This window comes from Rhyacophila brunnea, unplaced genomic scaffold (assembly GCF_057557595.1).
Source record: "Rhyacophila brunnea isolate RB1 unplaced genomic scaffold, BYU_Rbru_1.0 scaffold_22, whole genome shotgun sequence".
Lineage (NCBI taxonomy): Eukaryota > Metazoa > Arthropoda > Insecta > Trichoptera > Rhyacophilidae > Rhyacophila > Rhyacophila brunnea.
In genome coordinates this window covers 15,229,320-15,301,408 of record NW_028232882.1, presented here as the reverse complement: position 1 = coordinate 15,301,408, position 72,089 = coordinate 15,229,320, and the positions used below count along the sequence as shown (strand labels likewise).

The following is a 72,089-nucleotide window of genomic DNA, read 5'->3' as shown; positions in this document are numbered from 1 at the left end:
GACGAGACATACGACTTCACGGCCGAGGACCTGCAGGACTTAGGGGAGATCGGCCGCGGTGCCTTCGGGGCCGTTAACAAAATGGTCCATCGCAAGTGAGCAATTATTGCAATTCACACTGCCTATGCGTTCTTATATATATTATTCACCAACATTGTCATCATCTGTCAGCGTTTCAAACAAACAATATTTACGCAAGATGGGCTGATTTAAGTTCGCTTTGATTATCCATGATATCTAAGCATGAAACATCTGTTTGTGTTGATTTGAAAAAATTCTAATCAAACCAGTCTATTTCTTCATTCTGTACTGTTATTTAAATTTTGAATTATCTACTGTTATTGCTGCACTACATGACTGTAATGTTGGTAATGGTTTTGCAGAACGGACACAGTGATGGCGGTGAAAAGAATCCGTTCAACAGTAGATGAAAAGGAGCAGAAACAATTGTTGATGGACCTCGAAGTTGTGATGAAGAGTAACGACTGTCCCTGCATCGTACAATTCTATGGAGCACTCTTCAAAGAAGTGAGAACTTTACATGCATTATAATACATATCACTAATTTTGTACTAAAGATGCCTGCAGACTTGGTTCCCAATGTGTTCAAAAGTATGTTCTCATGAACTACTTGACACAATTACTAATTCTACCATATGAACAATTCCGCAAAAACAATGATTTAATTGATGCATCACAGTATGTACATGTGTAAACCAATATTATCAATAAAAAATATGAATGATTCAGAAATCTTTATACAAAAAAAATAAGAAAGGCTGATGAATTACCCCTACCCTAACAAGTTTATCACCCAATACAACAGTGTACAGTAAAAACAAAACAATGATTCGGTTGGTCGATGGTGTGCGTGCGGATGTTTACCCCTACTATGTAGTGCTAATAATTACCTGGCAGCCGATGTACTCGTAGCGCTGGCAACGATATACGTATTCGTACGTATACAATCCACGAACCGAATCATTGTTTTGTTTTTACTGTACTGGTGTGAAATTATAACATTATGGTCATTTCTATATGTATTATAATTTTAATTATTTTTTCATTGTTTTAGGGTGACTGCTGGATATGTATGGAGCTGATGGATACGTCGCTCGATAAATTTTATAAATTCATTTATGAAAATTTGAACAAGCGAATACCTGAACCTATTATAGCAAAGATTACCGTAGCAACCGTTAAGGCATTAAACTACCTCAAAGAAAAACTTAAAATAATACACAGGTAATTGACCTATACTTTCTTTAAACTTTTTTTTAATATAATATTGTAGAGCCAATGGAAAAAATAAAAAAAGCCATAAATTGATGTCATTTCTTTTATTAATTACTACACGAACATTTCCAATACGAAACATGTTTGACTTGTACCAGAATCAAAATATTCGTAGTATACTGCAAATATAGCTATGTTAATAATACAAACATAATCTGTGAAAAGACACCACGTCAATGAGCCAAATGTATCAAACTATAATAATTATTTAGAATCTTTAAACCGTTGGTGCACAACCCACGATGTGACAGAATTACATCACCAAGTGCTGAATATGAAAAGTTATATGTGAAGAAATTATGGGGTAGCAGAGGAATATAACCTGAATCGTCACTGACAAAATACTATACAGTGCTGTTTTTTTTATTTTAGTTAGTCAGATTACTTTTTGCACGTAATGCAAAGTGGACAGTCATTGGAGTATCTGATATGTATCTAACTATGAAATTTAAAGTAATTAAATGTATGTCTCGTCTTGTATAATATATCATTATTTTTCAACACTTACACACTGCAGCCCGTGAACAATCAGAAAATAGATACAGTAAAACCTCGTTAATACAAATTCCATGGGACCAAAAATCGAAAAAAAAATTCGAAATACGAAATGTATGGGGGAAAAATATAAAAATTTAAAAAAAAAAAAATTTGATTTTCATTAATTCTGTTTACGATCATAGATGTGCCTATGAAATTTCCGATTCCGTGTGTGTTAATGGGTCATAAAATGTTAGGATTTTTTACATTACCTTCTTAAAATAAGTAATTTATGACGTTTTAAGAAAAATCTGTCACAATTTTCAATGACTGGCTCATGAAATAGTGTACTTTATTACGATTTATTGAATATTTTTGTATGCCAGGACTCATTTCGAAAAGGTATGGTTTTATATTCAAATAATGTTCAAGGGACCTTTTTTTTTTGTGAAAATTTCGAATTACTAAATTAACGAGGTTTTACTGTAAATTGGTCCTTCTGTCAAATAGGTTGTGCACTTTACTTTTAATAAACAACCACATATAATGGAATTATCAAAATGACAGCTATACAGTGCACCAACTTACAAAATATTATTTTTTCCTGTAACTATACTGAAAACCAGAAATGCTGTCAAATGCTGTAATACTAAAAAATTGTAGTCAAAACTCTTCATAAAATACTAATTTAATGGATGTTTTGTTCCCTTTTAGAGATGTAAAACCTTCCAATATCTTACTGGACAGAGGCGGCAATATAAAACTCTGTGACTTTGGGATATCCGGAAAGCTTGTTGACTCAATTGCGAGAACACGAGACGCTGGCTGTCGACCCTATATGGCAGTACGTATAACTTATTTACATATGCATGTATTGGAGGCGCCCACGATGGAAAAGTGGCGAAGTATCTGCCTATGTAGTCGTGGTTCGCGGGTTCGAATCCCGCATCTGGAAAATCCACATATTTTATCAATGTGTGTATGGAATATAGCTTGGACCAAGCGGGTTGAACGAGTGGCTAATATCCATTTCTCATAAAAATATCTCGAAACCTCTTCATAAGTCGACTAAGCTCCACACTGAATTGTAGAGCCGATGAAAAAAAAAATGATCAGATGTACATGTCACTAAATATCAAGTGATGAATATTATTAAAAAAATTAATGTTAGTTTGAACATGATTAAAAGGAGATTGGCTCGATATATAAAAATTAAATACTATGTGAATGAATGCTTTCATGTCATATTTGCTAAAGCCTCATCTGAAGGGGTATTTAAGGGGTCAGGGTGAAAAACTAAACGACGATGATGTGATTCTTTCCAGCCGGAGCGCATAGACCCGATGCGGGCCAAAGGTTACGACGTGCGGTCGGACGTGTGGTCGCTGGGCATCACGCTGATGGAGGTGGCGACGGGCCGCTTCCCGTATCCGCGCTGGGGTTCCGTCTTCGAGCAGCTCTCGCAGGTGGTGCAGGGAGAACCGCCGCGCCTCTTGCCCTACGACAATGGCAACTGTTTCTCTGACGACTTTGTTAACTTTGTCAATACATGGTGAGTAAATACCTAATTATATCTGGAAAATGGATATTACTCATAATCATATCATTCCTGTACTTCCATTTTAAATTAAATACATCTGTCACAGAACAGATTAATAAATAGAAATGTAAAAGCCATAGCCATGGACCAAAGTTCTGAAGCAGGGTAGTTTATGGCCTGACTGCCATAAAACCCAAGTAAAAAAAACCGCATCGACTGTTCCCAGAGATTGAAAGCACGTTAGATTAACGTGTTAAACTAAGTACATATTATCAACTATTGAAAATACCATATTCTTTAACACGTGTTTAAGTTTATCCCATATTTTTCCACACTCGAAATATTTAGCCTGTTATACAACACCCAGTAGAGTAAGGCGATTCCCATTAATTTTGTGTTCCTTGTGAGGATAAAGGGTGTGTTGTTGTCACAATATGTCAGTTTGATAGAGACGTTTTAATAAAGCTTTAATCATAAAAATAGTATTACATATGTACTTATTGTGATTTATCATTATTTATTTCAATCTTATCCATTTTGTGGGTCCCCTTCATCAATATTTTGTATGTTGATAATTAATTACCTAAACCTATGTTTCTCAACCTGTTTTGCCTTTTGATTCTAGTATTTTTCTGTGCCCCCCCCCCCCCCCCCATACCTACCTGTAATGTTAGCTTGGGTGGAAAAATAATAATAATTGAAACATTTCGTATAATAAAGTTATAATTTTTTTATGTAAAATATAGATGTCGCTTTTATTTAGTGTGATCCTTGTGACTGGCAAGTTTTTTAATATCTGGTTGTGTCAGCGACAAAGAAGATCACCTGCAATCACAACATCGAGACGAAAAACGAAAATTAGACAGTTTCTAATTTTCTAAATTTATAAGATACATAGAAGGACAATATATGTACCATTATCTGTGAAAATTGTATTCTGTGCGGCCTGCAAACAGTTCTGCAAACAAAATGGATACAGAGGCCTTACTAATAAATATGTGCATTTGCAACTGTGAAAACCCCGTGATTGCGATACATGTTTATTTCCAATTAGATGTTTATTTAAAATTAATTCCCATGAAGTGCCCTCAGATGATGTACATTTTCCATTGCAGCCTAATCAAAGAGGAAAACCTGAGGCCGAAATACAACAAGCTGCTGGAGCACGCCTTTATCCGGCAGGGCGAGAGGGCTAGCCCGGACGTGGCGGCGTACGTAGCGGACATCCTGGACGCCATGGACCGCTAGCAGTTGCTCATCGGCCGGTGCGCCTCGCTCTTGCTCAGCGATTCACCCTAACGCACTGCACTCCACTTTCCCTCGCGGTGAAGAATCGTAGCTCGCCCCGTGCCGTTCGCGGACAAGTTATTTAATTTGCGGTCCCATTATTTATTACCTCACCTGATAATCGAAGGTCTCATCGCGGCGTTTTTGTCACCTGGTTTGGCCCGGCAGCCGGATTCCTGTATACTAATATGAATTCCCTCCCGCCCAAGGGTAGTGTGATAGTGTTGGGTATCATTATTTTTGGAATACACAGTAACAGAGCATTTGTAGATATCTAAGTCCACGTGCATGCCGACAAAAATGTGTTGGTCCATCAGTTGCAGACTATGTGTTCATTGCAAGGACGGTTCCGCACGAGCATCCGGCAAGAAAGCATTACGCGGCAAATGTGCAGTAAAGCTGATATTTTATATTCCCTTCGGCCAACTGCGCCTCATTACTGATACATACTGTCCGTATAATGAGCACCTGACTGGCGACTGCCGCACTAACAAATTGTCGTCATGTGCGACAGGTCTTGTTAGGAATCAATCTATTTCAGCATTTGTATCAAGGAACCTTGAGAAAAACATTATTTTAATACAGTTTACTTTTACCAATACTATCGTTGATAGTCCCTCTTTACCCAATCATCGCTCAATTTATTCTTGAGATATCGTGAATTCTTTTATAAGCAGTATTTACTTAACAGTATTTTTTTATCTGCCATCAACTGTTTACGCTTGGTTCAAAGTGATTGGTCACTCCTTCACTTACCATTTATATTATATAATATTTCAGTACCGTGTTATTCTAGTATCCGTACCTTCTTGCCAGCTTACATATAAATAAAATGTACACTGGAAAGACAGTAAGGATACTTGATTGCAATGTTACCAATATACCTTATATCGACACATTCTCTTCTAAATCTCTGTACATCTTGAACGTATTCAGAGTATTTTGTGTTCAATATTGAATGCTCAACAAAATTAGAACGTCGTTAGAGCAATGTCGATACAGTATTTTTACCTAGTCGCCGTACAGCTTGGGCTTAAATTTTTTGTCATATTTTTACTGTGGCACTGAAAGCTGTACATTTGTAATGTAACAACACTGGACATTTTAATTAATGCAAAGGGTAAGACACAGAGGGTACTTTACTCAGTTCACTTTTTTTATTAGTATGTACGTATAATAACTTAGAGCAGTATTTTTTCTATCAGTGTGCTGCTAAATTTTCTTAAGTTATACGTTTCGAGCGTTGTCAGTGATTGCTTCTTTCACGTAACTACACCGTGTCCTGGTCGAACGGTGTATTTCACACTTTTGTTTATATGGAGCGTCATCTAATTATTATTACGTCGACGCTTGGCATGCCGTACGAATTTGGCAGAGAGTTAAGTGTGTTGGTTTGGTAAAGAAGTAAAAAAACAATGCTTGCACGAGTCTCTTAATGTTTCATAAAACAATACGTACATTTCTTGAAATAGTGCCGTGAAGAGGCTAGTTTATATTCTAACAATTCACCAATGATAAAAAGAGTTGCCATGTTCTTTTGTGTCACTGTTATGTTCCTTGTTCTTTGCACTGATTAAATATTCCTAAGTCGATACTATATCCTCAGGCATTTATTTAATTATCAGTTCCTAATGTTTCCACGTTGCATAGAGCTCTAAACCCCCTCCTCTTCCGGCTCGTTTTGCTTTAGAAAACTGTGAAAATTAGATTAGCTAGTAATTCATAATATACACAATATCGTTTTTATTGCAATATTCAATGACAATTTAGTTGTTCATAATATAATACGTCCCATTTCTACTAAAGAATATTACGTTAACGATTAGGTGCCGTAGGGCGTAGACTTTCCGATTATAAACAATCGGATCTATTAATAGGCAAACTCAAGTGTATACTACCTTGAAATATAACATAGAATATAATATATTGTGTTCTTATTAAACTTTCTTCATAATTATTAGGTCCGCTTCTCAGTTTTATACTTTTTTATAATATATATTAGGTATATTAAATTTTAAATCTCCGAAAATATTGAAACCTTTTTTACACATTTATTTGCAGTGCGCTAATAATAAAAATGAAGCCTTTTAATCGATTTAGTCCATCTTTACAATACAGTAAAATGTTCATTTCTTAAAATATGTCCATCGTCCATCAAGTGTAATTAAAATTTTCCAATCGTAGGTTTTATTACTTATTATGGTAAGTTCATTCACGTTTGTCGAATTCAACTTTGTGTAATCCTGATTAATCAAGTACATCGCTACCAGAAATCTCAAACGAAGGCTTACTATGCAAATATTGTATACCTACATTCACTGCGATCCCATTATTTATGTACAGCTCTTATAATAAATATGTAAGCATTAAATTTGAGACTTTTGTTCCACAGTAGTGCAGCTGATAAAGTATGTTTCTGAATCCGTGTCTGGCAAAAATTACATGTGTTTGTGTAAGAGAAAAACCTCAATGGGTTGGGCGGTTAACTACCAACCACTCCTCGTAAAACGCTGACACTTTATCTACCCTGGAAAATTACGCAAAATATGTACCTACACCAAATAGTAGTTTGATATAAATTAGCAAATGTCTCATTAGTTTAAATTTATTTAATAACTTTTGAATCTTCTGATATATTTCTATCAAATTTTCAGAAAATATCTAAAATTCATCAATGCATCAAATAAAACATTCCAATGTTTATCACTCCTGAACATTAAAACATTAAATGAATTTTGTGGTTTAATCAGTTCATTTAAATACCTTCTTTTTTTTAATTATCCAAGATGTATTAGTATAACTTATCCATCCATCCATGATAGCTGAGCAGTAACGTGTCACCTTATGTTGTGGGTTCGAATTTCAGGACTCACGAATTCACATGTTGTTTTTCATGTGTTTGGACCTAATAGGTTGAGAGTGGCTAACATCCTTCGTAAAAACAAAATCTGTTCATATAACTTCCACTCTGTGCAGGCCCATAATATGACTCTCTTGGGATCGAACATGGTGATGTATTGTAAATCCATCCATGGTACTGTTTATTGTTATGACTTCTTAGTTATTATGGATAACTATGGACGTTCCAAAACACTCGTGGGTATCAATTATATATGTATTAATTTTATTGTGTATGGTAAAGTTGTATGTGTCTAAAGACACCACTATGGCACATGAAGTCCATAACCCTCTACTTCTCTCCCTCATAACCCATAACTCTTACTTATAGGATGCCATATTAGCGAAATGGTAGGACTCATGCTCTGCCCAAAAGTGAAAATGATAATTTACCATTTGGGACTTACCATTAAACTGGATTAAACTAACATTGAATTCGACGAATGTAGACCGAACAGACTTCACCCGATATTTGCATGGGGTGATTATAATAGACCACGGTTGCTCAATCCAATTGAGAGAATCTATGAGCAATATCTCAATAAATATTATAAGTGATGAAGAAATGTAATGTTTTAATTCAAATTTACCAACAAATTATGAATTGCGTTTCGAGAGTCGTCCAGAGCATTCCCTGGGCGCGGTTGTCTCCTTGGTGATTAGTAAAATATTGTTGTACTGAAACTATGTTTGTGTAGGTTAAATCGTTAAGTGACGAAACCAAAATAGTTTTAAACAAACTGCTTGTTATTTAGTGAAGTGTGAACATTGATGAAAATTAATAACAATAATTAATAATAAACCTCTCTATAATTTGGTGCAATTATAATCCTTGATTTTTTTTAGGAAGAGTATATATTTTATAATATAATTTATCAGAATGAATATTTTTATTTTATATTTTTACTCAATTCAAAATTATGTATGTAATGACTATTTATACAAATTGTAATTAATATAATGAATTTTTACCACCGTCTTGTGTAATTAAATCGTTTTGTGATTATTTTTTTAATTGTCCGCATCTTGACAAAAAACAGTGTGTACATACTAACAATTCCAGTACATTTTAAAGTAAATAATTCTGTATGCGAAAGAAAATGGAGGTAAATCTAAGAAATTGGCGAGTATGCCATTTTAACCATAATGCATATGTACATCTATAAACAAAAGGACGAAATGAGTCGAATCAACGCTGCTAAATAAGTAAATTCCTTCCAAAAAGAATGATTCTTCCACAAGAGATTCTCATAATAAGTAACTCGAAAATAAATCATCTTTTGCCTTTGCTTAAAGTTAGTGATTTTTGACTTCCTTTCGTCCACAGAATTGGTTTCATGTACTGCAGTTGTTGTTAACTTCAAACATTCCACAAATCCCATGAAGTGCTAAAAAAATTATAAGACTCCCTCTAGAGTCGTAGAGTCGAGGTATATTAAGTTCTTCAATATGTAATACATATTATTTAACATATATAATTTAGAAAAACACTTTCTGAGAGCATACATGTATGCTCTCAGAAAGTGTTTTTCTAAATTATATATGTTCAATAATCAGAATGATATATTCTTAAATCTTGTGAATTATTCATTGAATAAAAGAAATAGTTAATTACATATTATTTAGTTACAGATGTATTTACTTACTTAACAATTATCAGTAAAATTAGTAAAAAACAGTATGGTTTTCGATTTTATCATATATTATCATTATAGCAAATATAAATTTGAGTATATAAATATAACCAATCTATAAACAAATTCATTTTCCCAATAAAATCTTATGGAATAGCACTGGCAGTGGATAATTCCTAAAATAATTTCCTTGTTACATTTATTTAAATATTAATAATCACTACCTATTTTTATTTCTTGTGTTTAAAGTAAAGTTTTCTCGAGAATCTGTGTTCACAATATTGAAGCCCTCTCTGGAAAAGTAGCATTATCCTTAAATCTCAATTTTTAGGTAATAGCGATTAAATATGACGCATCAGTTCAAAAACCTTGTAATACATGCTGCGCACACCACTCTATGACTTTTATGTAGTGCAATCTGGCAACGAGATTAAATATTGAAAATTAGCATGATTATGCTCTTTTTCTGGAGAAGGTCTCAATTGTTTTAACAGAACACTATTTTTTGTCAAGATTATAGACACAATGATTAATATAAAGCATTGATTTTTTTTAACAATGTGTAAAAAAAATAAGGTTTTTCTCATTGGAAGAGTAAGGATAAATAAATAAAGCAAATAATTACGATTACAAAATACTATTAATGAATTCAATAAAAGGTTAAATATTGTTTTGTTTAACGAGATAGCGTTTAAATGCTGTAGGATTTATGATTTTTAGGTACCCCATTTTGTATGTCAATTGAATGTTAAATCTCTATATACTATTATTAGATAAACACTAATAATTTTACCTCATCCGTAGTAAATTACTATAGTGTTACTGTATTAATAATCTCTAGTATTCACCACTTGTTTAACCATGATAATATGTACACTACATGATTACCATTAGGGTGATTCTAGTCTCTATGGACGATCGCAGATGCTATGAAAGGAGATAAGACGAATCGTAACTGCCATCTATCGGATATATATATAATAACAGATTCCATAATCCATCAGACAACATTGGCGAACTTGTTAGCCCATAATTTAGTGCATACCTTAAAATTGCCAATGGCAGAAACTCAAGAAAGGGATTATTTATTAATATTTAATATTTGCCATGACTTAAAAGAAATGTGAAATTATATGATCAACACAAAAATGACAATTATTTATTACGCACAGTGACATCTCTCTATCTCTACTGCACCAATGAATTATTGCAGCCTATTTGATTGGTAAATATATAGAAGTGCGCAGTGATGCCGTACTGGTCATAAAAAATTGTGTTTCTCCTTAGCTGAATGCGACCACTCTACCACCGGACCAATAAACGTAAACTGTGTTTGATAAGAATGATTTAATAAAAATCTGAATTCTGCTAGCGGGTGGGTAGTTTGGTTTGAATATGTATGTTTATCTGACGCACTTATAATACTCAGCCGGCTGAGTTAGTAAGTGGCTATCTATGAAGTCGCGAGTCATAGAATCGATTCCGTGGCTGGGAAAATAGAAGATCGAACGAAATTCAATGTCAAATCCTGTAAGAATGACTCCTAATACATTTTTTTTTCGTTTACCTATTGCCTCCAATTAATAGGCCACTATTTGACAATGATTATAAATACCATGATGGTATTACAAATTGTCTCGTCTCATTCGTATACCGTCTGCGAAAGGTTCATTCGATTCATAGGGATTAAAATACACAGAAATATTAGGAATTACAATATAAAAGTAAAGTGAATTTGACTCAACGTTTACTATTGAGTCTTTGTATATAAATAGCAAACGTTTAATATAGATATTGATTTAAAAGAGAATAATCATAAATCTTATGAAATAAATAATTATTACAAAAGGCTTTTTTAAGGCTGTAAATACTCGATAGAAAATAACTCCAATGCAAATACCATAATGTAGAATTTGTATGAATACTAGATGTTTTTTGCTAGAGTGAGTCATGTCCGGTATGCATTACATCTATTCTGTACAGTATTGTTAAAATGTTGTTTGAATTATTGTTCCTTATTATTAATTGCCTGTGCGTCTATAGCTTCGTTGAAAAAATAAATCAACTCATATTGAGCACCACTAAACATGTTTTTTTTTTATTTCAATCATCCATATGCATATTGTATTTATTTTTTAAGTAACCATCAACAGTAAAACAATATCTGTAATAAATATTATTTTATTGAAAAAAATAGATACTACATAAGTCAAAAATATCAATTTCACAGGAGAGCAATTACGAGGGTGGGTCAATAAGTCCTTAGAAAAGCCGACAGGTGGCGCGACTAGTACTGTAAGCGGTTTGTTTTCATGCAGCGGCACTACCGATTCAGTATGCTGCGAAGTTTCAATCAGATTGGTCGGGTTGTTGTGTGTTTCTCGTACATTTAAAAAAAAAATTTGCTTGTGGAAAATGGAAAATGGAGAAAATTGAGTTTAGAGCTGTTATTAAACATTTTAATATAAAAGGGTTAACAGCAAAGGAAATAAAAAATGAGTTGGATTTAGTTCACGGCATATCTGCTCATTCACTTGCAACTATTTATAACTGGTTAAATGAATTTAAACGTGGTCGTACATCAACAAAGGATGAACCACGCTCAGGACGTCCTGTAGAGGTGACTACACCAGAAATGATCAATAAAATCCACGATATGGTGTTAAGTGACCGAAGATTAAAGTTGAGTGAGATAATTGAGGTTACAGGGATCTCAAAAGGTAGCGTCATTTCTATTTTACATGACAAATTGGGCATGAAAAAAATTTCTGCAAGATGGGTGCCGCGTTTGCTCACAGTCGACAATAAACTCAATAGGGTGGTGGCCTCTAAAGCCCTGTTGTCGCTCATGCAACGCAATCCGGATGAATTTTTTCGTCGCTTTGTGACTGTAGATGAAACATGGATACACCACTATACTCCCGAGACGAAAGAACAGTCAAAGCAGTGGATTGCGAAGGCAAACCATGTCCAAAGAAGGCGAAAACCGTAAAATCAGCTGGTAAGGTTATGGCTACTGTATTTTGGGATGCACGTGAAATTATTTTCGTTGACTATTTGGAAAAAGGAAAAACAATAACAGGGGATTATTATGCATCTTTACTGGACCAGCTAAAAGACAAAATTGAAGAAAAACGGCCTCATTTAAACAGGAAAAAAATCCTCTTTCATCAGGACAATGCCCGTGTTCACACATGTTTACGATCAATGGCTAAAATTGAAGAATTGAAGTTCGAATTGGTCGACCACCCACCGTATTTGCCAGATTTAGCCCCCAGTGACTTTTTCCTTTTCCCAAACTTAAAAAAATGGCTAAGTGGACAACGTTTTTTTTCAAATGAAGAAGTCATCGATCGGACAAATGCTTATTTTGAGGACCTTCCGAAAACTTATTTTTCTGACGGTTTAAAAAAAATTGAGAAACGTCTAACCAAGTGTATTGCGCTCCAAGGAGATTATGTTGAGAAATAAAAAAAAAATACAAAAATTATTGACCCACCCTCGTATTAAAAATAAGTAACAAATGTTTCTAATACATAATTAATAAAACTAAATTAAATATGTACATAAAACAATTGCTCAGTGTGAAATTAATTTTATTTTCGTTATGCAGTATTTCAGATAGATTTTTGACAGTTACAGTTTAAAAAGTAGTTTTTAAGGCGTTTCGCACATACAAAATCGTCTCATCTGTGACGCAGCCTTCAATCAAACCTCGTAGAACAAAAATGTTGCAAACACGCAGTGTGCGGTTAGTGATGTGTTTTGTGAATGCCAACAAAATCACATTGACAAATTTAACGTGTTGCAGTCGAGACGAGTTTGTATGTGCGACCCGGCTAAAGCTAATTTTTTACATAAATCAGCTTATGTGGCTGGCTCAGTGCCAGACATGACTAACCCACATTTCTTAAATATATAGTTTTTTTCTTCCAAATTACTTGGACATCAACAATTTATTAGTGCCAGATACGACTAAGCCATAATACGAATTCAGTACAACACTAGCATCTGTAAGCTGTTCTGGCAAATACGATTTTGTTTTTTTATTAAAACAAAAAACGACTAACCAACATTCAAATTGCAAACAGTGACAGTTGTGATTCGTCTTTGTCCAGTTATTTTGGTGATAATAGTGAAGATGGTGGAGATTTTATACCAGAACCTTCAACATCGTCCTCGGAAGGTAATATTTTATATTCATTTTATCATTCAATTCTTTAAATTCTTTGGTTTATTAATATTTTTTAGCTTTCATATCACCATGTTGGATAGTCACTTTTGCTTCTTACAACATTTTTTTTTTAAATTTTGCAATGATGTTTAGTCATTTTAATGTTTTATTTCCAGGTGAACCACAACCTGATAAGGCTATGAACTATGAACTCCATTTTCATCATCTTGGAAAAGGCGAAGACGTCCTCTCACTCATAAGAAAAATATAATAAAAGAAAAATTTATGAGTGGTGAAGCCCATACATCGACTTCAAAAGAAGGTGTTGAAGCGAGGCATTTTGAACCTAAAATCTGTGAATGCAAATTAAATTCCAATGAAAAGGTGCCTACAGACCTAAGGAAAAGTATTTTTGCAATCTTTTATTCAATTAGTTGGGAATTAAAATTGGTGTTATTAATGGTTCATGTTAAAATAATACAAAAGAAGAGACAATATACTACTACTGCAACAACATTGTTGTATGTAAAAAAAAATAGAGGCATTACTTGCAAGAGATAGAAAATTGTCCATTTAAAAAACACAAAGATTTTCGAAGACGATATAACCAACTGGAAGATTCCTGTTGACGAAGAGAATGTACAATGGCTTAAAACATGCTGGATAAGGCTCAAAAAAAATCATCCATGAAATCTTCAAATGAAAGCAACACTCCAAGAAGAATGTATCTTCACTGAAGTTAATTTGGAAAAGAGGAAGAGAGGAAGAAGCTGTTCTTATGAATTTTTACAACTTCTTGAATTGTATCCAACTGGGATTTGAAACTGAAAAGATTTACTTCCATTTACATTACATACCTACCCCGCGATTCATCACAACTCTTATAACAATTTAAAAGGCAACAATGCAGTTCTGGATGATGGCTTAGATTGTAATACATAACGGGGAAGAAGAACAACAATTATAATAGCTGTGGGTTTTCAAAATTCTATCACCAACAGTAGAAAACAAAACATGTGAAAAACCAAAAATGACTAACCCACATTATTTCATTAAAATTTAAAATAAAAAATACGCCATAAGGCGATGTCTTCGGCCTAAATAACACATATAATGTGACTTTTACGCCATCTATTTATATTTAAAGGCATCTACCATGAATTTCTAAAAATCTGTTACTAAAAACTTTGGTCAGTTTCAATCAGATGGCAGTGAGTTACCATAACTAATTTTAAAAGTAAATTAAAGTTGCCAATGGAATGGAATTCTAGATGAATAAAATTGCTAGACAAAAATTCATTTACATATTATTATTTAAGAATATAATAATATATTCTAATATAACCACTTGAGACCCGAGGGAGAACCAGCCATCAAAAAAAATATTTCTTTGATTTTATGGAAGAGAAGTATTAGTCTATTGACAAAAAATTTTTTTTTACGTTTTTTTTATTTTGTAAAGTAAAATATACTATATGCACATACCAGGTAACACTGCAGATGAATATTACCTACTCTATAAACTTAGGGAAGGTAAAGAAAACAACTTGTCATAGGAATGGTCAATTTTAATAGAACATTACACAATAAAAACAATACAAAAACATTATAAATAGGATAATTAAATATATTTACACTTAAAATTAGTTAAAATTATGAAATAAAACCCTAAATATCGTCGTTGAAACTAGAAAATTGTGTAACTCCGTTTTAATCAAGGCCTGAACAAAAACGATGCATGAGTGCGAGTGAGAAAGTATTCGGCACCCTTACGATCTCTGAGACACGCGCTAGAGTAAGATAAAAGGTCTACACATGTGTTGGTTAGTTTCCAACAATGTCGCTGGCAAATCGTGGTGAAACGCTTCAGAAAGCATCCATAACCGCGAGATCGTGTTGCTACAATTGCATTTTTTTGTGGTAAACATAAAGTCAGTGGTAAATATTTTTGGTTAATTAAGTAGAAAAGATGGTTTTGTGTGTTGTCTTAAAGTGTGGTAGCCGTACTGATAAGCAAGAAGATGGTATTACGTTTCATAGGTAAGTTGATACATGTTCGTGATAATTTATTTGTATATTATTATATATTTTAATATCAAGTGACCTAGTGTTTTTTTCGAAATAACTTTAATTATGCATATCTTTATCGAATGGTTGCATTTTCACCGCTTAACAATACTATATAATGTAAAAAAATAGAAAATTATATTTTAATGCTGAACGTCTAGTGCGAGCACTTTGGGCGAGCACTAGCGAAATGATTATTCATAGGCGTCCGCAAAAACTGGGTATGTGGTTAAAATTGAAGTAACAAAAAACTGAAAAAAAATATTAGTAAAGATTACCTATAGTAGGCAATCATTTTATTGTTTTGCTAAAGAAATGGAATTTAGTATACATGTTGAAAAACTCCCGAGGAATAATCGATTTAGTGCCCTGTTTGTGAACATTTTTGCTTCGTGATTTCCTAAATGTAATTGGTTTATGAATGTTATTGTAATGTTGCTCCCTAATGGATTACAGATTCCCAAAATATTAACCAAAAAGGCAGAATTGGATAAATCAAATACATCGTGTCAATCCTTCCAGCTGGGCTCCGACTTCCAGTAGTTGTATTTGTTAAGTAGTTGTATTAATAAAAACATTTCGAAGCGGCATATCTTAAAAGAACGAAAAAAAGGGTATGCTTAACGTATGACGCATTGCCCACGCAATTTGAAGGATTGAAACATTTTTTGAGGGTAAGTAATTTGAACAAAGAGGTTCCATAATATATAATTTAAACGAATTACAATAAAATACCAGTTAAATGTGGCAACCGCTTGAACGAAAATACAAAAATAGATAAAACATACCTACTGGCATGATTCATTATGTATTTATAAAATTTTATTTTTAACAAAGCGTTAAATGTAGAAAAAAGTATTTTTTTTCAAAAATACGATTAAAACTCGCCGGTCCCGCAGAAAAACTTGGCGGGCCGCTTGCCCAGACCTGTTCTATATAATCCAAATATTATAATTTGTATAGGTTTTTTTTGCACGTCCTTCAACTTGTGTTTTAATAATCTGAGTTTTTCAAAGTGATTTTCTTTGATCCATATTTTGTATTCGATTCGCTATTGTGCATGTCTATTTATATACTCTGTAGGTATATATTTTTAGATGATGTGATTTCATACCTTTGAATTATTGATACTTGTAAATTAATATGATAATTTGTCAGTTTAATATTGATTATACTCATGTACCTACTTAGTTATTTACTTTGTTAATTTTAATGTAAGTACCATATTATTATGATAATTAAATAATAATACATTTTGAAGTTTCTGTATTTATTATATTGAAGATATCCACCAATGAACATCAATGAATATTAATAATATTCCGTTTCTCCCGCACGCCTATGGTCTCGAACGTTTGTATTCGTATATGTCCACTCACTCACACAACCAAACACACGGCAAGCAGCTTCACGTACCAAGGCAATGTGAAGCGTCTATCTGTATCTATTGTCTAAGGTTTTAATCGAAAATTGACTTTGAATGCCATCTAGTGGCCGTTGATAATATCTATCCGTCTTGCAAATTTTGTAATTCCAGAAAAATTGTATCATTGTTAAATCATGGATGATTTCACTCCAAAACCATACATTTGTATAGGAAACCATAATGTTTTTTGTCTCTCCTGTAAAGTAGTGTTTTTGGAGTTACACAATTTTCTAGTTTCAACGACGATATGTACTTTAAAATTGCTTTGAGCTGCATCCTATACTGTGTGATACAGCTCAAAGCAAAATTTTGTGCACACATATATATTGCATTTCATGCAAATATACCTGGTGCGGGACTTGCATCCAGGGTATCTGCACACGGATGCTGAATGGTGGCCAACGCTGTCCAAACGTACCTCAGCGATCGGTTGGGGGAAAACCGTTCTCCTGCGAGCTGGTGGCTCTGTGTCTACCTGCGATGTCGACATGTTTCTTGGCCGACCTCGTGCTGGCAGTGTTAAAATGTTGGCTACCCGATCTTCATACCGAATCATAGCTTTCGCTAATCTGATTCAGTACGACAACAGTCTCATAATATCCTTTCGGGGTACATTTTCTAGTTTACAATTCCGCATATACATTAGCCAACAGTTTACTACCGCCAAGTCCACAAAGTGGTTAAAAACCCTCACAGGCCATTTGCATGTCTTCATCGCAGTCCTGTAATAAGCAATTATCCGATCGCCGACATGCCCTCTCGCCAACAAATCTTCCTCCAATTCCGGACCAGCATTCGGCATACTGAAACAATAGGAAAAAAATATTATTACATAATCCATATTTCCTCATTAATTCAAGTATTTAGCAGTAAAAATACAAATAATGATGGGTAATAATATGTTTTGATTGAAGTTTACTATTCAAACCATCAACTCCTCATTCGAGACAATCGCTACATCATGTGTACAAGATGTAATGAATTCTTGTTTTTATGCCAAAGCATGTAATGAAAATGAATCTAGTGTATGACCGGATGGTATATAAAACCAATAAATATATTATTAAGAAAATTGTAAACCTACCATTTTGTGAGCCAGGGAAGCACCCTGGATTGTGATGTCGAAGGTTGTAAATGTCGAATGTAAATGTCGTCGCTGTTGTCGGACTCGTAACCGTCGCCGACTTCGCAGTCTGTCGTCCAATATTTCGTCGAGTTCATCAGTATTAAAAGATTTATCTATATGTAAACAAAAAAACATAACCTAATTACATTCATATACTCGTGTCAAACTTATCACTGTAGATAACGTTTTCTGTAGAAGCATTGTGAATAATTATAATGATGATTATGAGATACATTTTCGAGACAAGTTTCAGTAATTTTGAATGAAATTAAAATTTTATTTTATTAAATTCGGTTCTACAATCATAATATGCGAATGAAAGAAATTCACTATCTATTAGATAATTTACAAAACGTACAAGATGGGCTCGATGACATTTGTCATAAACATAACCTCAAACTAACGTAAAGTATTTATAATTTTACGAAAACGATGAGTCTACGCCTAAAATAATATATATTGATGATAAATGCATGATGGTGATTGAAAATACAGTATATGTAACTCTTTTCAATAATTTTTGAATGTTTGTTTGACAATCAAAACTGCGTGACATAGTTTGTCATTTTGATGTACGATAATAATATTATTTATTATACACTGAAAAGTTTACTTACTTGACAAAAATGTTACTGATGAGTCGATTCCTTCCTGTTTTCAAACAATATACCTAATAATGGCCAAATAAATAAGAATTGTCATAAATCCGATATTAGATCGAGAGCACGAATGCTACCATAGACTAATGCTACCATATCGTCGCTATAGGATTTGTTTCCCGAATAGACCAAATGTCAATTTTACAGGAGACGAAAAACAAATTTCATTGTCGTATATTTAAATATCAGTAGATGTATCAATCATTCTTTCTACATTGTATGATTGCAAAATTATCTAAGAATAGATTCCAAGAATAATATACTGGTATAAATCATTAAATGCACAGAAAATGCGTTTTATTTACAAGTACTCACTGTGGATATTCGGGAATTTTTTAGCGCTCTCTCAGAATAATGGATATTCGGGACAAAACACGGACATTCGGGATTTAAGACCGTAGCGTATTGCTGCACGGCCCACGGATTACTGAGTGGTCAAAAAGTACGCGCGTCAAATGTTATATTTATTTACACGATAATTGTTAGTAATTACTTATACTATTTAAATACTTAATGATCATAATTACCCAAGTTCGTATGTAATAATAAAATGCGGCAATCGCTTTTTCGGGTTTTTTCGGATTAAGTAAAAGAAATTTAATTTAAGAAATTTAAAACATTTAAGAATGTACCATTCTAAAAATTGAATAAACATAATTTTTAAAATCACTTCTGAGAAAATATCTTTTTGAAAAAAGTAAGACACCCGGCAGGAATCGACCCTGCATCTCCTGGGTTTACGCCCCAGTCCACGAATTATCCAATATGCTACGAGGTGACATACTTATGACGACAAACTTTAACTATTAGCCTTTTAATACCTGCTCATCAGCATTCTTCAAAATCAAGCAACTATCGGCGATCGGTTTTTGTTTATTAAATAAAAGTAGGTATCTACTACTTCAATTACTAACCGACGTCACAGATTTCTCCAATATTTTATGATGGTACTAACTCTTACTGGCTAACAATTTTATATTTATACATTTTCCAAAAAAAAAATCTATGTATATATATATCTATATATTTCTATTATTAACAATTAAACTTATTACAAACCACCAAATAATATTATATTATATTGTAAGGAATAACAACACAAAATAATAGCGTGTATAAATTAATTACCATTGGCTGCTAATATTAGGTAGGTACCAATATCCAAGTATATAATATTCACCAAATAAATAGTTACTAACATACACATTAAATTAAATTAACTATCAGCGCATTGAAAAATAAATAATAGCATCGCCTTTATTTTCATAGAAATACCTAGATTAAAAGTAAAATAAAGACAAACAATGTTTGATTAATAATAATTTGAAATAATAATTATTTTTTACGTCATAGTAGTTTTCGGGTCACACTATAGAATCCATATAACTGTTGGGATTTTGTGTCATTTATCAAAACAAAATGCAGTTATTTAGGTTAAATTACTCACTTCCATAACTCTACTGTAAGTTCAGGACGAACTGGTGATGTATCAGCTATGAATGATCTCTTCAAATTTGATGAATTCACTATTAAAACAATAGTAACTTTAAAAACAATATCAATAAGACGAAATTTGAAAGAGCACTCCGGACGGCCAAAAAATATGAAAGTGGGCGTGATTGTTTTAGAGCTAGACAGAGTGAATGTGGGAGCAAGATGCACGGCGTCAGCGCGGTTTGATTGGCTAAAAGTCATATTCGGGAAATAAAAACTCAGCCAGAGATATTTTTCGACCGAAATTAACTTGGATATTCAGGTACGAATAGTTGGACATTCGGGAGAAAACCACGGAGTAATTGTAACTTAACATGGCGTATTCGGGTTTTTTTTAAAAATATCTCTGTTCCTAGATAAAAATATATTGTTTTTATAAATGATTTCGGTAGAGTTCGATAAAAGAAATTGAACTGCATTAAAATGTCGATTTCGACAAAAATGGATATTCGGGAAACAAATCCTATAGCGACGATATGTTAAAATGCGAGATTTGTTTATTTTGTTGATTATTTTTATCATAAATAATGATAAAAACAGTTGTAATTTAAGCAAATACTAATTGCAAATAATTCGCAGTTTCAAATTTTGAATATAGGCAGGTTTATACGTAAATTAAGTTAATATTGTAATTTCAATTATATTTTTATTCATATGGCAATTTAGCCTCAAACTGATAAACTGATTTTTGTCAAAATGCAGAGAAATGTTATTTTGTCTTGTCTATGTGTGAGTTTCATTTTCAACGTCATGTTATGGTATGTGTGTTTTGTATGGAGATATTTTGTTTCCAAATAATTCCACAACGGCAGCACCATACAGACAAACATGGACAAACATGTTGCCAATTTGAGCAATTATTATGGTTTCGATTTCTATCGATTCGTTAATATACAAAAATACAAGATTAAATTTAAATAACTGCCGTAAAAATTAATAAATAATATTTTTAATAGAAACGCTAAGCGTTATTCGCGATAAATTGCGTGTAAGCCGAGATTTTTCGATTTTAATTGCGTGCTTTCTAACCTCTAAATCGATGTTTTTTAAATTTGAAAAAAGAGATATAAGGATATAATAAATTCCAATTTTCGCTTAGCGTTTCCCTGGGTAATAGATTTACGTACATTTTTATCGTAATTTTGATAATAAATCTTATGTCATTCATTCTTACCACCCGATAGAAATGTACCGAATTTGACACTTATTTTTGGTATATAGAACTCCATGATACTTCTTAATTTTTTATTTTATTTTTCTCATTACTTTTGAATATATATTTACCGATTAATAAACTTTTCTAGCTATTTTTCGATAACAACTTTACCTAGAGACATCTTATTAAAAAAAAAAATACATATAAAAATTGTGTGGTTATTACACATGTTTTTCAATAGATTGCGTTGTTGTGTCATCAATGGAGATTTAAAAAACAAGTTCTACCTTAAACCCCTATTATCTCAGAATCACTTTAATGTGGGATAGTCATGTCTGGCCCTGAGCCAGCCATGTATCTTATTATCATGGAATTTTGATTTACGGCCGAATTTTATAGGATACATACTAAAAAAAAACCTTTTTTATATACCTTCGACATTGGGAGAAAATATTTTTACAAAAAATATGCATTAAAAATATTGGGCAAATACAGTTGAACTTGGTTATTACGAGGGAGATGGGACAGACTGAATTTGCTCGTTATAAGGATTACTCGTTTTTCGTTATATAACATTTTTTGCGCCAGGTTCTATTTAGGCATAAAACATAAAAAATCTAAAAACCATAGTAAAAATCCCCGAAACAAGCATGGCATTCATAAACTACAAAAAAAGTTGTTTAATGTATGAGCCGCCGGTGCTGGTAGGTTTATTACATGCAATTTCAACCATATGTGTGGATACTTTTTCAATGTTGTCGGCGAAAACACCAATTAGGTACTTAGACACGTGAGTTAGTGATCGACATATTAACAGTTTTAAGAAAAATTTTGATGATATTTTTGCTCGGTATACCCGATAAGTAGCTCGTTATAAAAGTGAATAAATGTATGGAGAAAATCATAAACTAAAATGTCAACGAATGTTTCCTCATTACATCTGAGATCTCGCTATTTCCGTGATCGTAATAACCGAGTTCGACTGTAAACGGCTGAAGAAATATATGGATCAGATGCAGAATAACAAGTCATGAACATCTACATCATAGAATTTAAGAAACGACATGCGACAAGAACTTTTTCGCCGGCAGTCAATCACAAAGATTTTTCAAAAGCACTTTCTTATTTCGAACAAGGAATGAACATCTTACGTCTTATATACACTGATCTGCTAAGTAAAAAGACAGTTTTTTAGTGAAATGAGAACCCAAGTTTTGAACTACCTACCTTTTCTCTTATATTATGTAAAATTATTGGATTGTTTTGAAATAATCTCTAAATAGACAGTGTAGGTATATAATATAATGCCTTTATACTTAGCAGGGCAGTACTATCCTGTGAATTCAATTTCAACTAAAAATTTGAATCGACATTTCCGTGAGATTGAGTCCTATAGAAATTATATGAATTTGTTAGGAAACGATTTATTATACAACATTTCACTTTACAGCCAATTTTCCAAGAATATCTCAGCCTTCAAATAAGGTATGAATTTAATGTTGTTTTACCGAAACACCAAAAGTATTTTATTATTCATCAAGTCAACTTTGGTACAAGATAGGAATAATTATTTTGAGTAGGTACATTTTTGACTCAATTACGTACCTCTCATTGTAAATTTGATCTTTTAATGTTTTTTGGACATTTAAAAAATACCTACTTGCTTTATTTATAAAAAAGTAAATTGACATTTTGCTCCATAGCAAAGAATATGGACATCCACTAAGTGAACGTTTGTTAGCCATTTATCCAACTCGAAACAATCAAATGTGATTTTGCTAGCTGAATAGCTAATTGTACGCAACGCCACATCACCAGTTTTTTACATAAACTCCAGCATTACTGAACTTCCAATAATTTATTTATATACACCCTGACATGTTTGAATTCTACTACATACTAGTTAAATAAGTCATAATTCTTGAAAATATAACAAGGATGTTTCATGAGTAGAATTTTCAAAGTGTCTAGTCGAAGTCACCAAATATTGCCGCCATCTTCTTCTTGTCAATCGTTATGCCCCTACTGTGGAATAATTTCAAAGACTCATCAGTCGAATACCTCCTAGTGTCGAGGTAATAACGGGAGAACCTCCCTCTAGGAATTTCGGACAGGTAGACCCAATCGCTGGATGGAACGATAACATCTTTGCGGTCGCCCCAATAGTCCACTGAAGATATTTTTATTGTTTGCAAATCTTTCGACACGTACAGCATTCCAATTGTGTTCATGAAAAACTTACTTACGGCAGTTATCAAAACGGAAAATATTAAAGCTGAAAAAAATTAAACATTGTTTCAGATATAAAGCAAATCACCATTTTCCCCTCAAACCAAGGAAGCATATTAAATTTATAGTCACTCGAGTTTTAACTTATGCGTGATTAATTGTATTTGTTTGAACCAATTATGAAGATCGTATCCTATTAAATATATGTGTGTTGGTATGGCAAAGATGTTAAGCTGATTAATAGAATGTGACAATGCCTACTGAAGAGAGACGAAAGCTAGAGTCTGTCTTCTATAAACTGGCATGCGGTTTCCCCCCCGCTTCAGCATTCAGCACTGCATTCCCCCTCATTCCCTCCCATTGAAAACTTGCAACAGTCGAACGCGATGGCACAATGCTTTCCGTCCGCAAACAACGTGACGTGAATGCCAGCTTAAAGAATACAGACTACACACATTTGTGATTTATTTTCCCTCATTCTTATAGCTGAAGATTTTCAGTGACATTTGTGATAACTGACAGCAATTCAAACCATTAACCCATTGAAGACAGATTAAAATGGGAAAAATCTTGGACCAACAGTCAGATTTAATTTTGTAGTAAATTTTACTAAAACAGCCACAACTTTTATATTATATGATTAATTTGTAGGGTTTCAAGAAATATCTAAATGTAAAAAATAAAACATTTTTACTAAGGACAAGAGGCGTCAAATTGGCGCTGATGGTCTCCAATGGGTTAAAAACGGGGTCGATATGTGGATGACAGTGTGTGAAGTCATCATTATATACTTATGGCTATATATACATTAGTCACAAAATGATTCGTAATCGACTGACAACTAAAACATACGGCTGTCAAATGCACGATATGACATGATCTCTTGAATCTTAATTTTTCGTGTACTAAATTAAAGTTTTGCTGTTTTTTTTTAATTATTCTCGTGCTGCATTTCTCTTTCTAACAGAGTTTTTAAATCATATTTTTCGTTATCTATTACTTACAATTATTTGTTACAACTTTATGTTGTGACAAAAACGATATTACGTATCTCATTTAAACCACATGCAGTTTTAACTGAAATGTATGTCATGTTATAGATAATACCATAACAAAGTTAAATAACAGGAAAATTGCAGTGTTTTGAGACACTTTTTTGCATACCAAACGTCTAATGAATAAAACAAAATATTACTTACATACTTATGTATTTTTTGAAAGTATGTAGTTAATATTTTTTTTGATTTTTCGTTAAGTTGGCAAATGTTATAGGGGTTATAATGTTATAAAATATCAAAAGTTGGCGTCGAAATATAGGAAGAAATATAAACGGTAGGTAATATTTAACTATTTACATAACATCTTCTACTTAGTTTTTTCTACTTTTTACTATCTTTGGTGGCAACAAACTGTAAATTTAAAAAAAAAATTAGTAAAAGCTTGCATTCGAAAAAGAAATCACTGCAGGGGGAGGGAGGTTTCGGTCCGCCCCCTCCCCCCAGAAAATGTAAATATACGAATTATTTAGGTAAATGGAATTTTATTTCTTATTCCTCGTGTCCTCGTGACTTAGGATCGTGACCAGAATGATTTGGCTGTCAAACAACCTTCTCAACGAGTTAGCCCTACTCATCTCGGTAGTCTACCATAGAAAAGATCTGTAACCACTGGAAAACCTGTAACATTCATAACTATCTGGTGCATCCAACGTTTGCTTTAATATTTTGATTTGGCATGTCCTAAAGACAAGATAGCGCAAATGACACAAATGGACACTAGCTATCCCTAATAATAATTGTGACCCTTAAGCCAATGGGCTTTCAATAACCATGGATGTGACAGCTAGCAATAACTAATAAGTGAACACCCATAGTTATACTTTCAGGCCAAATGTTTATCGCTACAGTGTCTGGGTATGGGGTATGTAATGGTAAAATGCGGGTGTCCACAGTAGCCCTCTTCTTACCGCCATAAAAAATATTTTTTCAAAATGAAACCCCCCGAACCACTAGTCTATTTTTGTTCCACCATGAAAGTGGCGAAAAATAAGTACCTATATTCTGTTTAGATGTAGTACACCAAAAATGATTGTTTGAAACATCACGAATACCTAAATTTGTACATTTTAATCAACGGCGTAAAACAATTAATCATTTGTCAACTAGTGGACACCCTTAACTCCTGATTCAGCCATTTCTCTTTCTTTAGATCAGACAATGTTAATGATGCAGAGTACAATTTCAATAGGAGCAAAAGTGCTAGTAGACTGTAAATATATCTCTCTTAATATTCGTTGCCAAAATACTATAATCATTAAAATGGTGAGTAATTGTGCCGCAGATGCCCGTATGGGCTTTTATAATTTTTTTTTAACGAAAAGAGTTTATCCCATGTATACAATTAAATTAAATACCTTTTTCTGTCGGTGCAGATGCTTTTCAATCTAATAATTGTTAATTTAAAATTTGAACTTTTCATACATTTTGATGCATCATTATCACAAACTAAGATTATATTAGGTTGGTTAGGTTAGGTTAGGTTTGGTTTGGTCTAAAAAGAAAGTTATAAAATCTCATGGGGGCATCTGCGGCATATTTACCATTAAAATTATTGAATAGTTGAATAAGATTCTAAATTACAAACTGACCGGGATCTCAGGACATACCAGCATAAACTCGACTAAGCAAGGACGAATGGTAAGTCCGTGTCTAATCATACGATATCTAAGGGCTTGCGCAGACAGAGCGCGGTCAGGCGGTCTGCATTCCGCGTTCGGAGTTCGGCGTTCTTTGTACTGTATGGACTTCATACTGTATGGGTACACAGCCGGCGGTCAGACCGCGCCGGTCAATTGGAACGCTAGAGTTCTGGAGTTCTATGCCCGGAATTACAAAGAACGCCGTACCTCCCGTCCAGTCCCGTCATAGGAATTTGAGCAGTCACACAACATAGAGCGAAACCACACGGGGGAGTGAGTACGCAACAGCGGTGCTTTCTCACTTCTATATAGCGGTCTCGCATTATGCAGCGCTTGTGTCAGTACAACGTTTGTAAACAAATGGAACGCTTATTGTTGACCGCCACCTGTCTGCTGTCCCTGAACGTTAGCGGTCAACGGTCGGTTGAACGCAGAACTCCGACCGCTCTCTGTCTGCGCAAGCCCTAAAATATTTTCAACTCACTAGTAAATCCAACAGCTATTGCAGTGTCCACATTAATAACTTCAAAAAATCCTAAGAGTACTGCAGATGGAATTGATGCCAACGTAATTATATACTGAGGTTTTTTAGCACCATTTATAGCAGATATATATTGGATTTCTTTCAATTTATACACCATTTCAAATTTTGTGTCCGTTTCGACAATTTTTTCATCCACATATCCTCGCTCTTGGATCTTTCCGAAAGCTGGTAAATTTCTAAAAATGATATTTTGTTGTTTGATGTTTTGCATAAGTATATTTCTGGTACACAAGCTTTTTGAAAGCATAATGGCACGTGAATTCATGTTTGTATCCAACAAACAAGCCGATAACACAATAAGTTCTATAGCCGCAATTTAGAACGAAAATATAACTAAATCGACAAAATTGTATAACCTAAAAATAAATGACATCTATTCTATATATTTCTTCTTTATTTATGTAAAATTGTAAATAATATGGCTTCTGAATATTTGATTATTGAGTGGGTGTAGACTGCTTTTTATAATTTAGTATTTTATGAAACCTATTTATTCAGCCAATTTTTTGTGTAATTAATTTTTCTGACAGTCCACTTATTTCAATTAATTTTATTATTGTAACAAGTTGTATTTATTTATAATTTTGCATTTGTAACTGACCATAGACTATAGCTAATTTGCGTGGATCTGTCCATATCATATTATTGTCGATGGATCTGTCACACGTGCTTACTTCTGTCAAAGTATACTTGAGTTGTCTGTTTTTATTGAAAAACATTATTTCTAAAGGTGTAAATGATATCAGATATTAAATGAAATGACGAAACAATATAATCTAAAGGAAGCGTAAGTTATTTTCCTCTGATCATTGTTTTTTTTTGTCAAGTCCTTTTTACCGCTCGGTCTATAAAATTATAAACATTAATTTGAAGCACCTACAGGTAGTATTTTTTAACCTATCGCGTATTCTGATCGTGGTCTTTTGAGACCTAAAAACAAACCAAAATCTAACAACCTACAGTAACCCAGATATAAGTACAATGTGTTAGGTTTCCGTTTAAGTTTAGAAACTAAATACTTACCGACCGGAAAAGACAATATTGTATTTCTTCAAAATGTAATATTGTGATTGTTACTAAGTAACGAGAATTAAAAATATGGTTTCTCTTTAATAATTATCTTATTCTGCGTTTCCAATCTTACATTCCTCTGAAAAATTGACATGCATTCATTTTCATTTTTAATACATTCGGTTAAACACCCAAAGTTTGCCGAATTAAAAATTTTCACATGTCTTTTAGATATGGCAGTAGGTTATCTATTTTCTATTTAGCTTTTGTTAAATGGTCGTGTTACTCACCTATCAACTAACATGCCAACGCAAACGCGCCAGTCGCGGTGTTAGCACTAAATGAGTTAACGAAAACGAATAAGAATGTTTGACAAAACTTTGTATGCACTGTTTATGTTGGACCTTAGCCCATTGGTGCCCAAACATGAGTATAATTCTCGTGTTAGAACAGGTACTTGGTTTTTCAGTCATACTTATTTGTTTTCGTTGAATTAAGAATATATACTATATTACAGCAGCTGATGGTGTTAGTTAGTTTTTAGAAATTCCTTTAACCCTGCCTAAGCCAAACAATAATAGTTTAAAAATATTCTTTTATCTATAAAATATCTAAAAATATAATTTAATTGTATACTTAATTTTAAATATTTTATAGATAAATGAAAATTTTTTTGATTACTATCTATTATGGTTTGGTTATGCAAGGTTTAATTGAATTTTATAAACTAACCAGCATCATCTGCAATCTGTATTCTTAGTTCAATGAAAACAAATATGTACCTATGTCTGACAAAGTTTAGTGTGCATTATTTATGTCGGATCTTAACAGCTTATCTCCACCCCCCGCCACTGATATGTTGGTATCGAGTCCAATTTCAGTGTGCATCGAGCCTTAAAATAATGTACTGTATATTATTTTATTTTTTCCTTATACTATTACAGATTTGACGTTGAAGCTGAATATGGAGCCTTTTTCACAGGAGGCCGTGTTGAATGGACGACCGACGGCTGCAAAATGTTATGTCAGTGTTCCAATGCAATCAAAGTCGTCGATCTTGCGTCGGGCCTCATATCATCCACCTTAAGTCCTACTGAAGAAGAAATAGAAGAAGATACAATCTATTGTTTTGCTGTATCGAGAGACGATCAACATGTTATCACGGCTCACAAGAGTGGTCTTATAAGGCTGTGGTCTCTGACTGAAAATAAAGTCTTGAAAATGTGGCGATCTGTTCATAAAGGTCCAATAGCAAAACTGGCATTTGATGGAAGCGGTAATACTGTAGCTACGGGAGGATCCGACGGAACGGTGCGGCTGTGGGATGTCTCTCATCAGACTTGCACATGCTGTCTTCGTGGCTCTCAAGGCGTCTTCAGCGTTTTAGCTTTCCATCCTGATTCGTCAAAGAAACTGGTATTCGGCTCTGCTGACGATACTAAAATAAGAGCGTGGGAAACTGAGAAGGGCCAACAGAAGTATTTGTACTCTGGACATTTCAGCAAAATTACATCACTAAACTTCACATATGATGGAGTACACATGGTGAGTTCCGGAAGAGACCGCGTGCTTATTCTTTGGGATATTGAAAACGGTAAAGCAATCCGAACTCTCCCGGTCTATGAATGTCTGGAAGGAGCGGTAATGTTGCCGATTAAGTTTAACCTGCCGGATATAAAGATAACAAAAAACAGTGGAGGCATTTACGTGGCTTGCGCTGGAGAAAAGGGAACAATTAAAGTTTGGGATGTAAGTGCGAGTAAATTGATTTACACTCAAATTAACAGCGTTATATCACCTGCTGCGGAAGACAGTGGATTGGCCATCACTCAACTACTCTTTAACGAAGTCCGTTGTTGCTTATCTGCCGTGAGTGCTGACCACAATATTATCATCTATGATTTGGCGACTTTTGACTGCTCAAAACAAATGGTCGGTTTCACTGATGAGATTCTAGATTTAGTATACCTCGGAAAAGACGACACGCACATAGCTGTTGCGACTAACAGTATGGATATAAAAGTATACGAACTATCTACAATGAATTGTCATTTAGTCAAAGGGCATACGGATATCGTTTTGGCATTGGCAAACAGTCCGGTAAATAAAGATCTCCTTTTATCTTCCGGCAAAGATAACACTATCAGACTTTGGGCGATGAATCCTGACACTCATCAAATGCAGTGCATTGGCGTTGGAAGCAGGCACACTGCATCTGTAGGTTCAGTGTGCATGCCTCAACTATCTGTCTCATTCTGTGTTTCTGTTAGTCAAGACACATGCTTGAAAAGGTGGCAACTGTCATGCGAGATTGATTTTTCAAACAAACAAACCTTGACATCTACTCATACTGAAATCGGTCACCCGAAAGATATTAACTGTGTCACCGTTTCTCCGAACGATCGATTCGTAGCGACGGGTTCTCAAGACAAGACTGTTAAACTATGGTCCGCTGATGATTTGAGTTTATTGGGCACACTTCGAGGCCATAAAAGGGGTGTGTGGTGTGCCAAGTTTTCCCCTGTCGATCAAGTATTACTCACCAGCTCCGCAGACTGTACAATAAAGCTGTGGTCTCTGTCAGAACTAAACTGCTTGAAGACGATCGAAGGACACGACAGTTCTGTCCTAAGGGCAGACTTTTTATCGCGCGGTCTGCAAATTGTTTCGGCGGGAGCCGATGGTTTATTGAAAATCTGGAACATAAAAACATCAGAATGTGTATTATCTCTGGATAAACACGACGGGAGACTTTGGGCTTTGGCTGTATCAGAAAAAGAAGATAATATCATTACAGGAGGTGCCGATTCTCTTTTGGTAAAATGGAAGGATGTGACTGTAGAAAAGAAAGAAAATGAAGCGAAAGAAAGAGAAGAATTAGCATTACAAGAGCAGCAATTAAGTAATTTATTACACGAGAAGAAGTTATTAAAAGCGTTGAAATTAGCGTTACGCTTAGAGAAGCCGTACCACGTTTTAAAAATTGTTAATGAAATAATTAAAAATGAAGATAAAGATGCGTTGTCTGAAACAATCAAACAGTTGTCGCCACAACAACAAGAATCATTGTTGAATTGTTGCGTTACGTGGAATACAAACACTAAGAATTGCCAGGCGGCTCAAGTGGTGTTGAATGCTCTGTTGTCCGCGGGTGTTAGTTTGACTTCCGCAGGAGCAGCTTCCATCAGAGCATTACTTCCTTATACCAATAGACACATGCAACGGCTCACTGCAACTTTGCAAGACCTTCATTTCCTTACTTTTACTATGAACTGTATGCAACCACATGCGGCTAAAAATGTATAAATTGAACGAAACAAATATAAATATGTGTGAAATTATCATTTTATTTTATTAATACTTACATATAATTTAATCAACACCTAACACAATACACCACATATGTGTAAATTAAAGATTAAGTCATAAAAAATAATTCGTTTTTATTTTGACTGTTTATTTTTTATTTTAATAATATTGGTACATACTACCAATAAAAATTTATAAATAATCATTTTTGGTTTGGTGTAGCAACATTCTCAATGTCATACTAGCGCCCACACTGAAATGCCAATTTATGATGGTAGATCTATAATATGTTTATTCAATAAACTATTTTTTTATTCAACGAATAATTCACAAGACTTGAGAATGTAACATTCTATATTAATCTTTTATAATATAAGTTTTTTCTGGTGAGTAATATGCATGAGATGTTTTCAAATTATGTATGTTCAATCTATGATTTTGTCAAGTTTTTAAAGATTGTGCTCGATTCAAATTGAAGTAATTATTTAGGGACTACAAAAATTAAAGTAAAAATGCTAAGAAATAAACAAACTGGCGTTTAAATAAGAAATTAGTGCGCTATCCAAGATCTCTTACCGAATAGTATTGTACCTATTAGACTATTGGTGTTCATGTAGTGGCATAGGCCGTAGACCCCCCTCTATGTTTGTATTTTTAGTATCAGACTGGTATAGGCGTATATTATGGTATATCCAAAAAGTCGTGGGTTTCTAGATCCACTTTTCCAATTCTTCCCAACTTTTTTCGGTTACATGTAAGTTGTACGTATGCAGTTCATCGTGGGACACTTATTCGTGCGCCACAGTACGTGAAACATGAGTTGATATAACATTTTATCAAATGACGAGTTCTTCGTTGAAAATTTCACTGTGGAATACATTTGTTCGTATCTTACAAAATGCGGCGATAGTTTGCAAATAGTACCTACTGTTCCAATTAGATTAACTCTAACCTAGTAAAGACATCTCATAAAATTCGCCACATGTTGTAGCATACGTACAAATATACTCCACGGTGAAATGTTCAATGAAGAACTCGTCATTTGCTTAAATGTTACACAAACTCATGTTTCACGTACTGCGGCGCACGAATAAGTGTCCTGCGGTGAACACTACGGTGATACTTTATATTATTTCTGCACCACACTGAAAAACACTTCCGTACTTTTTTCAAACATTCATATTAATTTATTTAGAGCAGGTCATTCTGAAATATCACAAGATGCAATTGTTTTCTGATAAAGGTTTTTTATCACAGTACCTACTTTATATTTAGGTACATAAAAAACGTGTGAAAATTTTATGCCGATTACAATTAAAATTGTCACTTTGGATACTAGACCCGGATGTATATTGCCAAATCCTATTTATCAGAAAGCAAGGCAGAGGCAATTTTCGCGCCTACATCGATATAGCTTTTGACGACCGCATTTAAATGTCACCCTTATAAACTACAGCTACACACCCCACTTATTGGAAATCAGTACATCGCAGCCCGGTTGCACATTCAAACTAGTTTCGATTGCAACACATCGAATTTATTGATATGATTTTGTTGTCATACACAAAACACAATAATATGCAACTTAATGTACTGGCGCACATAGCGTCGGTGTGACATTTTTGGTCGAAAATAACATCTGCGAGTCGGTTATACAAATTTCATTCGACATGGACCGCAGTTAGAATCGGCTCATGTGTAGAACCAGCTTTTTCATTCATTTTATTTGTATGGATCCTGTTAAAAAAAATATAGTATACCTACTGTTTGGTAGATGTTAGCGATTTATCTTTCTATTACTTATTGAATATTAGCGGGCGGCCAAAAATACTATAGCGTGTACAATTGCAGCTTGGCATCTCTGATTTTATTTTCTAAAAATATTTACATAACTTTATTTACAAATAGAACCTTTATAAGAAGCAAATGTATGTATTACCGTACTATGTATACTATAATAAATACATTAATAATGCTATTGCACCACAACTGCTGTATCTATGGACCATATATAGGGATTGCAATACCGGTATTCCAGTATTTATCAATACCGAAATACCGGTTTCAAAAATCCAAAATACTGGAATTTTCGGTATTAATAAAGCACACTCGTTTACGTTTTTTAAAATGAATTATAAGTTATGTGCTGCTAAAATGCAAATATTATATTCAGTGAATCCAACAGAGATGAAAATATAATAAAAAAAATTTATCAAATATATTTATCTAAGTAATTGTCGCGATGAATTATAAAAATATTATTTCGAAATATAAAACATTCGTGACAAAAATGTTCATCATCATCATCAGTGGTGCAACAATCCGGTGTGGGTCTTCGCCTCCTCAAATAGCTCCCTCCACCTGTCCCTATCCAGTGTGGCCGCTTTCCAATTCGGTACCCCCAAAATACGGCAGTCACTGGCAGCTCCATCCAACCAGTGAATCTTTGGCCTGCCTCTTCTACACTCTTGGATTGCTGGACATCACTCTCTTCGCGGGTTCATTGTAATTCATAGGGTGCACATGACTTAGCCATCGCAGCCTCCCAATCTTAATTGATTGAACTGCGCTGCAATCTTCGTACAGCCCGTAGAGCTCAGCATTATATCTTCTCAAAAATGTTCAATTATTCTATAATGAAATTATTGATGACTACAAGCGTTGAATTTCAGAAGCTTTTCCTGCAGCCAGACTTATTTGCACTTGCTGAATTTTTGAGGGCTTTAGTTAAAATTATCAATATAAGTATTCAAATTATTTGTAAAAAGTACTACAATTATGATCAATATATATTTTTAAATGTCAACATAATAAATGTAAGTATGTAGGTTTTGCTATAAAATAATATTTTAAAAAGATTTTCATAGCTATATTTATTGATAAGCACCTGCTTTTGTTTTTTTAATATTTAAGAAATACCGAAAAACCGGTACCTATTGACATTTTCACGCCAGTGATATTATAATAACATAAAGATATTATATTTATTGCGTCCACCAATCTTAGAAGGAACCATATTTTCATTGTAATTAGATATACGTTAGATTAGTTATGTATAGCGACAAAACCTGCAAGAAAATACATACCAATGTCATGTGTTTTTATACTGCTACTAACTCGACATTAAAATAATCATTAACACGAAAGTGTCAAACTATTTTTATGAATAAATAATTCATGTTGACATAAGTGAGAAGAATTTGAATAAGAATGTAAAACATTACATTTGAGATAGTTTTATCCACTAGAAGTGAGTTACAAAATTTCAGATTATTTTACCATAGGTACCTGTATCGTCGCCATTCTGTTATATTCTACATATTATAGTATCCATCTATTGATCCTACTCCAACACGAGACACTGATTGCTTGAGAGTCTAGGTTACACGTTAATCTCATGTTTTTGCGTCTTCCTTCTTCTTCGGCCATATCCGACTCTTAGTTGGAGCATATGGACACCACGCGTCGCCTCCAAGAATCCCTGTCGCTCGCCAGTCTTCTTGCTTCATTCCAGGTCAAACCAACATCACGTAGCTCCACCGTATACACTCTATAGATAGTATTTAGCGGCCTTCCAGGACGGTCGGCTTGAAGAACAGGCAAGCCAGATTGAGGTTCCCTTATGGCATCCGCAGCACGTGGCCGAGCCAGGTCCAACGTCGCCTCTTCACTCTCAGCGTAATGAGAGGCTGCTTGGTGCGTTCTCTTATCTCCTCGTTGCTCCTAAAGTCATACCGACCGCACACCCAGTATCAGTCCCAAACATCCTTTTTCGAAGCTCAGTTTACGGTTGCTCTGAGCCTTCGTAAGGTGCCATGATTCGCTATCGTAAAGCAGCACCGTCAGAATGCAAGCGTCGAATAGGCGGCATTTAGGTTTGACCGAGAATAATCGTGAGTCCCACACACTCCGCATCGAGTTGAATGTTGCTCCAGCCATTCCCACTCGGATAGCGATCTCTCTGCAAAATTCAATCTTCCGTAATACGTACCTCAAGTATTTGAAACTGTTGACGCTCTCGATGTTTTGCTCGTCGCTAATTATAGGGAAATCTGGATCAGGACAGGTGCTATTGCACAAAACGGGAATGGGACGATTTGGCACCGCGAACTGGCCTCCGCCGATTGGCCTCCGGTAATTGGCCGCCGGTACAATCGAACGCCGGCCCAATTGGACGCCGACCCAATTCGACGCCGACCCAATTGGCCTCCGGGAGGATTGGACGCCGCACAGTTGAATTAAATGCGCAAAGGAATAGACGTACGTTACGATTTGTTGAAGTAAATAAGCAAGTCAGTTTAATATGCTTCTATCTTCTCAGTAATTGTACCTTATACATTTTGCGCTTGACAGATTGATAGATTGAGAATAATTATTATGCCTTATGATGTTTTTTATAAGAAAATAATTCTTCCCTCGTTAAAACTTAAAGATGTGCATAATCAATTAATTTATAGTCTATACATGGGTACGTATTTATATTTACAACAAATATTAAAAATAACGTTAGATGTTAGAATGAAAATAACATTATATTTCAGCCTTTTATCGACTTAATATTATAATAAAGCTTAAACATGTATATTATTGTGCATAAATGCGTATTTTAAGATTGTATAAAATTACAAACAAAATATTAACTAAGTTATCTGCTAAGTATAAATGTTTCAGTAGTTTGATTGATAAACTACTTAGGTACTGGGTGCCGAACGAAATCCCGAAGGCCGAAATCCCGAGTGCTGAAATCCCGAATGGCCGAAATCCCGAAAAATAAAAAAATACAAACATCAATAATTGCGCAATTTTTGCAATAGAGACAAAAAGCCATTTTTTGTGGAAATATAAAAAAATGTAAAATACAAACATCAACAATTGCGCAATCGTGAGCGCAATTTTTGTAAGAGAGACAAATCCCATTTTTTCAGAAAATGGGTTTTTCCGATTGCGCAATTTTTTTTCAGGAGAGACCATTTTGTAGAACGAATGGATTTTGTGTCTCTTGCAAAAATTGCGCAATTCACGATTGCGCAATTGTTGGTGTTTGTATTTTTCATTTTTTTATATTTCCACAAAAAATGGGTTTTTGTGTCTCTTGCAAAAATTGCGCAATTATTGATGTTTGTATTTTTTTTTTATTTTTCGGGATTTCGGCCTTCGGGATTCCGGTTATTCGGGATTTCAGCGTTCGGGATTTCAGCTTTCGGGATTTAGGCTTTCGAGATTTCGACCATTCGGGATTTCAGCATTCAGGATTTCGGCCTTCGGGATTTCGTCCGGCACCCAGTACCTAAGTAGTTTATCAATCAAACTACTGAAACATTTATACTTAGCAGATAACTTAGTTAATATTTTGTTTGTAATTTCATACTATCTTAAAATACGCATTTATGCACAATAATATACATGTTCAAGCTTTATTATAATATTAAGTCGATAAGACGCTGAAATATAATGTAATTTTCATTCTAACATCTAACATTATTTTTAATATTTGTTGTAAATATAAATAAGTACCCATGTATAGACAATAAATTAATTGATTATGCACATCTTTAAGTTTTAACGAGGGAAGAATTATTTTCTTTTAATAAACATCATAAGGCATAATAATTATTCTCAATATATATTAAAAATGTGTCAAGCGCGAAATGTATAAAGGTACGACTACTGAGAAGATAGAAGCATATTAAACTGACTTGCTTATTTACTCCAACAAATCGTAACGTACGTCTATTCCTTTGCGCATTTAATTCAACTGTGCGGCGTCCAATCCTCCCGGAGGCCAATTGGGTCGGCGTCGAATTGGGTCGGCGTCCAATTGGGCAGGCGTCCGATTGTACCGGCGGCCAATTACCGGAGGCCAATCGGCGGAGGCCAGTTCGCGGTGCCAAATCGTCTTAGACCCGCACAAAACGTTGGTTTTCTTCACGTTGATTTTCAAAAGTTATCAGGCAACCTGTCGATTACCCCTTGCAAAATGCCATCTGCCGTGATGTATACTCTCAGGTATTTGAAGCTGTCTACGCTCTCGATGTTTTGCCCGTCGCTAATCAGGGGAAATCTGGATCAGAGCAGATGCACAAAATATTGGTTTTCTTCGTGTTAATTTTCAAACCAAGTTGTCATGCAACCTGTCGATTGTCTCTTGAATGCCTTCGATTCACTTGTCGAATAGGACAGCGTCATCGGCGTATTCCAGGTCGCATAGCTTCACCGTAGGGGTAACAGGTATGCCTCGGTCAGGTGGTATTGACTTCCGTAGTATGAAGTCAAAGAGGATGATGAAGAGAACAGAGCAAGGACAAAACCCTCTCTGACTCCGTTTGTGACCCCGAACCATCCCGTGACACTGTCACCAATTCTGACACAGCACTCGCTATTCTTGTGCAAGGATTTAATTATGGCAATAATCTTGGGAGGGATCCGGTATGCTCCAGAGGGGGGGAAGGTGCGGACTGTCGAAATACTTCTCATAATCCACAAAGCAGCAGGCCAACGGACTGTTCAGCTCATGGCTCTGCTGGAGAAGACATCGAAGGTTGTGGATTTGGTCTGCACACGTTCATCCAGGCAGAAACCCAGTCTGTTTTGGTTTTGAATCTAAACACTTTTAATTTTTAGCTCTAAATATTAACCTCAGATTCTTTTTTCAAATATCAGCAAACCGTTTTCAGATGATTTACATACTACCATTGGCGAAAACTAGAGGTTGTGATCGAGAATAATTCATGAGATATAATAATAAGATTGGTTCACTTTTTGTGTTCAGAATTTTGAGATTTTCATTTATTCTCAAAAAATTGAGAAATTCAGTAGGAACATAATTTAATCCACGAGTCAGGATTTTTGAATTGAATTTCGAAAGAAAAAATGGAAGAAAGTTAAAAAATAATATAAAGTTATCGACTTTCATTCTTGGTGAAAATAATTCTCAAGTAATTAATTACTACATTAGAATTTTGAAAAATCAAATAAACCAATCTCGAATTCTCTCCATAATCAAATAATATTCGTAAATTTTCTTGAAAATCGAGAAAAGTAGAGAAATCACAGGCTCTGGAAGTATTTTATATACCTATCTGAAATTTCGATGTCTGAGATAGCAATTTGAACTTCAAACTCTAAAAAAATATCTATTGGTTATCTGTAGGCATTTTGTCTTTTGATGTTCTTGGATAGTTGATACCATACATTGCTGAAAATGAAGTATAGGCGAGAAATGCACGTTGACATAATTCATATCTTAATGGAAAATAATAAAAATAATAAAATTATGGAAATAGGATCAAAAAATAATAAATAAAAGATTATTATAAATCTAATAAGATTAGAACATTACTTTCTGCAATGCTCCACGAACAATGCTATAAGTATGTCCATCTCGTTCCTATAAGATAGCTCACGGTGAACTGTGCTATGGCGAAATGTAATACGTACAATTTACATGTAACCGTAGGTAGTTCAACCCGTCTGGTTTAAACGTTTCGCGAGATATCTTCTGCAGTGAAGTGCACCGTGACAAATTAGCATTGCATGCGCGCCTTGGTGATTTTTATTCACCACATCTGCAGCATTTTTTAAGCATTTCTCGACTAGTTGCGCCTCTGCAAAGCGTGGATCGAACCTGCCGACATTATAACGTATTTTAAATTTACGAGTACAAATCAGTCGACAAAAACAGTCGTATTTTTTCCACAATAAACGCGCTATACTCAATCAAATTCACGTTGGCTGTATAACGATTTATACACAAACTTCATTACAATAATTAAAAGTCATCAACTTCCATTCAAAAACAATTCAAATTGAAAATAAATATAAATCTTTAAAATAAACCGATTTAAATAAATTTATTTTAATGGTGTGGTTTATAACTAATTTTATAGTATTAATTAAGTGAAAGTGTAGGTAATTAGTGAGAAACAAACTACGGTAAATAAAATTGTCAACCTTTTTTTTGCTATGTTAATGGTATGAAAATTTAGTCTCAAAACTGTAGGTAGTTAGTTATAAGATATCATTTTTCTTCAAAGTTTATATTATTTAACCTAATACTGCCACGGACCATGGGCCCCACATCGTGAAGCATGCCCCCAGGCTAGTAGCTTTGGCGGCCCCCCCTACCTATCGCTAAGGATAAAGGCAGTGTGACGCTCTACAGTAGCGTTTTCCAAATGGTTTACGCCGAAAAAATAATGGGTATACATATTTAGTGTTTTATTGTATATTTTAATACATCCATTTGAATAATGGAGATGTCGAGTATTGATACACAATTAAAACTTGTATCATACAACCACACAATTTTAAATAATAATATTACTGAAGGAAAATAGCGCGCAAACGACTTTTTTACTATCAATTCAAATTTGTGATGTGTGTTTATCTCACTTATCTGGTCGACTCGCCCCGCCGGGCCCCTCCTGAGCCCGGGCCCCCAGGCTAGAGCCCTGTCAGCCCCTTCCCCCCCCCTTGTGGTGTGCATGCAGGAAACCCACCATAAGATTGAATCTTGTCTTTTGGAAAACTATAATTTATATAATTTAAACTCCTATAATTTCTTTGTGGAATTTATTAATTCAGATGTATTGATAAGATTCTTTATTTTTCCCATATTCGCATGTACCTATGCATAATGGTCAATTTGGCATATTCATATAATTTTTCAATTGTTAGATTTATTTTTCATTTTCTTTCACGGAGAACCTTCGATGTCAACTTCCTTGTTTATTCTAGCTGAAAGTTTCAAGTCTTAAAAAGACACTTGAAGTATCATAAAGTTTGACATCTTATACTAAACATGATTGAATTTAGCGTTTTTTTTTTAAATATATTGAGGAACTCAATTACAACACAACATTAAAAAACCCATGTCAAAATCGAAGAATTATAAACAAAAAGTTATTTATTATTAAAGAACAGTTAGGTATATGCAATTTGGATTGTAACCTGGGCAATTCTATTGGAATCGTGGAAGAAAACGTTTATACTGATTTGATTATGATACAAAATTGTCAACAGTTAACTTTTGTTTAAAACATTTTTTTAATTTATAAGTAATTGTAAAATGAACTATATTAAAATTTAATTATATTATGGTCATTCCATTAAGAAAATAATCTTTATATTGCACGATTTCCTCATTTATCATGGAAACCACTGGGTATATTATTATATCGCGATCATATTGAGATAGCATTTACTTGGTGGAATTTAATTTTAGTTAGCAGTGGGTGGGTATTATACTACTAGTATAATATTGTTTCATCGCTTTGGTCCCAGTTATCAGTGTAGTTATCTCAGAAATTTTAAATAAGCCGCGTTGAGTTATTTAAATTTACTTTAATGGAACTAGTAATTATGTATGTCTTCCATTGTTAATAAGCATTTAATATATAAAGAAAAGTTTGTAAGTTTAGTTACAAACTTTTGGCATAACATTTTTTTTTTTTTAAATCAGAATGCTATATTTTGAGACGAAGTTTCATAATATAAATGCCGTAAGTAGTCTTACTAACCATTAAAGGTTCACCAAGTAATTATTGTAAAAATCAATATTTCATGAGACTTTTAAACTTTTATTTTTATGTAATATTATATTTTAGATAAACAAATAAAAAAACATACGATATAACACCTTTTTAAATACTCTAAATTAGAAATACTACCATTGAAAGTGTTAAAAGCTGATGATGTTAAGTTATTACTCTACTAAAAGCTGCGACGGATTAAATCTCAAATTACACTGATTATCGTAATATCGATACGCAATTCGAAAAATCAAATAAGCACTTGTTTTATAAATATTTTTGCATTTTTAGAGGGCGGTTTTGTTTTGGCGGATTTGTCCGGGCGATATTGACGAGCACTGGCACGGGCGGGCGCATTTGGTTTGGCAGCAAGGTCTGGGCGGCAATGTCCGGAAGATTTTGTCGGGGTGCCATTAAACTTTGTTATAACCCTATTGAATGAATATTTTAATTTCTAATGTGAGGTTATCATGATATTATTATGTATTATAAATAATGAATTTTTAATACTCATTAACAACGATTCAACAAAATCGTTTTAGTACTTATTGATTTTTATAATCTCTGTGCAAGTATAAATTGATGCGATCGTAAATGATTAATTTCTGTAAATTATTTCCGCATGAATGGCAGCAAACAATAACCACAAAAAATAACATACCTAAGTATGTTCTTATAGTAAAATAATAACATTATTAATATTAGCATAATCTTCGATAAAAATGGCGTAATAGTGCATTTTTATGTGACAAATTCACAACGGTTGTGATAAGCGGGACAATACATATTTATAAATTTAATTTTATTTAAAATATCATTTCACACTTAGTTAGTATACAAAACACTAGATATACAAGTATTTGTGACAATAATAACACAGTGTGTTTACCTTAATTTTTTAGATTCCGAATTGAGAATTTTTTGACATATAATTTATAATTTAAATTACAATTAAAAAATATTAAAAGTTTTCGGAAAATAACTGTCGTAGGATTGTAGGTTTAAGGTAAAGTCTCATAAATCAAAATGAAAGGCGCAAGGCATAATTAGTAATGTCAATATTTTTATGAACTGATTACATGGAAGTTTTGTATTATTTAAGAAAACGAAAATTGCCGTGTTAAAGTATTTTTTATTTTGTTAGAAAAAATCGCCTGAACTATCTAGTCATGCAGCTTGGCATAAAACAGTTACCACGCGCTATCTAATAATACCATAATATAGTTGTTATTTTCAAGATGGCCGCCGGCATAGGGTTCCTATTAAAAATAGAAAACTATGGTTCTAACCATCACCTAACTAATTAGACCTATTAAAAATTTCTTTATGCCAATTTTTATCAAGGCGATAATTTGAAAGAATTAAAAAATGTAGGTATAGCCTTTATTTGAGATGCGACGGCATTTATTTACAATGCTTTTAATTCTGAATAAATCCAAATTGCAAGACTTTAAAATATATAATAATATTATACAAATTTAAATCTATGTATCGCAAGCCTTTGTATTTACCGTAATTGTTATCAAATATTAATATAGAATTAATATTAAATTCTCCAATGTAATATAATTGGAAAATATTGTTTTCAGATAAATAATATATAGCTAATATTTATTCATACAAATTCAGCACTCGAAATGGAGAATTTTACGAACCGGAGCGCTCGGTAATTTTATGAAAATATTAACATAGTTATCTAATTTTATGTGTTTTATAAAAAATAAGTGTGATTTTTTGTTATATTATGCCATTCTAGCTCAAATGGTAAAATTATTTTTTCCATGAGACGGAACGACAATGTTGCCGATTTTACGACCCGGAACGGCGCTCCGATGGGTTCCGGTCCACTTCGAGCCCTATACAGTTCGATCGATGAAAATTACATTCGACTTGAATGCGTTTCTGCCATTTGTGAATCTGCATATTATTCTGAATCAAAATATCTTGTTTTAGTAAATAACTATTTAACTATGAATATGCGCAGATGCAATTTCTTCTCATGCGCAAGGATTATGCATTGCTAATGTGACTGTAATTACGGTTACCATTTCTGACTGTACTTAGATCAAGTTTATTACATTTTCCGACCATGTTCGATCCTAATAGGATCAAATGGGCCTCCACGGAGTGGAGGTTTGTATTAACAGATTTTGTTTTTTACGAAAAATGGATGTCAGCCACTTGCTCAACCTATTAGGTCCATACTCTGACTCATACACAAATTGAAAATTACATGACGTGTACTTGCCAGACCCAGGATTCAAGCCTGGGACCCGCAATGCTATAGTCCGACACTCAAGCCTTGCAACTATCGTGGGTATAATACATACATACAATAAGACATAACTATCTGTCAATCGGCACCGCTCCGACTATGTATTACTTCGTTTCAAAACTATCGAACCTAACAGTAGTGTAATATCATTAAAAGTTATATTACAAGTAACATAAAATTTTACGATAAACTTCATTGGGTGTTGATCAGCGTTGTCAGATGTCCCGATTTTTGTGAGACATCCCGCTCGCAAAAATAGATTGTCCCGCGCGGGACAATGAAATTCACGAGTATTCAACAAATACAAATAAAATTTGTAGGTTAAGACAAAATGCACAGTTGTGTTTTGTAGTATTTTTTTGAAATACGCCATTTCTATTGGCATTTCCCAGTGGTTAGATTACATACAACATACGGCCGTAGCCATAAATTGACAAACGATAACTGAAGTAAGGAGTAAGATCATGATCATGTTTAACATGTACCGAACCGGAAAAAAATCTTTTTTCGGTCTGGGTTAGAGTTTTGTAGTTTTTGTTGTGTCATTTTATGATTCATATTATAGAAATAAACATGAGAAAGATTTAGATTTAGATTGTCCTGCTTTTTGTTCCAAAATCCCAATTTTATTAATTGCACATGGTAAAAATCCCGCTTTGGTAAAATAATTTTCTGGCAACGCTGTTATATTATTAAAAACATGAACATTCCTCGTTTTTGTTTATGCCTCTACTAGAAATGCAAACAATTTTTACGACTGTGTTTTTCTTTGATAATAAATATTGCATTAAAATTATGAAAAAATAGTTATTGTTTAAAATAAATAATTTATTATGCAGGTTAAGTAGGTACTTAAGTTCTTTATTTTATTTTTTATTTTAGAAACATCGATTTTTCTAAAAAATGAAAATTTATTTAACGTCAACTTAATCAACTTACTCGTTTGTATACAGGACAATTATTATTAGCAACACGGAATTCATTATTTTTCATTAAATTAGATCACTAACATAACCTTCCTTGTATTACGAATAAATGTGCCTAAAAATCTAGATCCCCGATTTGAAATTTTAAGGACAAACTTTGCATGTAGGTACCTACTGTTTTAATAAATAACTGTTCCTCATAAAATATTTTAACCAATTTCAAACCACAATGATAAAAACCCATATCATATAATTAATTTATAAAAACGAAATACCGAATGGGTAGAGTTGAGTATTTCCCGAGAAAATCTCAATCTCGAGATTCGGGATTTTCAGAAAAGAATTCTCGAGAATTCTCGAGATATCGGGAAATTAAATAAAACCTGTAAAAATCCTATAATCATTGTAAAAACAGACAAATTTCAAAAAAATATGTTTTTTTTATTTATGTAAGAAGACAAACAAAATAGATCTAGGAAAACAAAAATAATTCAAAACATTACTTGATGAAACTTACATTAATTAAAATGAAATTTCAAAAAACACAGACTGTCAATCGCTGCGTCTGACAATCGCGTACGCTTTTGAGACACTCCCTGAGAATTTCCTGATGTTGCAAAAATTGCGCTCATTTTGAGTCGACGTTGGCTTATTGTGTTAAATGCCACCTTTTCTGTCCACTTTTTTTGTATAGAAAATCGTTTTTTCAATTAATTCATTAAATTAATTAGATTCGGGAAAATAATTCCCGTCGGGAAATTCCCGAAACCCAACTCTACTAATGGGTACAAATAATTATAACACTATTTTTTAAGTTATACTTCTTTTGAGACTAGAGTGAAATTGAGAGCTGCGCGCGCATACCGTTACGACAGTATGAAAATAACTGCGAATTTGTCAACTGTATACGTATAATGATCGTATAATTGTTGAAACGTAATATTATTATTGGCCAAAATAAAATAAAAACAACGAGGAATAATTACATAATATATAATTTATTTAGTGATATAAATTAAAGTGTATAGAAATAAACCAGCGCCACTCCAATAAGCGGCCCTCCTTTATTCTAGTTTTTTCGATGACGAAGACTAACGCGGAAAATTGTCGGCACTATCGAAAGAAAAACATTAAAATGGCTTTGAATGAAAATGAGTCATAAAATCACGGATCTTCCACGTTTGATAATTATCATACAACATTGCAAACTGCTCTACTAATATCAACGGACAATCATCAACGGTTTCGAGCTCAGAGAAAAAAACCAGCAACCAATTGACACGTCACGGATACATCAAGTTACTATGGACCAAAACTCTCCAAAACTTCTGGACATGAAGAAATGTTAACCAAGATTATACTTACTTAATATATCTGAAGCAAATATTAAACTATACACCACATGCATTCAAGGTTTTAAAAAAATATTATATATCATTAATATCAATATACAATCGTTTCAAATTTCGAGAAATACCTCATGATCTACCAGCGTTTTAATTTCGGAAAGACTTATATCACCACGTATTCCTTTCATGCAGATATGAAGACTGAGACACGGAAATGGTCATTACGGTATATATTTTATCGTATTTTCTACTTATTTGTTTTGTTTTTGTTTTGTTACGCCAAAGAAGTATAACTTCTAACGCACATAATATGTACTTATAAGTACACGCACCGATTTTTTATAATGAATCAAATAAGTACCTAATAAATATATTAAAAGCAACATTAAAATTGTATTAGATACCTAATATATTATTTAAAATATCTATGAAACACCTGACATTCTAATGTAAGATAATTAATGGGTAAAATACTAATTAAGGGCGATACCACTACAACTGGAACAATTCGTCAAAACTGCACTTATCCTGATCACAGAAATTCGCAATATTCTACATAAATAGCAACATGTGGTGTCTTCCTCTTCCATGTAGATATGCCGTTGATCCGCGACTCGCAATGAATAGAAGCGGACCAGAACGCAGCTCCATCTCGTGATATCCTCAAACTACGATCGGTTCTTCTTAAAGTTAAAAATTGCATTCTGGTTCTTATATTCTTAAGAAAATATTTAAACTTATCAAAGTTTAATACGACATTTATAAAAATAATAATAACAACATGTCGTAAACTCCTATCTCTACAAGTAATAATATTATGCTTTTATGTTATTTTTAATATAGGTAGTCAATTTCGGCCTTCAGCGAACAGACTTTATTTTTTATGTTAAACCATTTATAGCCTATGAGTTTAAACATAATAATAAATTGGTACCTAATGAAAATAATCATATTGTGATTGGTTCCCTTGTCTCTTGAATTTATTTATTTAAGAAAAAAAAGAGTTCATACCAAATTATTATTTCAAGACGTTCACGACATGACATTGAAAAGAACAGATAAATCAAGTTGGTAGATAAAAAACAAACCAAAAATAATATTACAGCAAAAAAATAAAACAATGATTCAATAAAAATACAAATTAAATAATAATAGAATCACTAAAAATGTCTACATCTCTAGGGAGTGCATTGGCCAGCTGCACAGCCCTCGTTATTGGTGTCTGATAAGCCTGACACGAGAAAACAGTTTTCATCCAAAAAAGGTATTGATTCTGCCTTTCTGCATCAGCCGTTCTTGATTTAAGGTCTTCATGCGTGGTTTATTCATATCTCTCGACCATGTCCGATCCTAATAAGACTATATGGGCCTCCATGGCGTGGAGGTCTGTATTAACAGATTTTTATTTTTACGAGAAATGGATGTCAGCCACTTACTCAACCTTCTTCTTCTTTCTTCTTCTTTTGCCATATCCGCCCCTTAACTGGAGCATATGGACACCACACAGTGCCTTCAAGAATCCCTGTCGCTCGCCAGTCTTCTTGCTTCGTTCCAGGTCAAACCAGCATCCCGTAGCTCCGCCGTATACACTTTGTAGATTGTATTTAGCGGCCTTCCAGGACGCCGGAATCCGGGAGGTTGAAAAACAGGCAAGCCAGGTTGAAGCTCTCTTCTAGCATCCGCAGCACGTGGCCGAGCCAGGTCCAACGTCGCCTCTTCACTTTCAGCGTGATGAGAGGCTGCTTGGTGCGTTCTTTTATCTCCTCGTTGCTCCTAAAGTCATACCACCGCATACCCAGTATTCGTCGCAAACATCTGTTTTCGAAGCTCAGTATACGGTTGCTCTGAGCCTTCGTAGGGTGCATGATTCGCTACCGTAAGAACCATCAGAATGCAAGCGTCAAATAGGCGGCATTTGGTTTTGACCGAGTACAATCGTGAGTCCCAGACATTCCGCATCGAGTTGAATGTTACTCCAGCCATTCCCATTCGGATAGCGAACTCTTTCTGCAAAATGCCATCTCCCGTGATGTGTACCCCCAGGTACTTGAAGCTGTCGACGCTCTCGATGTTTTGTCCGTCGCTAATCAGAGGGAAATCTGGATCAGGACAGGTGCTATTACACAAGACGTTGGTTTTCTTCGGGTTGATTTTCAAACCAACGCGAGAGGAGTTGTTATACAACCTGTTTGTCTCTTGAATGCCCTCGATTGAGTTTTCGAATAGGACAGCGTCATCGGCGTAGTCCAGGTCGCATAGCTTCACCGTGGGGATAACAGGTATGCCTCGGTCGGGTGGTATTGACTTCCGTAGTATGAAGTCAGAGAGAATTATGTAGAGAAACGGTGAAAGGACACAACCCTGTCTGACTCCGGTCGTGACCCCGAACCATTCCGTGACAGTGTCTCCAATTCTGACACAGCATTCGCTATTCTCGTGTAAGCTTTTGATTATGGCAATGATCTTGGGAGGGATCCCGTATGCTCCCAGTATCATCCAGAGGGAGGGGCGGTGCGGACTGTCGAAAGCCCTTTCAAAGCAGCAAGCCATCGGACTGTTCAGCTCATGGCTCTGCTGGAGAAGACATCGAAGGTTGTGGATTTATTATTAATCAACCTATTAGGTCCATACTCTGAGACTCATAGCCAAATTGAAAAACAATTTGTGTAAGTACCAGACCCAGGATTCGATCCTGGGACCCAAGACGCTATAGGCCGACGCTTAAGCCGCGCGGCTGCGGAGCTTATTCATATTCATTTCAAACGATATGTTTTATAATATAGTTGAAATGCTTTAATATATTTATGCTGTTTCAAAAATCATATTTACCCTTAACTCAACTTTCACAGCCGCAATCTTTACGTAATCTATAATTTATACAAATAAGATGTAGTATTATTTTGGCGTACTTCTCGTGAGATTTATTTTAATCGATAATTTTTGTAACCGCATAATATTAAAAATATATATATATTTATGATGAGCCTTGATGCTTTACATATCCTTGCGATGAATTAGATAGCTACGCCACTGATTTTAATTCCACCTTTGTTCAGATAATCGAGGTTCTACTTTACCTAGGTCTTAAAAAGTTGTCTATAACTCAGTATTGTGTTAGCTTTGGTGAAAAGAAGTAATTTTACACATATCTCCATTTTATTTTTGCACAAAGTATTTTTCATGAGCTTCTTTGTTCCCCTAAAAATAATGTGTCGTAAATGATCTATGAAAATGTTAAATAATGATTAAAAACCAAACGATAATAATAATTATTAATACTAAATACTGTATATTCCAATAAAATGTCAGTGATAGATAAAACTATAAAGTGACAATCATAACTGCCAAATTGGAGTGATAGCGATGAAATGTAGCAGAATAGCATCTCTAGTCTGTATATAAGGTAAATACGCAAACAATTTCCGATACGGGAAGATGCTGAGGTAGTGGGGATGTTATATAACGCTTACCCGAGTAGTGATAAGTGATACTATATCGCGGAGTGTTGTGTGAAACAGTGTCATGATGCAAAGCCTCAGGACCTGGTGGGCTGCTCTGCTCCTGCTGGCGATTTTCTTGTGCGCTGCTCCCCGGAATACCAAGTAAGTGGTGACCACACAGCTTATAATCTGCGCAGTACAATTTTTGACAATGCTCTGATCGTCATTCATCTTTCGAAAATAATGAAGCCAAAGATAATCTAGTATTTATTAGCTACATATAATATGACGTAATACACCATATAAAATTAATATCAAATACTTTATCACCCGTTTCTAATTAGTTTTCTAATGACAAAAATAAAGCGCAAAATGTTGCAATTTCTCCAAAACTACGAGTCAATTACAAACTCAAATGAAAAGCTTAAAAATATATTTTACTATTATAATGTATAACATTAGATTAAAGATATAATGCAGGTATGGTTTTATTATCAATTTTAATACGACTGCATTTACAATAACACTCTTTTAGGTAATTGTGCCGCAGAGGTGGACACGAGCATTTATATTTTTTTTTACGAAAACAGTTTATTCCATGATAGACATATTAGTAGACATAATAGACATTTATAATAAATACCTTTTTCTGTCGACGCATCGGATTTTCGATCAAATATTCGTTAATTGAAAATTTGAAATATTCTTACATTTTTGATACACCATTATCACAAACTAAGATTATGTGAGGTAATATTAGGTTGGGGTAGGTTAGATTAGGTTAGGTTAGGTTTAGTTTGGTCTAAAAAGAAAGTTGTAAAATCTCATGACCACTTCTGCGGCACATTTACCCTCTTTTATTGTAATAGTATATTTTATAGATAAGGAATCACGTTTCCTACAAATTATACATAATATTATGCAGGTTTAATTCGTAAAGATTTCTCAATACCGAGTTATTATTAATTTATTTGCATGATTTTTATATCATTATTATTTTTCATTCCGTTCCGCGTTCCACGTTCATTACGACGGTCTTAATATTATTATTAATAAAATAGATTTAGATAAACCATTACTGTGACAATGCATGCAGATTTTCTTAAAATATAAGTTTAATGTTGTAACGATATTTTAAATATATAATTAATTACTCATATATTTCACGGAGAGAGTGAGTAAATATTATGCTGATGCAATGGCGTAACTCAGTACAAATTTATAAGACGGTTTTGTGTAGCTTTTTGTGCTCACAATTAATAATAGTTTAAACTAAAAGAGTATATACAATAAAATTGATTTAAAATAACTGATAATACTGACTATTTATATCGGCCAATGGGTAGCCATATAAAGAATTCTATCGGATAACAAATATTATGTTGGTGTTATTGACCGTCTTAAATATTAAATTCACCTCTAACTGGGGTGTCATCCGAAGACTCACCTCCAAAGAAGATATTTTTAGATATACTCGTCCTTGTGAAAATATTTTCATTAAATTTTTGTTAAATAAAACTATTAATATTAGTTACAATATATATTAAATACATAATTTGAAAATATCTCATGCACATACACACTAGAAAAAATCATTTTGTAAAAGAAATACTACACCCGAATCAATAATAAATTTACATTCTCAAATCTTGTGTCTTATTCGTTGAATAAAAAAATAGTTTATTAAATTATTAGCAAGTCTAAGTACGTTATAGAAACTAAATAATGGAGTTCACGAGCCCCACATCCTGAAGCGGGCCCCCCTACCTATCTCTAAGGATAAAGGCTGTGTGACGCTCTACAGTAGCGTTTTCAAAATGGTGAAGGTACGCGGTAAAATTAATGTGTACCTATAGGTATTTAGTATTTTTGTTTATTTTAATACATCCGCGACTTTTTATAACTATTAGAGGGAAATTGTGGTGTGTTTTTATCTCATTTATCTGGTCGACTTGCCACGCCGGGCCCCTCCTGAACCCGGGCCCCCAGACTAGAGCCCTGTCAGCCCCCCCCCCCCTTGTGGGGGGCATGATGGAGTTATCCGCGACGTCGGTTAGTAATTAAGAAATTAATTGATAACTACCTTAATTTAATGTACTAAAACCGATAGCCAACATTATAACGCAATTCTATAAGCATTTCATGTAACAACTACTAGTTTAAATCGTTGCAATTTGATAAATAGCTTGATTGTTACCAGTATGCTTAATTGTAAAAGCATACTGGTGCGAATCCAGTAGATACAGGTTCAAGTCCCGTCGGGTGTCGTATTTTTTCTACAAAATGATTTTTTCTACCGTGTATTATATGCATGTGATGTTTTCAAATTATGCATAATTCAATATAATATATAGAATGTTATATTCTCAAATCTTGTGTTTTATTCGTTGAATAATAAAAATAGTTTATTATAATATATGTATAATATGTAAGAAAAGTTACAAAATCACGCTATTTCATAAATTTTTAAATACATTTATGTGATGTAAATGTGAATTCCGTTATTCTTATTGGAAATTAATCGGTGTGTCCTTGATAATTAATTATCTAACAAATCCGGAGCATCATTGGTTGTTCTCTCAAGGTACAGAACTCATTTTCCATTGGTAACACATTTTTTTCCCCAACCATGTCCAATCCTAATACGATCATATGGGCCTCCACATAGTGGAGGTTTGTATTAACAGATTTTATTTTTACGAGAAATGGATGTCAGCCACTTGCTCAACCTATTGGGTCTATACTCTGACTCATACGCAAATTGAAAAACAATATGTCTACTTGGCAGAATCTTAGGCCCACGACGCTATAGGCCGACTGTCCATCGTGTTTGTATAGGTAGTATAGGTAGAGCAATAGTTCAATAAAATATTTTCAGATTAAAATACTCCACTTTTGTGAGACGAGTTTACTTTAGGTGTTCACTATCTTATATCAAGAATCTATTTAAATAACTGGGCGTACTATTATTACGATTGTAGATTTTTTTTAATTTAACCTGTTTTATACGTATATATGCATAATATTTGTTTAGTGTTATTTAAAATTATATAATGCTTCTTTTGTTGTAAACAAATTCTCATGAATGATCAATAAAAGAATTATACTAAATTAGTATGAATCAAAATAACTATAATTATATTCCCGGTAAATTATTAAAAATACTTTCAGTTGAGCTTAAAATAAGGAAAGGTGAGACTGACTGTATATTTTTTGGTGTTATCATTTTCTTTGAATTTTGCGGTTTCAATGAGGGTACTGAATTACTCAATTCAATGCTTAACATTAAAATTATAATAGTCAATCCTTTATATTATTATTATTTTTCATTCTGGTAATCTTTTCTTCAATAATTATTTTCAGTTCAATTCAATTGATTTTATTTATTTTATCACATTGTTGACACCACAGATATTATAAGTTCAATACACTCACAATAATATGATATTTAAATGCTTCTTAAACATACAAAATAGAACAAATTTCAAAAAAACATAGTAATTAATAAGTTAACCGAGTATAGGTGAATCCAAGGGGGTGGCCAGGGGGCCATGACCACAAGAATTTATTATTTGTATACATTTATTTTACATTCTATGTCATTTTATACAATTGAAATGACCATCACTTCCAAAACTGAGTATCATGCATGATTAGAGTGACTATTCACACTGTTATCGCAGAAAAGCTTAATTTGTATAGTATTTTTAATACTATTTTAAATCCTAAAAATATCGTGTGAACCCCCATGGAGTAAAGGTTGAATTAACAGACTTTTCATTTTTTTCTGGGTCCAAACACACATTAAAAATAACATAACATGAATTTTCCAGACTCTGGATTTGAACGCGGGACCCTCGATATTATAAGCCGGTGCGGTAATCTATACGTCCCTAAAATTGATTACTTCATACTTTGATTTTAACCAGGTGTGTGCATATTATTAGAATTAAGATTTATGTACATATATATATATATATATGTATTGTAGTAGATAGTACCTAATGCTATAGTCGTTCATTTTTGCCATACAACAAAAATTTCACCTGCGGCCCAATACCATTGAGTTTTGGTTAGGTTAGGTTAGATTGGGTTAAGGTAAGCTGAAAATGATTAAAGACCACTGCTTTATATCGTACAGCTGATCGGTAATTCAATATTACGTTTATTATGAAACATATAAGTATTACATATTGCAATTTATTATTCCCATTTTACCGCTAGTGCTAACGAGTTAGTTAAATAACCCTTAATTTAAGTACCTAATTATAACAACAATCTCAATCTGAATTCACTATCACATAAATTAAAATATATATAGATTATCGAAAAAAATGTTAAATATAGCTATAACATCCCCCTCCCCCATCCCAGTTGTAGGTTACTACTCTTTGGGAGAATAAACAGTGAATGCTCGCGAGTTATTAGACAGTTATCAGGGATACATAATCGATAGTAAGGATGTGTCGAATTCTCATTTGCACAATGTGTGCTGCTTTTATTCGTCTTCGTGTTGTTATTCTACGGGTTGGTGTACGACCACGGAAGTGTCTAATTAAACCAGACAATGTAGATGTAATTTTCGCGCCTACGTCGATGTAGCTTTTAGGCAACCGCATTTTAACGTCTTGTGCTACGAGCTGTGGTCTACTGTACGACAACATTATTTAGGCGACAACAGGAAGTCGCCCTTGTCGCGAATAGAATATTTCACAGTGTTGTCATTTTTTGAGAAAACATATCCCGCGAAATTAGGTTTTAAGTTTATATCAATTCTATTCTCAGTAAGTTTATAAGTACATTAATTTATAAGTCTAATTATTGTTCAATAAATATCAATAGATTTTTTTTTTCAAATAATTTTACCTCCTAATTATTACTATTACCTATATTAGGTTAATTAATACAGCGTAATTATTGAATTTGGAAGGAAATGTATCATTGAACCCACATTAACTGATAATATTGCTGCAGGTATTTATTAATTAAATAACTAGAACACACATTATGACTAAAAAAGTAGAAGTGAAAGATATAACATATTATTCAATATTATATTGATGACCCAATCACATATTTTATAATTTACAAATGATGTCTTTATATCGTATTTTTAGTAAAATTGTTGTAAAAACACATAATGTGAAAATAATTTTCTATAAATTAAATTATATCCACCTTACATAAATTTTAAAACAATATGTACCTACCTACTTATCGGTTTAAAAATACAAGGACAATTCATTAACTAACTAATGATCATTTATACTTAATTATTATACGTCTAAAAATATTAATAAAATAGATTACGATACACATAACTTTATAATATACAAACATAATTTCCAGTATTTGGGGAAATATTTCTAGTATTACAACACTGAATTTTGACATACCTGACATGACAGGAACCCGTAAAATGGGCTTGTTGAAAGTATTGTATAGGCTCGCTTTTTAAATACGACTCTTTTTCTTCTTCGCAATAAATCAAAAGTTTACTGATAATAATTCGAACATCATTTTGTATTGTTTTAGACATCTTTTGAATATAAATAGCTTCAAATTACGTAAATTGATAGATGCGTCCAATACGAAGTGTCAAAAATGCAATGAATAAATTGGGGGCGTTCCTAATTTGAAACCGGAAGTTCGATTAGCTGTACTGGATGGGATTGTAGTTCACAGATTTGCCACGTAGCCAAGATGAAGTTGCCGGACAATACGTTGAAATGCGGTCGTCAAAAGCAACATCGATGCAGGTGCAAAAATGTCCTCTGCCTTGATTTCTGATAAGTTGGGTTTAGCAAGACGCAGCCCGGAGCCGCCCCCAATATAAAATAAGCACAAACACTGTTCTTAAAACACCTTGAAGCATGCTGCGCGACTGCATATTATCATTTTTTCCCGTACGTACTCTGATTTTAATAATAGTACATCACATAATCAGTGAAAAGATAAGTAATTTTGACAATCACTCTTAACTTTACTTAACCAAACATGTTGAATCTTCCAGATGAAGCCTTCTATTATTTCCCTATACAACATTCTGAAAACAATATCAGTATGACGTAAATGCAGAGTAAACCCTGTACCATTTTCTGAATTTGCATTAGTAGTAATAAATTTTTAGCCATCACCTTCATACGTTCAGGCTTCATCTCGATTCACATCTTATGGTGTTAACTGTAAATTCTTGATGTAAATATATTTTAGTTGTACCTACGCATCATCACCCGGTATCGATCCATTATTGGATAACGATCTCCCCTAGCTCCTTCCACTCGACCCAGTCCCTCGTGGTCCAGTATATAAGACACTGGCCTCTCATCCGGGGACTTCCCCAGGAGGTTACAATATATTTATGTGGTTTTCTTAAAGCCACTTCTACTACTGCACTACTGTTTCACTACGCTATTCTCATTGGATCTCATGGCCCAGATTAGTGTTGTAAAGAACGTGTATGCATATTACATCTATTAACAATAATTAACAGTTCTCCGCTGCCACCGAACTTTATGAGTTCGTCTATCCAGTGTGTTTTAATGTAGGTATTCTTATAGTCGTTTAGTGTATATTGGGTACCACTGTATGACGGCCTTTTTTCAGCGGTTATTCACTCGCTGAACGATAAGCCGAGCCCATTGCCATTTCCATCTGCTTAGCCACTTCTTACATCGCGTATTCTTGTCTGCCTCCTTATCTATTAGTTTATTGTGTAGTCTTTCCGCTTTATGTCCAACATGCACATTTCCATGCCACGTTATGCTACTGATTACTTTTTAATTTCTCGTGAATTAAAATTCCATATTGCACAAGCATACGTGAGCATTGGTAGCACACGTTAGTTGAATATTAAATGCTTAAGACACAATAGAAGGTCATTTTTAAAGATTTCATCCAGGCGCCTAAATGCACTCCATCTCAGTTTGGTTGTATTGTATTAATTAAAATAAACCACAATTAAATAAAGTAGGCATGCCATACAATTTAATAAGTTCAGGACCGGTTCCAACACAACGTAGTTTGTTGGGCATAATACACAGATATCTATACATTGAGGAATGGCGAATATAATAACATATTGTATCAGGACCTCTAAGTGGAGATAGGCCCATCGTACTAGGATATTAAAAGAGGGCCGAGAGCCTACTAATAGTACTGACACCCTGAAAGTCCGGGTAGGGAGAGGAGTCGGGGCCGCACAGCCCGATCCGACCTCCGAGCTCAACTCTCCGGTCGACCTGACGTTAATGACGCCCTGGTAGCGTGCCGTCGGTCGATACGTGTGAGTCACACGACCAGCTTCCACTCTTCGACTAGCTCAGTGATGTTAATTGTTCAGGGCGGTCAATCGAAGCTGGGTTTTGGGTTGGTAGAGCACGTTTAGTGTAAGGTTAGGTCTTGACAGTTGGGTTAAGATGTAGGATTGACGATGGTGGATATTCAAAATGAAAAACACGTTGTTCGTATCACAAATCTTAGCAGAAAGTTTTATTTTTACAATTAAGGTTCACAGAAAGGGTTACTCACTATTACACACAGATACACAATGTCAATACACATGAATAATTTTGCAACAGCCCTAAATTTGTTAATGATGGGCGCCGTGGGCTGTGGCAATTAAAATTTAAGGATCTATGAATCACTTGGTTTGTAACACTAGCGAATTCTACCTACAACGTACGTAGCACACGAACTCTGAAATTATTTTACAATTCAGCGAAAATTATAACACTAGGAGTGGTGCGCGGGGACACCGTGTCTATCACGGATCGAAAGGCTTCACTTACTGCCTGCCAGATTGGTTATGTCCCCCTTTTTTGGCTTTATCGCTGTCCCTCTCGATCTACCCCTGAACGCTCTTCCTTCTCTGTCGTTCTCGCCTGCGGCAGAATGCTTGGCCTTTACCTGGGTTTTACCATAAGGGTCGTCCAGATCACCTTTTAGCTAGGTAGTCAAGAGTTACAGCGATTTCGGGGGAGTTGAGCCCAAAAGAAACAACATTAGGTATCTTAATACAAATACGATTTAAAAACTAAAATTATTTCCTTCGAGTCTCGATCATACCAATCTCGCATGACCAACTTTTATCTCCCTATCTAGCAATTTGTACATTTTTTTCAGTTAATAAATAAAAGTACAGAGCATTCTACTTGATCGAGCGACATTTCGCTTGGCGGACTATAAGAAACATGAATGTGGCATCCTTATCTTCGCTCGTACTTTACCCTAAAGGGGTCCTCCATACACATAGAAACGTGGAGGTATCAGTACAATAGTCAAGTTTAGTGGAAGTTCATATTGTGCAATTCAAAATTAATGGTCGTTAATGATTAAAGATGGCAAGAAGAAGCTTTTTGTATTAATCATATTATAACAACAAATAGTTACGGTGTTTTACGGAAAATTTATACAACCTGTGAACAATTTACTAAATTCATTAATTCTGTTCATTATTAGTTGTTTTCTTGCGAAATTTAGCCTTATTTTGACACGGCCAATATTTTAGTTGCCATTTTGGATATCTCGTCGTATGGACTTCTAACATTTTTTTTTTATTTCAGCATCCCCAAAAACTTGTAAATAGTAAAATAATTTGAATTTTAATGGGGTAATTTAGGAAACTTGGTCACCATTTTGTTGGAGGGATGAATTTCATTTGGCCATGATGTATAGTTTACCAAACTGTGTGCTCCTCAAAAAGTGCAGTTTTTTTTTTTGCTAGAAACGTTGTTTTCACGAGAAACTATTTGCGAGGACCGGTACTATTTTTATCAATATTGGTCTTTTACAGTCTTTTTAGTTACATATAACCGAACAAACCGACAGACATTATTAATAGTAGGTACATTTATAGATTTGAAGCAAATACATCGCTGGTGTTTACAACTGAATATTAATTTATACACTTCCATGCAAGGCACAGACAAAAAAATGCAAAGAATTTTGTACACTCGTTTATTTTATCAACAAAATTTTCACGGGGTGATGAACTCTCTTTTGTCTGTAAGCAGTCATTATTTTTTCATGATGGTTTAGACTTCAGTTCAAGAGAAAACAACCTGATATAGAGATAAAAAGCACACCTGTACCGTATACTTTAATATAAACTGTGTTACTTCAATACTTTTGATAAATTTTAAAATCCCTTGCTACGCCACCCATTTAGGGTATGTATTCCAGTATTTATCAATACCGAAATACCGGTTTTAAAAATCCAAAATACCGGAATTTTCGGTATTAAGAAAGCACACTCGTTTACGTTTATGAAAATGAATTATAAGTTATGTGCTGCTAAAATGCAAATATACTGAGCGAATCCAACGGAGGTGAAGAAATAATAATACAAATTTCATCAAATATATTTATATAAGTAATTGTCGCGATGAATCATCATAATAATTTTATTTCGAAATAGAAAACATCCGTGACAAAAATGTTCAATTATTCTATAATTATTGATGACTGTACAAGCGTTGAATTTAAGAGCTTTTCCTGCTGCCGGACTTATTTGCACTTGATGAACTTTTGAGGGCTTAGTTAAAATTATCAATATATTCAAATTATTTGTGAGAAATCACTGGTTCACTAATCACTAGTAGTCAACATAATAATAATGTAGGTATGTAGGTTGTTGCTATAAAATAATATTTTAAAATGATTTTAATAGCTATATTTAGTGATAAGCACCTACTTCTGTTTATTTTAATGTTTAAGAATACCGGTATTCAACAATAAATACCGAAAAACCGCTATTGTCATTTTCATTCGGTTTTGCAATCCCTACACCCATTATCATAAATATTATGGTCTTAGTTTTTTTATACCTGACGTAGGACATGCAGTATAGCAACTTTCCATAAAGAACATTAATGAACCCGTACCACATTTTAGGTTACTCAATTTACAAATTAATTGTTAATTGAATAAAAAATAGTTTATTAAATTATTAGTAAGCGAAAGTACGTTATAACTAAAAATTTTGAGATATTTTGACACCAGTTAGTAATAGGTAATTAATCTCGACCATGTCCGATCCTAATATGATCAAATGGGCCTCTACAGAGTGGAGGTTTGTATTAACAGATTCTGTTTTTACGAGAAATGGATGTCAGCCATGTGCTCAACCTATTAGGTCTATATACTCTGAATTATACACAAATTGAAAAACAATATGTGTACTTGCCAGACCCAGGATTTGGATCTGGAACCCACGACGCTATAGGTAATTAATACTTTGATTTAAAATACAGAAGAGGCTGTCAAAAATTAATACAGTTTAGAAAACGCATCAATGATGTAAAAACTACTAGTTAATTTCGTCGCAATTAGACAGGACGCACGTAGCTTAGTTGATTGAGCAGATGGGCGCGGATTTGAACCCCGCTGGGCGTCGTTCATTTTTCAAAGAGATTTTTTCTTATTATATTCTCTGAAATGTTTGCAAATTATGCATACATATGTAAAATAATATACTACGAGTATATTGTTTTACCATAATATTAGCTTATAGTACTTATATTAGCTTCGAACTTCTATATGTATGGGTATAATATAAGTATAACAATCATAGTAATATGACTCGCTACCTTATGCCTAGTAGCACCGTTAGAATGCAAGCATTAAACAGGCTGCATTTGATTTCGATTTGATTGATTTAGATCAGGCATGTCTAACGCATCGTTCGTGGGGTGGATGCGTGTCAATCGCGGCGTATGTCCATAGGAATAGGCTCGTGAAAATGTAAAATCGTATACCAACATTCTGTTAGTATTAAAATATAGTATTTTTAATGGCAAGCATAACGATTTTTTCCTCACCCAAATTACATGGACGTTGTTATCAAATTAACCATGAGAAAGCCCGCGTGATCTCGTCGCATTAATGGATTCGTATCGTATCACTCACGGCCAGCCGAGTGAGTGAGAAAAAGAGACGTTGTGAATCTCGGCAATTTAAACTGACGCATAGTTCCTTTTACACGTATTATAGTCGCTCAGAAAGCTTTAACACAGTATGAGGATACAGAGGTATGTGGATAATTAGGTATTTCGGTGAAAGACAGTTGCTCTTGTTTAATTTGTAACGCCTCAGTATACTCAGCAAAATATGATGTCGAGTTCAAATTTAAGAATGGAAATGGTAGAGTAGGTATGATAGATCACTGCCTGTGTTGATAGTATAGATAGTTGATCACAGCCATCTTGAAATTGGACATAACTGATTTAGGGGGGGGGGAAACTAGATAATATAGTTCCGTCTCTGTAAGTAGATCACTATTTAATTCGTAACATTGTTCTTTGATTGTTCCCTTTTCTCTCGTTATTCGCCAATTTTAATGAAATGTTTTATTTATTTAAAGCTTTTCTGATAAACACAATCCATTGGCAAATATAATTCTTCATTTACGTGAATCTTTTTGTCGATTTCAGCCTCATCCTCTTATCTAAATTAACTACGTAGATATTTTTGTTACGATTTTTTTTTATCAAAGAATACCTACTTAACAATGAAAAGTTACATGATCATAAATTTCCTAGACTTATAGTAAGTTCCTACAGAATTGTTTGATCACCTTTTCGTCTTGTTTGAAGAGACAATGTTTATTTTCTTATCTAGTATGCGATCTTGAAAATATATTTTCATGATTTCGTGAATACATGTTTTTTTTCTTAATATGAAAATAAAATTTACTACTTATAATATTATCAGGGTTACCTTTTAGTTTTTTTATTGTATTTAATTGATTCTTGCGTAAAAATATAATCGCGAAGTACCTACCCAAATTCGTATAATAAACGAGCAAAGAACGCAACGATATGTTGTGTCGCCAGTATGTGTCATTTTGAGATTAGACATTTGCGTGTATTTAAATGAGCAACCATCGTATTTAATATTATGTTGTATTCCACTAATAAATGTAATTGTATGTGTTTTGAGATGAACACGCTATGACTATTTACATGAGCATATTCATCGCATTAATATGGTCCTTGAATGTGTAAAAAAATAAAATATGTTTCAAATGAAAAAATTAAATATCGGATTTTAAATGTTTGTTTGATCCAGTAAAAGGATCCAATGGGGTTCAACGATAGCTTCACTTTTCTTATATTATTAAAATTGTTGAGCATGAATTTTCGGCGCAGTTCCAATTTTAAATTTGAAATAAAGCTCGTTGACAGATGAATGAAACAAAATACTATTCATTTGGAATATGAACTGATAAATAATATGTTCTAATTAAATTATAGGTACTATCACTCCCCTCCATTTTGGTAAGAGAATTTCTCAACTGTCACTTTGTGTTTTGTTTTCTTTTTTATCGTCTGTATTTAGGATGAAGGTGGATAATTAAGGCACCGGAATTGTGATGGAAGCGGTGAGTTTATTTACGTTTATTATACTATATGGTTACATTTTTTTAATAATTTAATTCTACGGAGGGCGAAATGTACGCGTTCGCGATTTTGCTGCTTGTCGCGATCTGCGCGCCATCTTGTGATTTTTTCCAACGAAGCCGTCGTCGAAAAGAAAGCGACGTTGCAAATCTCCAACGGTTAACAAAATTTACGGCATTGCCGGCTGGGCTCTTTTATTATTATTTATTTTCGTAATCAGCGCTTTATTATTTGTTGGCTTTGATACCGATTCGGACGTCTCCAGATACACAAAGACATCCCCAAATGGGGACCAAACGGGGGTGTCACAGTACCTATATTAGATTATTGCTGTTCCATAAAATATTTATGAACAGTTTGCAAAGTATGAAATGCATGTGTGTTAAAGTTTTATCATACGTTCTGGACATATAGCTATACGCTATTTTACCGTTTTTTCTGCTGTTTAAGGTTTATCATAAATATGTGTATAATAACCTGCGCATGAAATACCATTGAGACTAGTGACGTACATGCCCCAGAAATAACCTATGACATCTGTCTTTTTTGTAACCATAAATAAAATAAATAGCAATAGAATGTCAGCAAAGGAAAATTATTTTCAGTACCGATCATATGCCCAAATACAAGACTAGCTGTGTTTATTATTATATTATTATACATCGTTGGCCACCTACGATGGCCACGCGGCTTAAGCGTATGCCTATAGCGTCGTGTGTCACAGGTTTGAATCCTGGGTCTGGCAAGTACACGATATATTGTTTTTAAATTTGTATATGAGTCAAAGTATGGTAACAAGTTGAGCAAGTGGCTGACATTCATTTCTCGTAAGAACAAAAATCTGTTAATACAAACCTCCACTCCGTGGAGACCAGGGAACTCAGAAATAATGGGAACTGAAATACACAACGGGTAAGGCGATAGCAGGTAACCGACTCGAGTAAGGATGAATCCATGTTAAACTTACACACGTGTCTAGAATACGTTTAACGTCGAATACTGAAAACTGCTATCGGTTTATGCATTTACGCTTCTTTAATGTTGGTGTATTACACACACTATTGCACGTGCATAATGCGTGCTTCATTTTCGTAGGACACTCACAAATTCAAAAGCCTACTTCACCATGCGGCGTATTGAATATAGCCTATTGGTATTCTATTTATTATCTGTTCTGTGGTGGAGACCCATATGATCGTATTAAGATTGCACATAGTCGGGGATGAAACATCGTTGCCATTACCTATTGAAAACATATGCCATCTTGAAATGATATACGAATTTCTCGTCAATGTTATTGAATAAAAATCTATATACGATGTATCTATCTCTTCATACTATTAACAATTAACACACTGTGAAAAGTATCCATTAAATTGTTGAACGTTTATAATATTATTAACTATTAATTTATTTTTATTGGTAATTTATTTGGGTAATTTTATACATTTACCATTTTATGCCAATTAAAAAAACATTTTAATAATTATCGGAAAATTGAAGATTAAATGGTTTGAGATAGGTTTATCGGCAAAGATAATTTGAGTTTTTAATAAGAATTGAATTAATTTCATTCGTCTCTTTGTTGCAGGGCAATGGGGGATAAAGAATGTGGCTCTATAGAAAATGGAGACAGGCAGACTCAGTCGGAGTTCATGGCTCGGCTGGTGCACAGCTGCCGGTATGACAAACTCCTCAGGCCTCAGACTGATGGACCTGTTTCTGTGTTGGCCAGGGTCTTCGTTTACTTCATGCAAACCACTGACGCCCACGACATGGTAAATCGATTGATGTATAGAAATCTATTTCAGGCACAAACATTTGTGGATGAAGCACAGAAAATTTTTTATTTGGGAGGGTCAATTTTGACAAAAATACTTAAACCCTGATGGCTAAAATTATTAAACATGGGACATGCTTTGCCTACTGATTCTCTGAATGCTGGTTGACCAAATTCGAAAAGAAATTGCGGGGCGCGGGTCTACACGTCATTCCCAAAGCGCCGTTCGTGGCCGCGCTACTTTTGTGACTTGATTTTTTGTTACGCTTGTGCGATTTTTACCCGGGAGGTCAAGACAAAAGCATGTATCCGTGCTAAAAGTATCACAGTCAACTTGACAAATCACGGGCAACTGAAGAAACATCATTTTACTGTCAAACTGTCACTATAATTTTCTTCAGTGTTCCGAGAAAATTTTATAATTTGAAAAGTAGTAACGTAAACAATATTAGGAAACACTAGTATAGACACATAATGTGAGATAGTGTCTAGCTTCTTTTCGTGTTCTCTTTTCACATAATTACTAATACCATATAACCACATTTTCAAACTAATATAAATTCCTTTAAATACATCAAATTAAATCTTCTTACAGCATTTCAAGCTCCACTTCCTCCTTCAGTTACGTTACTTTGATCCTCGACTAGCCTACAAGAAATACTCTCCGAACAGAAGAGTAATCGTCGGCGAAGACCAGTTGAGGAGTGCTATATGGACGCCTCACGTCTTCCTGGCCAATGAGCAGACGTCTTCAATCATGGGAACCGACTCTAAGGATGTGCTAGTCTCCATATCCCCTGAAGGAGTTGCTCTCTTTAGTAGAAGGATAGAGGCGGTTGTCTACTGCTGGATGAACCTTCAGAAGTTCCCGTTTGATGACCAGATCTGCTCCTTACAGTTTGAGAGCTGTGAGTATTGAAGCATTTGTTTCATACAAAATTGAATATATTATTCAGTTACGATTCAAATAAACGATCTTAGAATTCATTTTTGTACTGAGTGGGTTGTTTATTTTTTTTAATACAATTACTAGTTTATCACTAGTCTAACAGGTAGCATTGAAGCAGATTTTTCTTATAGGGATGTACAATGAGACTGAAGTGCGACTCCACTGGGAAGACCAGACACCTGTCACTCTTGCCCCAGAGCTACACCTCTCCGAGTTCACAATTCTTGCGAATTGGTACAATGATTCGTCGGTAATTGCTGACTGGTCCAATCCAAGACACGGAGGATTTAGTAAGATTTTTTTTGTAATTAGTTTATTGTATATTCTGTGTGTATGATCCGATGATATATGTACGTAGAAGCTTTGGGATCAGCGCATCTATTCTATACACAATACTGCTTTCGGCCTTTACGGCAGCTAACTAGGGTAGGAAAGTATCGAAATAATAACACTTATGGTAACATTTTTATGCCGTAATATTTAGCCGTCTGAACTGTCAAAACTGTATATCTCACTCTAAAATTTATCACAGCCAAGAAAGGTGCTGTTAAAACATACTACTTATTGTAACAATCACAACTAACTTATTGTAATTGTTACAATAATTGCTAAAACTTGGATACTTTCCTACCCTAGATAGCGGCGGAAAGCAGTCTTGTGTATAGAATAGATGCGCAGATGTATATACGATTGCTACACGTCATCTCATTTATTTATTTTTATTACTCTTACAATCACTGCTAACCTTTTAATTACCACATTTAAATAACACGTTAATTATATCTAATGGCCTAGTAGTCCAAACGCGCCAGTCGCGGTGTTAGCACTAAATGAGTTGTATTTAAAATCTCGCGCAGACTGCCGGTAGAGCACTCATTGAATTGTTGATGGGTACTTTGTGCTGCCGTGAAGGTAATAAATATATATTTGACATAAATATAAAATAAAACAACGTATACCACTCTCGAATTGAGATTCAACGGTAATTCAATCTATAATATGCCATATTTTAATTTCAGTTGGAAACTATAGTTCACTTACTTTCACCTTCAAGTTGGCAAGAGAAATGGGTTACTACATGATTGACTATTTCGTCCCATCAATGATGATAGTTGCTATTTCTTGGGTATCGTTTTGGCTACAAGCTGATCAATCCGCTCCAAGGATTATGTTAGGTAGGTATCAGAGAATTTTATAAACATTTTATTATATATTATAAACTATTTAACACATCTACGAAAGACATGTAAAGAAATATAAAGGAAAAAATGATTATATTAATGGTGTTTATTTCTGGCATCATAGGATAAATCGTGACCTATAAATTTAGGACAACAAACTGAAGAAAAATTTAGCGTAATAATATGTAATTTGTCTGATTGTTTTCTTTGTGATTACAGGCTGTACAACCATGTTGTCGTTTATAACGTTAGGTTCATCGCAAGGAAAGACATTGCCGAAAGTGTCTTACATAAAAGCGAGTGAAGTCTGGTTTTTGGTCTGTACCGGATTTATATTTGGCTCCCTGGTCGAGTTTGCGTTCGTCAACATAATTTGGCGCCGCAAGTAAGTGATGGTTGATAAATTCTACTTTTTCTTCTATATCCATATCCAACATGTGCCCATACCACAGTCGACGCCTCCATAAGCCCCAGTCGCTCGCCAATTAAATAATTTATCTAATATTAAATCTTTATCTAGTTAATATGACAAATAAAACTATTATGATTTGGCTGCCCCGTAGTCCAATACGCAAAGTACTGACTACTTCTTCAATTCTGAGTATTTCTGTGATGTGTTACATTGATGCAATTGGGTTTCATGGCCATGGAGAGAAGATACTTTAAGATAGTACATTACATCAGGACGTTAAAAATGGGATTCGTAAAGTGATGGTGGTGACAGACTGCTGGTTTTTGTACGATATGATTTTGACAAAAGGATTGAATAAGACCAGCTAAATACATTTCAATCACACTAAAAATAGAGTGGTCCAGATTTTACAACGTTTTTCTTAGCTCGTATTTTTATTTGTCCGGTGGTTCTTTGTCCGGTACAAATCTTGCAATCGATTTTTAACTAACTTCCGACTAACTAGACATTTGAAACGTTTAGAATATATCAGAACACGATGCCAATGCATTCTTTTAGCCATCTTTAAGTAGAATTGAATTCATTTTCAGTTAATTCTGTTTTGTATGAAAAGTTATTTCGACACCGTTATTGGTTGCTAGGGGTCTGGAGTCCTAGCAACTAAATTATTAATATATACGTGCGTTACTATGGAAATCAATATGACATGACGTCAAGTACAAATTTTTTTGATCGTTCAAGCTAGTCAAGTCAAGTTTATATGGTTCAACAGAATTTAAAAACGTTGTATATAAAAAGTTATTTTTATCTTGTAATTATTTAATATAGGAAAAGTCAACCACGGGAGTGGGTAATTAATTACCTGTATACAATAACCTGGTTTTGCATTCCGAAGTTTCCATGATATCACGAGGTAAATTCCTCGTTAGAATGTTTGAACTGTGATTACAGTAAAGTTAGAGGTATAATTACAGATTCTGATTACACGCATATCGCGGTTATCTAAAATAATGCATATTTTGCCAACATATTCTTTAAATTCAATGAAGTACTTTTATAAGTAGCATACCTACATATTTTTATCACTCTAAGAAAAAAATGTAAACATTTTTAATGCGTGAGATAACATATTTTAACTTTCTCATAATATGTTGTAATTATTATGGATAGCTGTGAAAAAAGATAAGACTATTTTTTTGAGCATTTTCTAATTTTCTCAAAGAATTCGTCTATAGTCAGGCCGGGACGCAGAATAGCGAGTTACGATGGTAGTCCTTGTTATTGATTATCTTCAAATACAGTGCGGTAACCTCTTTGTAGTGAATGAAGATATTCGATTGAATATTTTGTTAAAATTTTATTTATATTTTAGTATTTTACAACAATTTACCATACTGCATTAGAAGAATGAGCAACAAATAATACTAAAACTGAAATTTGCAACTTCGCGCCTCGGACTGAATATAGTCTGCCATATTAGGAAGTTAGAAACAATGTTTTTCTTTGTCCATTTATCATCCGTAAATAAAGCATATCGTTGTGCAACATGTGCCTTCAATAATCCCTGTAATTCCTTACTTTCCCCGCGTCTTCCTGTATTACCTACATCTCCACCGAACACACTCTTTCAGTAAGAATACTAGTTTTCAAATAATCACATTACTTACATATTTTCAGGAAAGACGTGGAACTGAAAAAGGTGAACAGTAAATACATCCTGAAGAACACGCTGACACCACGGCTAGCACGAAAAGAACTAAACCTCAGTAAAGGAGGCCTTACCAAATCTCACTCATGTTCAAGTCTCGACGGCGCATCCGACCCACCGAAACCAACTTACAATAATAACTTGACTGTCCACGTAAGTTTCTTGCACCATGTAAATAAATAGTCATAATACCTAGTTAGACAGTCTAGTTAAATTTCACTGGGCTCAATCTTCTACAGCAGTTTGAACTATGGCTATCTGCATCTTAATCGCTAGGAACAAGAATAGTGGATGTAAACTGAACCAGTCGCGATGATTCATCAATCACGTGACTAACTATTGCTAGTTTATCATAATGATATATGGTGGCGCATATGAGGCGTGTATTTTCAAAGTGAACTTATTCCACTTCAACAAATTTTTGGTAAAAGCCAAAACACTGTTTACGGTGTTGACGTTACATATTATGTTTTTTTGTATTGGAATAAGTTACTTTTGTAACTAACACAGATTTTGAAGTTGATTTTCTATTGGATTGAATGCTTTTAAGTTCTTCTATACAGTAAATCAAAATTTTATCCTTCTGGCATTCATAACTCATTTTTGTCAAGTAGTGGAATAAGTTCACTTTGAAAATACACCTCTCATATTATGCCATCACCATAATTTTACAGTGTTATGTTACAGAGTAGTATGAAATTAATCATGGACACGCACACACCAAAAAACCCGCTGATATTGTCACAATTTTCAATAAAATAAATCTGTTAACGCAACGAGAAAAAAGTGTCAAGCGTGACGAAGATCATTTTCATTTTAATGGAAATTTCAATATTTAAACAGTCGTGGGGGACTGACAGGGAACTGAAATACCTAACGGGCGTGGAGAAACAGGAAACCGATTTCGAATGTAGAGAATACGAGATAAACTTAAACATGTGTTAAGAATACCTTTGTATTTTCTTCTGACAATTGCTGACGCGCATTCAATATTGGTGTATATGAAGGTTGCAACACGCACTATTGCACGTCTATAGTGTGTGGTTTATTTTCGTAGGACAGCCACACATTCAAAACCCTGCGTCAAAATGTTCTGTATTGGGATATAGCCTATCGGAATTATATTTATTAATCGGTTATGTGGGAACTGAATATCCAAGAGTAATTCTTATGGTTCGTATGGTATTTGAGCAAAAATGGTCACTATAGTTACATGACCTAAAGCACCTATTCGATTTTTCACCATTCTGTGATTGTTCAACTAAATAATGATACAAACGTTTTTATTTCGGTGCGGTCTAGCTTATAAGTCTTGAAACATAAGAATGAACTTCATTACAAATACAACTGAAATTACAATGTGAAATACTTGTTCAAATATCCAATTTATTTATTTTAACTTATTGTGGACATTAAAATATTTAGTTATGTGTTTAATTCGTTTATAAAATTAATTTAAATATTTTTTTTAAAACAATTTATAACCGATTAACCAATTATGAAGGATAAATTGCAAAAAAATCAATAAGGAATCTACCGAGTTAGTTCAACTTTATAAAATAACGTCCGTCTAAACTAAATTCATCGTCACGTAAGTGGAATATCTCGATAACTGAAACAATTTGACCGTTTATCGCCTCCCCTATTTGCAAGAAAACTCTTCTTCAATGCATTATTAATTTTTATTAAATTTTACAGAGCCTTTCTTCGCACATTAACCTTCCAATAATCACGATGCAGAGTTGCGACGATCTCTCATCGCCAAACCACGGGTCAAACGAAAGCACCGTCACCATCCAAGTGGACGGACCGCCAGAGCCAAACCCTGTGACATGGACCACAATGACTCCTCAACAAATCTCAATGTGGATCGATACTCGCTCAAGATTTATCTTCCCTTTGGCATTCCTCGTCTTCAACGTTGTCTATTTCACAACGGTATTTTGTCTATAAACAACCAATAACGATGTGAACAGACTCTAAAAGAAGACATAACGTAACACTGGCGTTAAAGGTATCGACTGAGCTTTTTACGTAATGGTTGTGTAAATACAACATTGTTGATCTATTATAGAAATATTTCATCAAACAGCTTTATGCCCACCAGTGGCGTGAGGTACATAAATTCAGTAGATACGAAGCATCACCAGAAATAATTGATAAAGAACTATGTAATAACACTAAGTATGTATTAATTGTTCAATTATTATATAGTATGTAAATATTTTTTTAACTCTGGCATAAACCTATATATTATACGACCTGTTAGTAGTGGAGTTACGAACGTTGGTATTTTATTATAACATCTCCAAAATGTTGATTTTTGAAAAAAATTGATAAGTGGAATACCTTATTGTGCCATCTTTAGATTAACGTTGGGTAAAATGTAAAATATGATAAAACATATCTTGATATATACGGTTTTGCCATATTGTGATGGTTTGTTTGCTAACATCGTGTTCTTATTAGATGGCAGAAGCTGATATAAAACATTGTTATTAGATAATTTTTGAAGTTTTAATATTAGCTATTCGCAATAATACATACTATTGGAAACGTTTTCATAATGCCTGAATACTGTAATGTATGGTGCTTTAAGGGGGGACATGCTCGTCGAAGGTCAAAATTGAGTTTTTATTGTATTTTCAAACCATGATCCTGGACACTCCTTAAACGTTGTAGATAATCTATTTATATAATTTTGAAGCCTTATTATTCTTTATAGTTATTTTAAACATTTGATGACTGCATGAAGTATTTTTGTTACATAAAATAGTATTCTTTTAAACCTCTCGCTCTAATGTTTTAGAATATAGTCATATTTTGGTACAGAACTGTGCAGCGGTGTTAAGATTTTTTACATTTATTAATTTTTAAACGCAATTATAAAATCATTAGTATAATTTATTACGAGATAATTTTTGTAAAATATTCACGATAAAAAATTATATTGATAATCTCTGTGATCCCAAATTTGACAAGAATTAGGCATTTTATTATTCAAAAAATCGGCAAGATTAACACATTTGAAGATGATTCTAAAGATATTTATTATAAGCTATGTCCTTGACCATTTAAGTGTGATAAAAATCTTATGAATAATGATTGCTTTAAAATAATTATTGACCTAAGAAGAAGGTGGTGTTTTTTTGAAATACGCCATTTCTTTTGTCATTCCCTAGTGGTTAAGCTACAACATACGGCCGTAGCCATAAAATGACAAACTATAATTAAAGTAGGAAGTAAAATTATGTTAACGCGCGTGTTTGAACATGTACCTAACCGAATTTTTTTTTATTTTTTTTTAAACGGTACATGTTCAAACACGCGCGTTAATATCATTTTACTCCCTACTTTAATTAGAGTTTGTCAATTTATGGCTACGGCCGTATGTTGTAGCTTAACCACTAGGGAATGACAAAAGAAATGGCGTATTTCAAAAAAACACTACCTTATTCTTAGGTCAATAATTATTATAAAGCAATCATTATTCATAAGATGTTTATCACACTTGAATGGTCAAGGACATAGCTTATAATAAATATCTTTAGAATCATCTTGATATGTGTTAATCTTGCCGATTTTTTGAATAATAAAATGCCTAATTCTTGTCAAATTTGGGATCACAGAGATTATCAATATAATTTTTTATCGTGAATATTTTACAAAAATTATCTCGTAATAAATTATGCTAATGGTTTTATAAATGCGTTTAAAAATTAATAAATGTAAAAAATCTTAACACCACTGCACAGTTATGTACCGAAATATGACTATATTCTAAAACATTAGAGCGAGAGGTTTAAAAGAATACTATTTTATGTAACAAAAATACTTCATGCAGTTATCAAATGTTTAAAATAACTATAAAGGATAATAAGGCTTCAAAATTATATAAATAGATCATCTACAACGTTTAAGGAGTTTCCAGGATCATGGTTTGAATATACAATAAAAACTTAATTTTGACCTTCGACGAGCATGTCCCCCCTTAATAGATTTTGTTGTCAGAATCTAAATTCCTAATACATAACTACATAATAAGTAAATTATGAAATAAGGTCTTTTGGATATCAAGCGATGATGAAGCATTCTACAGAAAACAATTTAAATGCCTGATATATTTTTATTAATGTATATGTTACACCGAATGTGCGAAATTGACTATTACATGAAATGGGCAAAATTTTGGCTATTTCATGTAATAGTCAAGCCTGTTGCCTTATTCATGAATTAGGTATTTTTTCTGCTGAGTACATGAATTCGCCATGGTATGGAATTCTTGAACTGTCAACATGACAGAAGAAAAAGTAAATTTAATACGGATGGTTTTATTAGTTATAATTGGACATAATATAATATTATTATTATTAGTGTAGGTTAGGTTTTGTAATTCTGAATTAAATTATTCAACTGAATGTCCATTTTAAGGTTAGCTATCAAGTGTCAACAAACTATCACAAACATTCAATCGACCATTGCACAATTGATACCCAAGCACGAATCAAATCGCGAAAATACTTTTCAATAAAATTCTTCCGTTATCATATAGTTCTAGAATTTTTTTGCGCATAGTAAATGGATATGAACGTCATTCAAATCAATAACATTTGACACATTTGTTTAGTTGCAAAAAACACCACGGAGCGCGATCATCTATTTTGACCATAGATAATATAAATGTACATTTTGACCAATCCATGAGCATATTATGATACATTTAGTTTAGTTGCAAAAAATACCACCGTAGCGCTACTATCTAATTTGTCCAAGACATGAAGTAGGCAGAAAAATTACTGCCGATTTCATGCACTCTCCAGATATTTTGTCTAATTCATGAATAAGGCAACGGGCTTGCATTTTTCATGATTTAGGCAAAATTTTGCCCATTTCATGTAATATTCAATTTCGCACATTCGGCGTAACATATATACAGCATCAACAATTTAGAATTCCTTAAATAAGTTCTAACATATAATATAAATCTTAATACTTATGCCATTTTCTAAATACATAGTTAAGCTTTAATTAAAATGTTTTTACCGTAATTATATATTACAAAGCTATATTACATAAAAAAAACATTTAAATAAACTTTCCCTTGGAGATGTAC

The 72,089-nt window shown here is 33.7% G+C and overlaps 3 protein-coding genes and 1 long non-coding RNA gene across 5 annotated transcripts in view; 3 read left to right on the top strand and 1 right to left on the bottom strand.

Annotated features, from left to right (window-relative positions):
- Positions 1–6,333, top strand: part of Mkk4 (dual specificity mitogen-activated protein kinase kinase 4) — an 18,250-nt gene extending 11,917 nt beyond the window's left edge. The window contains exons 3-8 of one of the 2 annotated variants that reach the window (XM_085949802.1): positions 1–95; positions 384–528; positions 1,076–1,245; positions 2,488–2,617; positions 3,099–3,325; positions 4,429–6,333. The exon at positions 1–95 is cut by the window's left edge and continues 58 nt beyond it. In XM_085949802.1, coding sequence (XP_085805928.1) covers positions 1–95; positions 384–528; positions 1,076–1,245; positions 2,488–2,617; positions 3,099–3,325; positions 4,429–4,561 — 900 coding nt within the window. In that variant the 3' untranslated portion in view covers positions 4,562–6,333. The remainder of the gene's footprint in view (positions 96–383; positions 529–1,075; positions 1,246–2,487; positions 2,618–3,098; positions 3,326–4,428) is intronic. The other variant, XM_085949801.1, reaches the window with a different exon arrangement.
- Positions 6,334–16,877: 10,544 nt separating this feature from the next.
- Positions 16,878–18,998, bottom strand: LOC147070093 (uncharacterized). The gene is made up of 3 exons (XR_015070972.1): positions 18,543–18,998; positions 17,884–18,038; positions 16,878–17,602 (listed from the first exon to the last, which is right to left on the bottom strand). It is a non-coding gene; the product is annotated as an uncharacterized LOC147070093 (long non-coding RNA).
- An 8,379-nt stretch (positions 18,999–27,377) lies between these two features.
- On the top strand, positions 27,378–31,057 carry LOC147070092 (transducin beta-like protein 3). The gene is made up of 2 exons (XM_085949957.1): positions 27,378–27,492; positions 28,661–31,057. Exons 1-2 carry the CDS (start codon positions 27,464–27,466, stop codon positions 31,020–31,022), a joined length of 2,391 nt encoding a protein of 796 aa, XP_085806083.1. The 5' UTR covers positions 27,378–27,463; the 3' UTR covers positions 31,023–31,057.
- A 17,492-nt stretch (positions 31,058–48,549) lies between these two features.
- LOC147070091 (pH-sensitive chloride channel 2-like) lies at positions 48,550–69,214 on the top strand. The gene is made up of 8 exons (XM_085949800.1): positions 48,550–48,707; positions 62,538–62,724; positions 63,322–63,634; positions 63,807–63,965; positions 64,695–64,850; positions 65,076–65,241; positions 66,946–67,129; positions 68,675–69,214. The coding sequence occupies exons 1-8, from the start codon at positions 48,628–48,630 to the stop codon at positions 68,927–68,929; spliced, it is 1,500 nt and encodes a 499-aa protein (XP_085805926.1). The 5' UTR covers positions 48,550–48,627; the 3' UTR covers positions 68,930–69,214.
- Positions 69,215–72,089: the final 2,875 nt, after the last annotated feature.

What these genes read in the sequence shown, in the direction of transcription:
- LOC147070092 (XM_085949957.1), top strand. Translation starts at nt 27,464, where the DNA reads ATGACGAAACAATATAATCTAAAGGAAGC. An exon ending in CAATATAATCTAAAGGAAGC is followed by an intron (nt 27,493 to 28,660) that starts GTAAGTTATTTT and finishes ATACTATTACAG; the next exon opens with ATTTGACGTTGAAGCTGAAT.
- LOC147070091 (XM_085949800.1), top strand. Translation starts at nt 48,628, where the DNA reads ATGATGCAAAGCCTCAGGACCTGGTGGGCTGCTCTGCTCCTGCTGGCG. An exon ending in GCTGCTCCCCGGAATACCAA is followed by an intron (nt 48,708 to 62,537) that starts GTAAGTGGTGAC and finishes TCTTTGTTGCAG; the next exon opens with GGCAATGGGGGATAAAGAAT. An exon ending in CGCTCCAAGGATTATGTTAG is followed by an intron (nt 64,851 to 65,075) that starts GTAGGTATCAGA and finishes TTGTGATTACAG; the next exon opens with GCTGTACAACCATGTTGTCG.